Source organism: Halichoerus grypus, chromosome 11 (genome assembly GCF_964656455.1).
Source record: "Halichoerus grypus chromosome 11, mHalGry1.hap1.1, whole genome shotgun sequence".
Classification (NCBI taxonomy): Eukaryota; Metazoa; Chordata; class Mammalia; order Carnivora; family Phocidae; genus Halichoerus; species Halichoerus grypus.
Window position 1 is genome coordinate 120,544 of NC_135722.1, and position 66,759 is coordinate 187,302.

General features: G+C 54.3%; 8 protein-coding genes across 11 annotated transcripts; 2 read left to right on the plus strand and 6 right to left on the minus strand.

The window, feature by feature from the left end:
- The first annotated feature begins 5,260 nt into the window (after positions 1–5,260).
- On the plus strand, positions 5,261–12,939 carry NLRP6 (NLR family pyrin domain containing 6). Its single transcript, XM_078059113.1, has 8 exons — positions 5,261–5,289; positions 6,026–6,306; positions 6,529–6,567; positions 6,897–8,655; positions 9,498–9,593; positions 10,726–10,896; positions 11,018–11,185; positions 11,669–12,939. Exons 1-8 carry the CDS (start codon positions 5,261–5,263, stop codon positions 11,805–11,807), a joined length of 2,682 nt encoding a protein of 893 aa, XP_077915239.1. The 3' UTR covers positions 11,808–12,939.
- Positions 12,940–14,627: 1,688 nt separating this feature from the next.
- Positions 14,628–26,307, plus strand: PGGHG (protein-glucosylgalactosylhydroxylysine glucosidase). 4 transcript variants are annotated; one of them, XM_036098247.2, is made up of 15 exons: positions 14,628–14,744; positions 15,267–15,550; positions 15,862–16,072; positions 16,148–16,583; positions 17,496–17,615; positions 18,061–18,192; positions 18,395–18,506; positions 18,762–18,834; positions 18,930–19,066; positions 19,204–19,337; positions 19,465–19,560; positions 19,783–19,880; positions 19,957–20,168; positions 24,507–24,628; positions 25,734–26,307. In XM_036098247.2, the coding sequence occupies exons 2-15, from the start codon at positions 15,292–15,294 to the stop codon at positions 25,770–25,772; spliced, it is 2,181 nt and encodes a 726-aa protein (XP_035954140.1). In that variant the 5' UTR covers positions 14,628–14,744; positions 15,267–15,291; the 3' UTR covers positions 25,773–26,307. The 4 variants fall into 4 exon arrangements, 2 of the variants coding, with proteins under 2 accessions (XP_035954140.1, XP_035954141.1); XR_004919227.2 differs by lacking the exon at positions 25,734–26,307 and having other exon boundaries at positions 20,001–20,168; positions 24,507–24,571; XR_004919226.2 differs by lacking the exons at positions 24,507–24,628; positions 25,734–26,307 and adding an exon at positions 20,275–21,391 and having other exon boundaries at positions 20,001–20,168.
- On the minus strand, positions 23,626–25,188 carry IFITM5 (interferon induced transmembrane protein 5). The gene is made up of 2 exons (XM_036098250.2): positions 24,581–25,188; positions 23,626–24,140 (listed from the first exon to the last, which is right to left on the minus strand). The coding sequence occupies exons 1-2, from the start codon at positions 24,770–24,772 to the stop codon at positions 23,928–23,930; spliced, it is 405 nt and encodes a 134-aa protein (XP_035954143.1). The 5' UTR covers positions 24,773–25,188; the 3' UTR covers positions 23,626–23,927.
- A 2,274-nt stretch (positions 26,308–28,581) lies between the features above and the next one.
- LOC118539547 (interferon-induced transmembrane protein 1-like) lies at positions 28,582–29,773 on the minus strand. The gene is made up of 2 exons (XM_036098243.2): positions 29,427–29,773; positions 28,582–28,865 (listed from the first exon to the last, which is right to left on the minus strand). The coding sequence occupies exons 1-2, from the start codon at positions 29,673–29,675 to the stop codon at positions 28,674–28,676; spliced, it is 441 nt and encodes a 146-aa protein (XP_035954136.1). The 5' UTR covers positions 29,676–29,773; the 3' UTR covers positions 28,582–28,673.
- A 1,765-nt stretch (positions 29,774–31,538) lies between these two features.
- Positions 31,539–32,775, minus strand: LOC144379393 (interferon-induced transmembrane protein 3-like). Its single transcript, XM_078057522.1, has 2 exons — positions 32,428–32,775; positions 31,539–31,866 (listed from the first exon to the last, which is right to left on the minus strand). The coding sequence occupies exons 1-2, from the start codon at positions 32,674–32,676 to the stop codon at positions 31,693–31,695; spliced, it is 423 nt and encodes a 140-aa protein (XP_077913648.1). The 5' UTR covers positions 32,677–32,775; the 3' UTR covers positions 31,539–31,692.
- A 1,764-nt stretch (positions 32,776–34,539) lies between these two features.
- Positions 34,540–35,756, minus strand: LOC144378776 (interferon-induced transmembrane protein 1-like). Its single transcript, XM_078057523.1, has 2 exons — positions 35,423–35,756; positions 34,540–34,867 (listed from the first exon to the last, which is right to left on the minus strand). The coding sequence occupies exons 1-2, from the start codon at positions 35,612–35,614 to the stop codon at positions 34,694–34,696; spliced, it is 366 nt and encodes a 121-aa protein (XP_077913649.1). The 5' UTR covers positions 35,615–35,756; the 3' UTR covers positions 34,540–34,693.
- Positions 35,757–53,437: 17,681 nt separating this feature from the next.
- LOC118539546 (interferon-induced transmembrane protein 1-like) lies at positions 53,438–54,608 on the minus strand. Its single transcript, XM_036098241.2, has 2 exons — positions 54,261–54,608; positions 53,438–53,721 (listed from the first exon to the last, which is right to left on the minus strand). Exons 1-2 carry the CDS (start codon positions 54,507–54,509, stop codon positions 53,530–53,532), a joined length of 441 nt encoding a protein of 146 aa, XP_035954134.1. The 5' UTR covers positions 54,510–54,608; the 3' UTR covers positions 53,438–53,529.
- A 4,419-nt stretch (positions 54,609–59,027) lies between these two features.
- Positions 59,028–60,241, minus strand: LOC118539548 (interferon-induced transmembrane protein 3-like). Its single transcript, XM_036098245.2, has 2 exons — positions 59,913–60,241; positions 59,028–59,350 (listed from the first exon to the last, which is right to left on the minus strand). The coding sequence occupies exons 1-2, from the start codon at positions 60,096–60,098 to the stop codon at positions 59,201–59,203; spliced, it is 336 nt and encodes a 111-aa protein (XP_035954138.1). The 5' UTR covers positions 60,099–60,241; the 3' UTR covers positions 59,028–59,200.
- Between the last annotated feature and the right edge of the window lie 6,518 nt (positions 60,242–66,759).

The window sequence follows — 66,759 nt, forward strand, 5'->3', positions numbered from 1 at the left end:
TACTGTACCACTTCCTAGGCAGTGCAAGTATTTTGTAACAGGCCATTCCCAATTCTTCCCTCCCATTCCTTATGGCATTACTGTCACACATTTCCCTTACTCACAAGCTATATTCAACCAATATATTGCTATTATTATCTTGAACAAACTAATAGATCAGTTAAGTATAAGAAAAATAAAATATTTTATTTTACCTTCATTTATTCCTTCAATAATCTTCTTCATTTATGTAGATCTGAATCTACATAATATTCTTTTTCTTCTCTCTGAGGAACTCCTATTAACATTTCTTGCAGGGCTGATCTTCTGGTGACAAATTTCCACAATTTTTGTTTGTTTGAGAAAGCTCTTATTTCTCCTTCACTTTAATATAATGTCATTGGATACAGAATTCTAGGTAGGTGGATTTTTTCTTTCATCAATTTAAATATCCCATTCCACTCTCTTCTTGCTTGCATGATTTCTAAGAAAGGTCTGATGTAATTTGTATCTTTGTTCTACTGGTGGGCTTTCTTTCCCTCTGGTTTCTTTCAAAATTCTTCTTTGAATGAGACAGGAAGGCTGGAGAGGGCTGGGACTGAATATTTTCCTTCCCTCAGTAGGTTAGGATGTATTAAAATCCATATTGGATACCCAGAGGTAGACCATGTGAAGACACTGGAAGAAAACAACTGTCTACAAGGGTGAGAGAAATGCCTTAGAAGAAATCAGCCCTGCTGACTCCTTGATCTTGAGCTTGTAGCCACTAGACCTTCTGAAGCCTAAGAGACCCAGACATCTACCTCCAAAACTCCCAGTATACAAGAGTATTAAAGGAACAGGGAAAAAAGAGTACAAAAGGAACAGAATCACTGCAATGAAAACCCTCATCAGAGAAAAGATGAATGAGAACCACCCAGGCTGCCTGGCCAGCTCCTACTGGGTGGGCACAGCAAGGACTTCCCAGTTACACTAATTGATTTTGGGATGTCAAGCCAACTTTGCACTACTGGGATAAATTCCACTTAGCCATGGCTTGTAATTCTTTTTATATGTTAATGATCCTGTTTTCTAGGAGTTTGTTGAAGATCTTCTGTGTCTATATTTATCAGGGATATTGGTCTTTAGTTTTCTTGTGATGTGTTCGCCTCATTTGGGATCAGGGTAATATGGCCTCACAGAATGAGTTGGGAAAGTATTCTTCTCATTTATATTTTTTGTAAGAGTTTGTGAAGGAGTGTTTGTAATGCTTTAAATGTTTGATAGAATCAACAGTGATGCCATCTGGGTGTGGACTTTTCTTTGTGGGAATTTTTTTTTATTATTAATTCAGTCTCTTTACTTGAAGATCTATTCAGATTCTTTCTTTGGAGTCCATTTCAGTAGTTTGTGTCTTTCTGGGAATTTGTCCATTTTAGCCAAGTTATATAATATTAGCACACAGAGGAGGGGGTCAGCTGTAGGTCCGTTTTTTTCCTCATCTTTCCCACTCCTCCAGAAATGGTCCTTTCTCTGAGGTCAAGAGGTGAACTGGAATGCTCAGAACAGGGAAGGAAGCATTCTGCTGAGGGTATAAGCACTCAAGAATGAGGCTTTTCAAAGGCAGGAGAACTGAGGGGAAGGGAACCCCCAAAGGAGGAGTGGGTGATGCTGAAGACACCAGAGAGACCTCATTAGCAGCCGCCATGAGGACAAAATTTGAGAGAGGATGAAATGCTCAAAGGTTTTCCTCAAGTTTTCCTAGGTAGCAAAACCCTGTGGGAGGAACGTTTGAGGGATTTCAGAGTGCAGTCTAAATTACTTGGAAAAGATTTCAAGATTGTGACTTTGGAAGTGGCCCTGCTCAGCAGCTACACCTGTAGATGACACAAATCCGAGTGAAAAGGCACTGTTTGCCACACCACTCCCCAATTCCTTTCCTTGCCTGCTTACCCCTTCTAAGAAAGAAAGCCTTTGGCTTTCTCCACCCCCCAAGTGCACCCCTCCCACCTGCTCCCAACCTCCTCTCCTCATCCCCATGTTTCCACAACTCAGCTCACGGCAAGGCTCCCTGATATTGGCTCCCATTATCAAAGCCTTTTCCAGGGCTGTTATCAGCAGCTGCTGAGAATTTGTGGGACACAGAGTCCACTTAAGGAGGGTCCATCTTAGGAGATGGGGATGACCTTGACATCCCGAAATCACAGGCCTCAGGGCCCTTCCCATGCTGATTATGGCAGAACACACCAGAGCAGATGCACGCCCTTCCTCCATCCCTACGCTATCTCTGACGTGCCCCTCTCAGTTCCTTTGACAAAAGGAAAAGAGCATGCATTTCAAGGAAAAGTTCATGGTCAGCAGTGTTAAGTGCTAGGGAGAGGTGAGTGGACTCAGAACTGAAGTGGGTTTAGAAATCAGGATGCTCTCGGTGACCCAGAAAACAGAACTTCACAGAACTGGAGAGGTGGTAACAACCAATGCCTAGAATGGGCAAGTACGTGTGTTACAGCCTCACTCCTCTCCACCCTCGATGCTGGACTGCCATTACCATGCCACTTTGCAGATGAGGAAACAGAGACACAGAGAGGTTAAGTAACTTGTCCAAGGTGATCCAGCTGTTGGATGGTGGAGGCAGGATTTGATCCCCGAAGTTCTGGCTAGGAGATTGTGCTCTTGGCGGTGGCACTTTCTGTCTGAAACAATGGAAGGGAGACAGTGCAGTTGTAGAGAACTTGCTTTCAAGAAACTATCCTGTGGAGAGGAAAAGTGAATGTTCATTTCAGAGAAACACAACACCAGCCAATGTGGGCCATCTGTCTCTGCCTGGAGGAGTGAGGGTGTGTGGAGTGTCTCAGGGTTGGAATGGGGTTCAGTGAGGGGTCCATGAGGGGTGCACTGGGGTCTTTGGCAGTGGGGCTGTGGCCCAGGGCCCTGCGATGCCCACCGAGCTGAGCAAGGCCCACATTCTGTCCACGGTTGAGCCCTGATACGCCTACGTTTGTTGTCCATTTGTTGTTGCTTTGCCTCTGCAGAATCCCAGCCATGTCAGAGGAGCTAAGTCAGGAGCCAGCAGGTCAAGGGAGCTGGGACCCCACAGAGAGCTCATGACAGTAGCACCCCCCACCCCCAACCTCTCCTGGCAGCTGAGGCCCAACTCTGCTAAGGGTTTGTCCCTAGGACCTTGACTCCAAGGACACTCAGTCCACTCCTCTGCTTTGCTGGGTGTTACCCTCACCATGGCCTGGAATAAGGGTCTTGTCCCCACTCTGGGCCTGCCCCAGGTGAAGCCGCTTCACCACACAGGGTAGGTGCACTGCCCCTACCTTTCAGTGCTCTGTGGGGACAGTGAGCCGTGTTCATGTTCACAAGAGTTCTTTCAAAGCACAAAGTGGCCCCTGCCCTTGTGTGCTGGCAGCAGCCCCTCCAGGCTCTCTGCTCCCAACCCTGCCCTGTGTCCAGGAGGCTTCCCAGTGTGGAGGGCGGTCAAGTTAGATGGTGGGGACCTGTCAGGAATTTGGGGAGTAGGAGAGAAGGAGGGCGCTACCCTGGGGTAGATGTGAGTGTGGTTAACAGAACCATACCTCTGAAAGCCTGAGCCCACCTCAGGGAGACATGGGGTCTATTTGTCTTAAGTAGAAAAAAAATCAGAGAGAAATGGGCATCTCTGTGAGTCCCCTCCTCCTGGTGGAGGGGGCAACCAGAAAAGAGGATCCCAGGACTCTGGGTTCTCTCCCCAGGGGGCCGTTCTCAGGGCTCCTGGTGGATGCAGGATTGAACACAAGGATGGCTTATGGCCAGAAAGGCAGTGACAATCCCAGAACACCTGTTCTTGCGGACAGTTTCACAGAAATGCTCAGAGAGCTACTGTGTTCATTTTCTGCGGCTGCTGTAAAAGCTATTACAAACCTGGCTTAAAACAACATGCATTTATTCTCTCACAGTTCCAAAGGTCAGAAGTCCAAAATCAGTTTCACTGGGCTGAGTTCCATGGGTTGGGTCGGCCACACTCCCTCCAGAGGCTCTAGAGGACATGTCCTCACCTTGCCTTTTTCGAGTTGCATTTCCAGCCTCAAGTGCTGTGTTCCTTGCGCTCCTTGGCTCCTGGCCCCTTCTTCCCACTTCAAGGCCAGCAGCCTAGCATCTTGCTTCAGTGTCACATTACCTTCCTCTGGGCCAAATCCCCCTCTGCCTCTATCCATGAGACTTGAGATGACATTTACAGCCCATCTGGATAATCCAGGACAATCTTCCCATCTCTAGACCCGAAATTCCATCACATCTGCAAAGCCCCTTTTGGTATACGAGGGGACCTTCAAGAGTTCCAGAGATTAGGACCTGGTATCTTTGGGGTCTTTTATTTAGCTGACCACAGATACCCTCACACAAACACAGTATTAACATGGTCACATAGGGACGCCTGGGTGGCTCAGATGGTTAAGCATCTGCCTTCGGCTGAGGTCATGATCCCAGGGTCCTGGGATCGAGCCCCACATCGGGCTCTGTACTCAGCAGGGAGCCTGCTTCTCCCTCTCACTCTGCCTGCCTGTCTGCCTACTTGTGATCTCTCTCTCTCTCTCTCTCTGTCAAATAAATAAATAAAATCTTTAAAAAAAAAAAAAAAAAACATGGTCACATAGACAGACCGAGACACACACACTTCACACAGGCAGATACTGTCAGTAGAACCCCACATTCATTTGGCCACACATGGTCCCCACGTCAGTCACACACACTCCTCATCTTCAAACCTCTTCCCATCAGCCTGCTCAAGCCAGATTTGGGAAGCCACTGAGCTCTTCCCTGGCCCATGTGACAGCCTTCCTTTCCCTGATAATATCATGCAAATCCCAGTGTCCCCTCTGCCTAAGAAGCCCTTCTTCACTGCTGCCTTCAGGATTTAACCTATCTCGAGGCCTTAAAGCTGAAGGTCTCGTTTCGAGACAGCCATGTCCTCCACACAGTCCACCCTGCTCTGCAGTCACCTGCTCACAGCTCTGCCTCGAGGCCACACCCTATGGGTTTTCAGAGTACAGTAACGGGGAAAAAAAAGTAGAAGAAAATCAAAGGTCACCCAGCAAAACTCTTAAAGGGTGACTGTGTGCACGTGCCCCAGTGCCTGGGTTTGGGAGCTTGGTGACTGGTGGACGGACATCTTAGTGCTGGCTGAGCTAGAGCACTTGGGCCTACGGCATGGATGGGACTGGACAACTCCCCTAGAACTTGGCTCCAGGCAACCTGGAGAGAGGTCACCTTTCTGATCCCTGCGTCTGCCCCTAAGTGCTAGTCCTAGGGGCCAGACTCCATGGACCAGCCAGAGGCCTTCTGCTCCAGGTGAGTGCTGGCTTTCAGGGTGGTCACTTGGGAAGCCCTCTAAGGCCTCACCTAAGGCTGCTGACTCCCTGGGCTTCACACCCCCTTATCCACAACCTTCCCCCAGCATCCCCCAGGCTCAGGATTCTAGGGACTCCATCTGCACAGAGGCATCCGGTGGGTCTGTTCCCTAGGAGCGGCTCAGATTCAGCCCCTGGTGTAAGGCCCCCCGCCTGGACCCCACCAAAGGGTGCAGTGCGATGAGTATCATGGGGAACTGAGGAACACAGTCTGGGCCAGGTGGTGAGTCTGGCTCTCTGCTGAGCCAGCTTTGCTCGAGGCTCCCAGGGAAGGGAAGGGGGAAAGGGAGGAAAGGGGAGAGCGCAGGCCCTTGTAGATACCTCATCTTAGACTTTTGACCTGGCCTAGCCACCGGTGTGGGAGGAACACAGGAAGGGAGGTACAGAGCAGGAAGGCGCCCCCTAGCGCTTGGGTCAGCGGTGGCCGTGCCTGCCGCGGAGTGACCCCACTCACCCCCAGGCAGCCAAGCCTTGGAGCAAAGCCCACCCACCTCCTCCATGACTTCCCTCCCCGCGGAGTGCTACCAAGCGTTGGCCTGGAGTCACCTGGAGAAATGGGGCCGCCTCTGACTCGCTGACTGTCGTGGGCGCCCCGACGCCGGGGTCGGGTAGCGTGGGAGGCGCGGCAGGGCTGGGGTCGCCGTCGCCACACACGTGTTGACTCCTACCGCCCGCAGCACGGAGTCCCGCGCGGCTGCCGCGCGAGATCTGCTTCAGGCCGCGCTCGAGGACCTGAGCCAGGAGCAGCTGAAGCGCTTCCGCCTCAAGCTGCGGGATGCGCCCCTGGACGGCCGCAGCATCCCGTGGGGGCGGCTGGAGCGCGCGGACGCCGTGGACCTCGCGATGCAGCTGACCCAATTCTACGGGCCAGAGCCTGCGCTGGACGTGACCCGAAAGACCCTGAAGAGGGCGGACGTGCGCGACGTGGCGGCGCGACTCAAGGAGCAGCGGCTGCAGCGTGAGCGCAGGGTCGGGGGTTGCCAGGGTCCCTGCCTCTCCGTTCGCTTCCGCCTGGGCAGAGTCTGGGCCTCGAGCCACCATCCTTCCCGCTTCCCCAGCCGCAAATTCACCAGCCCCAGGGCTCGGATCCTGGGCGCTCCTGAGGGTGGCCCCAACTCCCTTTTGCGGCCCGCCCGCCCCTGCACGTTCAGCAGGGCCTCACCGCAGGTCTCCCTTCCAGGGCTCGGCCCCAGCTCCTCCGCTCTGCTCTCCGTGTCCGGTAGGTCTCTCCCGGCGCGAAGCACAGGCCCCAAGCTGTCGGGGCGGGGGGGGGGGGGGGGGAGGAACACGACGGTGACCCTCAGGTTTGCAGCAGAGTGTCCTCTACACTGCTTGGAGGTTCCCGACAGCTGGTCCCAGGGAGGAGAGTGTGTGGGAAGGCTGGATGGGGAGAGGGGCTGGGGTGTAGCTGGGGAAACAGACCTGAACCTAGTGGGTTGGGGAACGGCCCGAGAGGGTCAAGGGACGCAGCCCGTCCCATCCTTGTCCTCCCCCCACACATACCCCGTTCCCTTTACTCCCTCCGGTCCCCTCTCCCGCCCCCACCAGAGTACAAAAAGAAGTACAGAGAGCATGTCCTGCAGCAGCATGCCAAGGTGAAGGAGAGGAACAGCCGCTCGGTGAAGATCAACAAGCGCTTCACCAAATTGCTTATCGCGCGCGAGGGCGCCACGCTGGTGGACGAGGCCCCGGGGCTCGCGGAGGAGCAGGGGCCAGAGCGCGCTCGGCGCTCGGACACCCACACCTTCAACCGCCTCTTCGGCCGCGACGGAGAAGGTCAGCGGCCTCTGACTGTAGTGCTGCAGGGCCCGGCGGGCATCGGCAAAACCATGGCGGCTAAGAAAATCCTGTACGACTGGGCGGCAGGCAAGCTGTACCACGACCAGGTGGACTTCGCCTTCTTCTTGCCCTGCCGCGAGCTGCTGGAGCGACCCGGCACGTGCAGCCTGGCCGGCCTGATGCTGGACCAGTGCCCCCACCGCAGTGCGCCCCTGCAGCAGATGCTCGCTCGGTCCGAGCGGCTGCTCTTCATCCTGGACGGCGCGGACGAGCTGCTGCCGCCGCCGGGGCCCTCCGAGGCCGCGCCCTGCACAGACCCCTTCGAGGAGGCAGATGGCGCGCGGGTGCTGGGCGGCCTGCTGAGCAAGACGCTGCTGCCCAACGCCCGCCTGCTGGTGACCGCGCGCGCCACCGCCCCGGGGAGGCTGCAGGGCCTCCTGTGCTCACCGCAGTGCGCGGAGGTGCGCGGCTTCTCCGACAAGGACAAGAAGAAGTACTTCCACAAGTTTTTTCGGGACGAATGGGTGGCGGAGCGTGCCTACCGTTTCGTGAAGGAGAATGAGACGTTGTTTGCACTGTGCTTCGTGCCCTTTGTGTGCTGGATCGTGTGCACTGTTCTGCGCCAGCAGATCGAGCTCGGCCAGGACCTGTCGCGCACCTCCAAGACGACCACGTCCGTGTACCTGCTTTTCATCGCCAGCGTCCTGAGCTCGGCGCCTGCGGCAGATGGTCCCCAGATGCAGGGCGAGCTGCGCAAGCTGTGCCGCCTGGCCCGTGAAGGCATCCTCCGGCACAGGGCGCAGTTCGCGGAGAAGGATCTGGAACGACTGGAACTTCGCGGCTCTAAAGTCCAGACGCTGTTTCTCAGCAAGAAAGAGCTGCCAGGCGTGCTGGAGACAGAGGTCACCTACCAGTTCATGGACCAGAGCTTCCAGGAATTCTTCGCTGCGCTGTCCTACCTGCTGGAGGATGAGAGAGATCTCAGGGCACCGGCTGACAGCGTAGGAGCGCTTCTGCGGGGGGACACCGAGCTGCGCGGCCACCTCACGCTCACCACGCGCTTCCTCTTCGGGCTGCTGAACACAGAGCGGATGCGCGACATCGAGCGCCACTTCGGCGGCGTGGTTTCAGAGCGCGTGAAGCAGGATGTCCTGCGGTGGGTGCAGGAACAGGGCCAGGGCCGCCCTAGGGCGGCACCTGAGGGGGCCCAAGAGACCGAAGCTCCGGAAGGCGCCGAGGAGCCGGAAGAGGAGGAGGGCGAGCTCAACTACCCGCTGGAGCTGCTGTACTGCCTGTACGAGACGCAGGAGGGCGCCTTCGTGCACCAGGCCCTGCGCGGCTGGCCGGAGCTGGAGCTGGAGCGGGTGCGCTTCAGCCGCATGGACCTGGCCGTCCTGAGCTACTGCATCAAGTGCTGCCCCGCCGGGCAGGCACTGCGGCTGGTGAGCTGTGGACTGGTCCCCGCACAGGAGAAGAAAAAGAGGAAGAGCCTGATAAAGCGACTGCATGGCAGCTTGGGCGGCAGCTCGTGAGTCTACAGGGCAAGACGGCCCCCAGTTCACAGGCCCTCCGTGGGGGAATGTGTGCCCGTGCATCCATCTGGGCAGGGGGAGCACGTCCACAGCGGACGCCTGCCCCCCCCCAGAGGAGGAGCCCACCCCCTTGCAAGGCAGCCTTCCAATGTCCATCTGTCCATCTCCCTCCCCAGGATGCCCTTGCCATGCCAATTCCCAGCTGTCCACATGCGAGGCAAACCTCCAAGCATGGCTGTGTGGCTCAGGCCCAGCTTTCTAATAAGTTCTGGAATAACTATGCCCACTGTGCCCTGAGCTTTGTACCTGCTGCTCCCTCCACCCAGAACACTCTGTTTGCTGCCTATTGTCAGTGCTTTGCCAGGCTCCCCCAGCTGGCCTGAGACCCCTTTGGCCCCAGAAGTGCCCCATAGACCACTGTATGCCATGACATCTACCCATGTCTATCCCCTTTACCAGACACTCAGCTCCTTCAGGGCGAGTTGCCTTAGCTCCAACCCAGCACTTGACCCAGAGCTCAGCATCTGTTGAGATAATGAAAGTCAGGATGTTGGCAGGGGCTGGGGCTGGGGACGCCCACTGCACGTGCAAGAGTAGACCCACCTCGGAATGCGGGTGACATCCTCCCCCACCGGCTGGACTCACATAGACTGCTTCAGCGGGGAGGTGCATGGGGCCCCAGATGAGTGGTTTCGCACTGGGTTTAGAGTGAAGAGGGTGGAGGGGTCCTGGCTCAGTTTGGGGTTGAGGGCAGAGGCAGCTCCGACACCTCAGGACCACAGGAAAGAGGTAGGGACTGGAAGGGGACAGGTGGGCTTCACCTTGCTCTCTCTCCTAGCAGTTCACAAGCCACCATGAGAAAACCCCAGGTCTCTCCGGTACGTTCACTCTTCGAGGCCATGACTGACCAACACTGTGGTCTGAACAGCCTGACGTGAGTGACCATGCCCCCACCCCTCCCTTGCAAGGGATGCAAAGCAGGATACTCTGGGCAGGGACAGAGGTACAGCCCTGTCTGGAAACGGCTGAGGGGACAGACTGAGAGCCTGTGGCCTCTGGTGTCCCGGGCTGGGGTCAACAGGCTGTGCCCACACAGAACGGAGGAGGGAGGAGGGGATGGGGGCAGGGGCGTTTGGCCCCAGTTTGAGTGGAAAGCATGGTGCGGCTAAGCATTCTGGGGGAGGGATAAAGAAGACCAGAACATATTTTCCTTCCAAAGAAAGGAAACAAACAAACGAAGGAAGGAAGGAAGGCTGCTAGGTGCTATTGGAAAGTGCTGGGCAGCCCCTCTGAACTCTTCCAAGCAATGGAAGGGAGTATTCAGGACACAGGCTTTGAGTCCAGGTGGCCTGCCTCTGAGCCCTTGGGCAAGTCCGTCTATCTGAGCTTGTTTCTTCCCCTATGAAATGGAGCCAATAGATTCTGCCTCAGAGGGTTGGTATGAGAATTAATGTGGCAACACTGAGTCTATGACCTATCACCAAGTAAGCAGAAGGTAAGAGAAACTGTAGGAACTAGTACCGGTGGGGCATAGTGACATGGTTACTTAGCTTGACAGGAGGGTATTCCAGCAACCTGGAAATAAACATAGGGGGCCAAGAAGGTGATCGGCACATTTGGCCCATCGATTCTGCCCCTAAACTGAATGCATGAAGACGTTCATCACAGCATTATTTATAATAGCAAAAAAGTAGTAACAACACCACTGCCCGATTGTTAGGGACTGGCTACTTGAATAAACTATGGCCTAAACTATGCCTACCTTAACTCGATGGACAATGATATGCAATTAAACATGTGGACAGTAAGATCTAAATTGGCTCATCAAAAAGCTGGTAGAGAATTGTGTCCTAAGGGAAGAGCGGAGCGCAGTCCAGCACTTGCATATATGGCCAAGGCGCCTCAGGAACACATGTGCTGACAAAGGACGGAGCAAACTCTGTTCCCTTGGAGCCAGAATATCGCCAGACTGAGCCTCAGCCGCCCAAGGAGCGGGCAGTTGGCGGAGCCGGGCTGTAGCCGAGCAGCCAGGGGCCTGCAGACAGACCGTGTGCTCTCGCCCACAGGCTCTGCCGCTGCAGACTGCCTGACTCGGTCTGCCAAGACCTCTCGGGGGCCCTGAGGGAGGCCCCCGCCCTGAGGGAGCTGGGCCTCCTCCACAACTGGCTCACCGAGGCAGGCCTGCGTGTGCTGAGTGAGGGCCTGGCCTGGCCCCAGTGCCGGGTGCAGAAGCTCCGGTAAGACCTGGCCTGGGAGAGACCAAGGGAGGGACAAGGGCAGGGCCGCGGGCCAGGGGCCGGGGCGGGTGGGGTGGGGGTGCGGTTTGTCCACAGCAGTCCTGAGGTTCACCCCCCCCAGGGTGCAGCAGCCCTGCCTCCAGGAAGCGCTTCAGTACCTCATCAGCATGCTCAGGCAGAGCCCAGCATTGACTACCCTGGATCTCAGTGACTGCCAACTGTCGGGACCCATGGTAACCTACCTGTGTGCAGCCCTACAGCACCCAGGATGCCGCCTACAGAGCCTCAGGTAGAGGCAGGGGCGGGAAACGTGCTGGGGACTCAGCCCCTCAACCGTGGGTTGGGCTGGGTGCCTGGGGACTTCCCCTGGGCCCTGAAGTGGAGCCCCTCTCAGGGCCCCCCAAGTGACCACACTCAAACCCAGCCCCTGGAGACCCGTGCTCCAAAGCCCTGGCCCCAGCTCTTGGCTTCAGCCACTCTACCAGACCAAATGTCCATCTGTCATCTGGTGCCATGGCAAGTCTGGGCCAGTGATCCCAATACCCTTTTACTCCCCAAAAGGCTCTGGCCCCCAGCCCCTAACCCCTCTTCCCAGCCTCTGATGCCCCTAACACCTTCTGTCACTGTGTGCCTTTAGCACAGCCCAGGCCAACAGCCCCATCACTGCCCCCACACTGCTGCCCTGTTACTGCCCCCCCCCCCCCCCCCCCCGCCGCCCTGGCCTCAGCTTCCCCAGCCTATTCCCACTTGTGTTCTGTGTGCATGGCTATAGTCTGACCTCCGTGGAGCTGAGCGAGCAGTCACTGAAGGAGCTGCAGACAGTGAAGACGGCAAAGCCAGGTCTGGTCATCACCCACCCGGCACTGGACAGTCCCCCCAAGCCTCCCACAGGATTCAGCAGTGCCCTCTGAGGCCCCGAAGGCCAGGGGGAGGACTCTAGTCAGCCCTACGGAGTAGACTTCCTCATCCCAAGGGCAGGAGGATGTTGCTCTCAGCTCTGGTCAGCTCTTCTGAGCCTGAGGAGCTGGGGGCAGGCAGATGGGAGGCGAGGACACACAGGGTCCCTTACCTGGCCAGGGACAGGTCCCAGGACATGCCCCTCCCCTCACACCCTGGGCACAGGTTACATCTCTGTCTTCCAAACCCAGGGACCTCTCCCCCACCCACCTTCCTCTCCTGAGGCCCTCTAGCCTCCCCCGCAGATGCCTCCAGCAACAATAATGACGTCGAGAGCTCCCAGGCATCAAGCACCTACCATGTGTTGGCCTTTACCTGGTCTGTTCAGTGCAGAGCGACCCCTTCGCTGATCCCATCCCCATCTGCACTATGGGCCCCACAGCCCCAACAACTCTGCCCCTGGTCACAGGGCATCGAGCAGGGGCTGACCCCTGGCCAAAGGTGGACAGGTCACCATTCCACCCCAGGAATTTGGGTCTTGGCACTGGGAGCAAAGCCATCCCTGAGGCTGTGTGGGCCCAGTCCAGAGGGGTCCATTCACTATCTAGGTCTTCAGGGATGGAGACCAGGGGAGAGGGGAGATGGAGCAGCAGCTGGGACTCTGGCAGCAGGCAGCCTGCCCCCCACCCCATGCACTGATAATACATTCTCCTTTGGATTCACTTCTGTTGATTTCTGTTGCACGTGGCCAAGCATCCTAGCAAGCGCTCACAATCTTTCCTTTGGTCCCCAATCCACCTGTATGGGGTGGGGTTGTATTCCCCATTTCCCAGATGAGGGAACTGAGGCTCAGGGTTACAGACTGACTGCAGGAAGCTCTGAGGCGAGGCCCGGGTTTGACGAACAGGGCCAGCAGTGGACAGCCCCCGAATCCTCAGGTCTCTGCTCAAAGCTTCAGGGCTTGACCGGCTCCTGAGACCTCAGTCTAGGTAGATGAAAACCACGGGAGTCAGTGCCTTCACTTCTCGGGGAAAATTCCCTTCCATACTCACCTTTCAAATCCAGGCATTCATTCCACAAAACAGACAAAATCCCCCCCGCCTTAACCTGGCAGGAAGACAGACAATAAACATGTATAGACATAGACAGGGGCCAACCAGTGCTTTGGGAGAACATGAAGTACGGCGAAATGCGGGGAGACAACGGAGCCAAGGCTTTCCAGTTACAAGTACTGGGTCTGGAGAAGCCTAACTGAGGACAGGGCATTTGGAAACAGAAGGGTGTGAGGCACCAAGCCGTGAGAATATCCTGACGGAAAGTGTTCCAGGCAAAGCAACAGCCAAGTACAAAGGCCATGAAGAGGAGTGTCTTAGCAGCTCGTCTGCCATGACAAAATACCATAAACTGGGGCGCTTATCAAACACAGAAATGTGTTTCTCACAGTGCTGGAGGCTGGGACGTCCAAGGTCAAGGTGCCAGTCAATATGGCATCTGGTGAGGACCTTCTTCCTGGTTGCAGAGGGCTGTCCTCTTGCTGTCTCTTCACATGGTGGAAAGAGAGCAGGCTAGCTCTCGGGCCTTTTCTTGTAAGGTCTCTAATCCCACTCTTGACAGCTCTTGACCTAATTACCTCCCAAAGGCCCCACTTGCAAATATGGTCACACTGGGGATTAGATTTCAACCGATGGGTTTGGGGGCACACACCCAGTCCATAACAGGGAGCATGCTTGGACTATTGCAGAAGCCGCAAGGAAGCTAGAGCGGCAGCGGTGGACTAGGGGAGGGGCCGGGGGGGGCAGGGATGCTGGCTGGTCGGTCCTCCAGTGAGGTGGGCACCACCGCAGGGGGGCAGGGATGCTGGCTGGTCGGTCCTCCGGTGCGGTGGGCACCACCGCAGGGGGGCAGGGATGCTGGCTGGTCGGTCCTCCGGTGCGGTGGGCACCACCGCAGGGGGGCAGGGATGCTGGCTGGTCGGTCCTCCGGTGAGGTGGGCACCACCGCAGGGGGGCAGGGATGCTGGCTGGTCGGTCCTCCGGTGAGGTGGGCACCACCGCAGGGGGGCAGGGATGCTGGCTGGTCGGTCCTCCGGTGAGGTGGGCACCACCGCAGGCCTCGGAGCGGAAGGGTGCCTGTGGCGGTGTTAACAAGGACCGCAGAGGGCAGAGCAGGAGCACAGTGTGGACTGTGTCTCTCCAGGAGGACGGCTTGACCTCGGAGGTTGCAGTGGCCACGGTGAGATCTGGCAAGTGCAGAACAACAGGACTTGTGCATTGGAAGTGGGTGTGGGGACAGGGGGGCCTGAGCAGCTGGACAGGAGGAGGCTCCTGGGGGAGGTTGCAAGAAGAGCTGGTTTTGAGGGCACGTGGAGTCTGAGTGTCTCTGGCTGGGCCCAGTGGTCAGAGCACAGACGTGTGGGTCAGACCAGGGCCAGAGAGGCAAGGAGACAGGCCCAGGGCCCAGCCCTGGAGCGTCCAGGTGGGCAGGTGGGGAAACGGAGTCAGAGCAGCGGCTGGGGAGAGCCGGAAGGTGGGGCCAGAGCAAAGGGAGGGACTTCTCCTGGAGGGGGACCGGCAGCGCCACCTCTCTGAAGGGGGGACACGGAAGCTCACGCAGAGACAGAGGAAGCCGAGACCGGAGAGGGGCAACCGCAAACCAAAGGCCCCCGCCCCCCTCGTATCCGTCCCTGGACACGTCCTTGAGGTCAGCGTTCAAACTGTGCTCCTCCCGCGTGCACACCCGCAGCACCCGGTGTGCACGCGGACCCACGCGGCCCGCTCGCCTGCCCAGCTGCCCCGCCCCGGGGGTGGGGGCCCAGCTGCCCCGCCCCGCGCGGCCCTGGGGGCGGGGACCGCAAGGGCTTTCGGGGACGGGGCGGCCGCAGGCTACTTCTCCCTTTGGCCAAGGAGGGGCAGCGCCGAGCGGGCTGGAGCCTGGGGACACGCAGGGCTGCGGTGAGCCCCAGAGACCCTCCCCGGCCTGCCTCCCGGAGCTCCGGCTCCTTCCCCGCCCCGGCCCAGGGTCGCTGGCCCCGCAACCCCCCGCCCCCACCGCCCCGGGACCGCGCTCCCGCACACACCCCAGCCCTCCCCCAAGCCAGCCTTCTTGAGGACTACTGTCCGGACGACTGAGGCCTCCTCACTCCCCACTAACAGGTCGGGGCCCGTGGGGGTGCGGCTTGGAAAGAGCTGGAAGGACTCGAATGGAGGTCCTAAGGTGGGAGTTTGGGGACCCAGCTGGGTCTCTGGAGATCAGTATTAGGAGTTTGAGCATCTCTTAGCGTTGAAAGTGTTTCCTGGGTTGGCTCAAAAGTGGGGCCTGTGAAAAATCGGGGCTGCCCAGGCGGCCCACACCCTCCCCACCAGCTGTCAGAGGCATCAGCCAAGTTCGTGGGGTGGGAGGCTTAGGGCTTTAACAGACAGTCAAAAGAGGGAGGCCCAGCCAATTGTGGGGGCCACTGACTCCCCCTTTTCCAGGCCACTCTGCTGAGCAAGCCTTTCCATGGAGGATGCCACTGAGGACCCCACCATATTCACTGCCCATTCTCTGCCCAGTGACCCCCGGCTCTTGGCCACCATGACCAACACATACTTGGGCACACGTGTGTATCATGACACACTGCATGTGAGCGGCATGTACAACGGGGCTTGCAGGGACACACACCGGGCCATTCTGCCGAGTCCCCTCAATGTCCGGCTGGAGGTCCCTGCAGAGACAGGAGATCAGCTGACCAAGACCTTTGTCCTGGACACTAACACAGGTAACCACCACTGTCCTGCTCCCCCCACCTGAGCCATTGTTCTAGGTGAGTGGGGGAACCAACAGCAGTCCCATCCTGACACCTTCTAACTCAGGATGCCTGACTCACAAAGAAAAGCAGGGTTTCAGCCCTTCGGGCCTCCTGAACTGCTACAAGATTGGGGTCCTCTGTGCAACTGTAGCTCTCCAGACAGGGCAGTTGGGGCTCAGAAGGTGGATCCACCTCCCTGAGGGGCTGGTAGCTTTGTAACTGTCCTCAGTGGCCCTAAGTGGGGCACGCGAGTTGCCCTGACCCCCTCTGCCCATTCCCAGGCTCCTTTCTGCACACCCTAGAGGGCCCCAGCTTCCGGGCCTCCCAGCGCATCTATGCCCACCGCACGCTGCCTCACGTCATGGCTTTCAGTGTGTCCATCACCCGTGTGGCCATGGGGAACTGGCCCATCACGGTGCTGCTGCGGTCAGCCTTCTCCCCAGAAAGCCCAGACCTCGACCTACATCTGGGTCCTGACTTCCAAGGAGCCCGGTGAGGAGGGGGTCAGGGCTGGCCAGGTAGACCAAGGAGGGAGCTGGTCCCTTAGACATGGCCACACTCTTGCAGGTACCTTTATGGCCACACACTAACCCCGGAGCAACCTGAGGGGTCCCAGCAGGAAGTACACATGCTGTGGACACCAGTGCCCCCAGCCCTGACCCTTGGGGAAAGTGAGGAAGACCAGACCTGGGAGTTCCTGACCGTGGTGGGTGGCAGCCAGGCTGAGGCCCGAGCCTGCCTCACCGAGGCCCTGCAGCTGCAGGCAGAGGGCACCCTGTACACTGCCCATGCCCAGGCCTGGGCCCAGCTCTGGGCTGGCTGTGGCCTGGATGTGGTGGGGCCCCTACCCCTGCGCCAGGCCTTGCGTGGCGCCCTCTACTACCTGCTCAGTGCCCTGCCCCAGCCTGGGGCCCCAGGATATACCTGCCACGGCCTCAGCCCTGGGGGCCTGTCCAATGGGAGCCGAGAGGAATGCTACTGGGGCCACGTCTTCTGGGACCAGGTATGCACCATCCCACCCCCAGCACACGGCAGCCACAGATGGGGCGGCACACAGGCATGGAGTATGCCGTGGCTAAGGGCACGGGCACAGCTGCTGTCTCTGCCCTACCAGGGATGGGGGCTGTGACTGGGGAATCACAGAGGCCATGGCAGAAGGGAAGGCTTCCTGGAGGAGGTGGGATCTCAGCCAAAGAATGTATAGGAGTTTGGTGGAAAAGAGTGATTCAGGCAAATGGACCAGGGGGTACACACAGCAGAGCTGAGAGGGTGTGTGGCATCTGCAGGGGCAAAATGGTACCTCACCAAGGAAGAAGAGCAGCTGTAGGGGGGCTGTAAGAGCCATGGAGACTTGAACTGGGGAATGACACTAACAAAGGTGTACTCTGGGAGGACCCTCGCAGCTGCTGAGGGGAGCATGGGTGGAAGAGGGTGAGGCCTTGGACAGGAGTGGGAGCCAGGAGAGACTGGGACTTGGTGTCCATTGAGCGTGGGACAGGTCCGGGATGCTACCCCCTCTTCATCAGATGCCTCAAGAGGCCAGTGCTGTGGCCCACTCTGGTGAGGCGGAGTCATTCACTCCAGTTCAGGCAGCTAGTGAGCAATGGTGCTCCGTGCGCAGCTTCCAGCCTGAGCTCCCGGGGGGACCCAGATGCCTGCTGGGGAGGTGAAGCACTGGGCTGGGGACCAGACCTGAGGAGCATCTAGTCTGGAGACCGGGACGTGGGATGGGCAGGTGTGGAGGGCCCAGGATGGACGCAGGGTGGGCAGCAGAGGGAAAAGCTGGAAGGAGACAGAGGGGCGCTCAGGGAGGCAGCATGAGCAGCACCGGCTCTGGCCAAGGCAGAATGTGGGCAGGCAGGAGAGAGAGAAGGGTGTGAGAGCTCCTGAACAAGGGGCCCTTCCTTGCTCTCAGGATCTCTGGATGTTCCCAAATATCCTGATGTTCCACCCAGAGGCCGCCAGGGCCCTCCTGGAGTACCGTGTCCGGACGCTGGGTGGGGCCAAAGACAATGCCCAGAAGCTGGGTTACCAGGTGAGGGGGACCTGGGCACCCCCCCTACAGAGCCCCTTGAAGGGCCTGATGTCCCCACATCCCTCCTAGGCCTGCACCCATCACCTCAGGTTCCTCTCTGGGTGGGGCTGGGATTCCTGGGTTCTTACAGGGGCTCAGCAGCGTCCCCCAGCCTGCACTGTACAGGTAAGAACGACAGCCTCCCTGGGGCCCCGCTGGCGTCCCCTCGCTACCTTGGCCCAGGGTCAACACACGGTGGAAGCTGGGCAGAAGCCGCCTGGGCTATGATGGGGACACACGGTGGGCACTCTGAGCCTGCAGGTCCCCATGAGGGCACCCAGACACTCGGTGCCCCCACCTCTGTCCTCCATGGCTGAAGGCTGAGAGCATTGGGAAAAGGGTGGGCTATCCCTGTGCCCCAACCCCCAGAATAGTCAGGTCTGCTCCATGCCCCCCAACCCGTCAGGGAGCCAAGTTCGCCTGGGAGAGTGCAGGTTCTGGTCTGGAGGTCTGCCCTGAGGACATTTATGGGACCCAGGAAATTCATATAAATGGAGCTGTGGTGCTGGCCTTCCAGCTATACTACCACACCACCCAGGTGAGGTGTCACCAGGCCCACCAGGTATGACCACCCCCCGACATGGCCACGCTCCCCTACCCCCACCATGACTTCCTGTCTGGGGCCAGGCCTTCACTTCTGGGCACTCAGAAGGGTGGGCACTGACAAGAAATGCAGTAACCAATGAGAACTACAGTCACTGGCGGCATGGTCCCTGTCCCATCCTCTCCTGCTCCCCCAGGACCTGCAGCTCTTCCAAGAAGCTGGTGGCTGGGATGTGGTCAGGGGTGTGGCTGAGTTTTGGTGCAGCCGTGTGGAGTGGAGCCCTGAGGAGGAAAAGTACCACCTGAAGGGTGAGGGCACGAGGAGGGCGGGATAGTCGTGGGGAGGGGGGTTGGTCATAGGGGAGGGCCGGTGGTAGAAGGGAGAGGCATGGACAGCTGTGGCCGGGAGAGTAGGTGGCCACAAGTTGGTGGGGCAGGTGGATGCTCCTCAGTTCAGCATGTGATCTCTGGCACCTGATGTTGCCAGCCCCACACTGGCTACTGGCATCAGGGGCAGGTCCCTAGGACCCTGCACTAAGCACCATCTTGCACTTGTCTGCCCAGGAGTCATGCCTCCCGACGAATACCATTCAGGGGTCAACAACTCCGTGTACACCAACGTCCTGGTCCAGAACAGGTCAGACCCAAGACCCCTGCCCATACTGCCACCATGCAAAGGGCCAGCTGGGAGGGCTGGGGCTATAGCCCCCCTCTCCCTTCCTCCGCCCCTAGCCTGCGCTTTGCTGCTGCTCTGGCCCAGGACCTGGGTCAGCCTGTCCCCAGCGAATGGCTGGCAGTGGCTGATAAGATCAAGGTGCCCTTTGACCCAATGCGGAACTTCCACCCTGAGTTTGATGGGTACCAGCCTGGTGAGTGTACTCGGAGCTGCTTCAGGGCCCCTTCACCCCTCCAACAGGACCTATGTCCACCCTGAATGTCCCCTACCTGATAGAGCAGCTCCCCCTTCCTGCTCCCTCCCCCGTCGGCAGCACCTGTCCCTCCCCAGGAGAGGAGGTGAAGCAGGCAGACGTTGTGCTCCTGGGATACCCCATCCCTTTCCACCTGAGTCCTCACATTCGCAGGAAAAACCTGGAGATTTATGAGGCTGTGACGTCCCCAAAGGGTCCTGCCATGACCTGGGTAAGGAAACTGCAGGGGTGTGGGGTGGCGGTCCTCACAGCAGCCCCAGCCCTGCCCCACTAGCCTCAGTCTCCCCTCCCCATGCAGTGGGCTATGTCCCAGCATGTCCTCTGACCTCTGACCCCAGAGCATGTTTGCTGTGGGCTGGATGGAGCTGAAGGACCCCTGGCGGGCGCGGGACCTCCTGGAGAGGAGCTTTGCCAACATAGCTGAGCCATTCAAGGTAGCCTGGTCTCGGTATCAGCTCTCACGCTGACCACACCTGCCTCCCGTGCCGGCCCCTGGTTGGTAGGAGTGGGAGCCCAGCCTCAGGGGGAGTCATAGCAGGGTCAGGTCCCTGGTGACTCCTGCCTGACCTCGGGCCCTGCCCTTGGGAGCAGGGGCAGCAGCCTCATGGGGGCCCGTATCCTGGGAGTCCAGGCACTAACTGCCTGGCCACGTGCAGGTGTGGACAGAGAATGCAGATGGATCGGGCGCTGTGAACTTCCTGACAGGCATGGGGGGCTTCCTGCAAGCAGCACTCTTTGGATTCACAGGGTTCAGGTGAGTATAGGCCCAACAGAGAGCAGTCACATGCCCCCCCACTTCCTGCTCTCATGAACGTCTCCCCTCCCCCCAGGATCACCAGAGCTGGCGTGACCTTCGACCCCATGTGTCTGGCAGGGGTCTCTGGAGTGTGCATCTATGGCGTCTCCTACCAGGGGAGCAAGCTTGACTTCTCCTTCTCCGAGGGCTCTGTGACAATTGAGGTCAAAGCCCAGGCAGGACCCTGGGCCCCCCTGCTGGAGGCTGAGCTGTGGCCGACACGCACTCGACTCCCCCTGTTCCCAGGTAGGCAACCACCCCCAGACTCACCCAGGGGTCCGGGGCAGGTGAACCCCCCAGGGTAGCCCCCTAGGTATGTGCCCCCACTCCAGATGCCCCCCTCTCCCTGCAGGGCACAAAGTCTCCTTTCCCTCGTCAGCTGGACGGATACAAAGGTCACTCCCAGAGGCAGCAAGTTCTGCTCCAAGAGTTTCCTAGGAGAATTTTTTGAAGACGTTAAACACCTGCCCCAGAACCCACAGACCCCTTGTGGGACACTGTTGGGTCCTCCAGCCCCACCAGTGTCCTCACCCTGGGGCTGTCCTGGGCACTGCACCTGAACATCCAGGGCTTCAGGGATGTCTCTGGGTCCTCCCATCTGGCCTCCCTCTGTGGGTACCCCCCAGCTGGCTGCATCCACCCCTCCTCAACACCCTCCCAGCCTGCTGATCCCCTCCCTCCTGCCCACTCTCCAACCAGCAGCCAGGCTCACAGGCTCCAGGGAAAGTCTGAATTTGTTGGCCCAAAGTTCAAGGTGGTCTGCCTCTAGCCTGAGCCCCTCCCCAGCCTAAACCTCCATGGACTGCAGCTTCCCCCTGGCCTCACACTCAGCCACATCTGTGCCTGCCTTTCTGGGCTGACACCTGCACCTCTTCCCCAGGACACCACAGCATGGGGTCGGGGTGTGGCCGACAACTCTGCTGAGAAGGCAGGCACAGGTGCAAGCCTCCATGTGGAGGATGGCAGGGGTGAGGGGCATGAGGCAGGACATTGGTCCCCTGTGGAATTCCTTGGGACTCTCTCAGTTACAGACCAAAATGGAACTTCGTGTGTCACATGGATGAGGTCAGGCATGGCTGAATCCAGGTGCACTCAGCATCCTCAGTCTGTGGCTCCTTCAGCCTCTGGGCCATTTCAGTGAGGTTGGACAGTCCCCGTCACAGGTTTTTCCTCAGCCAAGAAGAGAGGGAGGTGGGGTGCAGAACAAGACCCTGCACCTTCCCTCTGACCTGCCAGAAGGACTGGGGCCAAGGGTGCGTGGGTTCAAGGCCACTGGCCTGGGCCCATCTGTCCTAACAGGCTGCCTCTCCTCCTGGGGCCTCAGCCCCTCAGCTGGCACATCCAACCTGGGTCCTTGGGGGTTTCTCAAGAATGAGGTGAGATGGTACCTGCTACCAAAATTTTGGTGAGAACCATGCCACCTATACCAGGTCTGCCTGAGAAATTAAAATTCCATGCTGAGAAAAGTCTGTCTGCCATAAGGAGCTGGTGCTCTCCTTCCTTCTGAAAGTGAGGGCTGCCTAATGGATGGGGTCAGGTCAGGAAGTGCAGTAATGCGCCCATATAGAGCAAGCAGGTGGGCCTGCCACCCTCCTTCACTCTGGCAACCCCCTCTTCTCTCTCTGTTCTTGGTGGAGGGGTAGTCCAAGTTCTCCAGGCAGCAGACACCAGGCATACAAGCTGTGATGGACAAAGCCATGTGAGGGAGTGGGGAAGGAGGGTGGGTGGAGGTGTCAGGGATCCTAAGGCTTGTCTCTGGGTTACTGTGGGGAGCAGCATGTGGGAAGAAGGACGGCCTGCAAGGGAGCACAACCAGCTAAGCTGCAGATCAGCATGGATGTCAGTGCTGGTCCCCAAGAGCATGTGACCCCAGAGACTGGAGCCAGCGCCTTGCCCAGGTGCCCACCGGCTCTCCCTCAGCGGCTGGACGTGTGGCAAAGGCTGAGGCAGACCTGCTAAAGCAGGGCGTGGTGGCTGGGCCTATCCCAGTAGCGCAGATGCTTATTTTCGCAGGCCTGGAGCCAGATGTGGGCACAGACATCGGGTGGGGTGGTGGGTGGCCCTGGACTCACAGGACTGATACGGCCTGACGCTTCCTGCATATACGCGCCACGTGTGTGTGCCTCTGGACGCGTAGTGAGGTGACCCTCCAAGGGGGCTGTGGCAGGGTGGCACTGCACGTGTGCTGGCATGGCTGGTCAGGGGTCCGTGGTAGAGCCAACTGCCTAAACTGGATCGGGGTCCCTCAGCCTGCCCCGGAGACAGCCTGGGATGAGGAGGGCTGCTGGTAACGTTCCCCCATGCCTGTCTTGACCACAACTCTGTGTCCTCAGCACCTGGGCACAGGCCAGGCAATCTCTGTTCCCCTCACCAAATGTGGGGACTAGCAGACCATCGCATGCTTGGGGACATGTACCTGGTCGCACACAAGCTGATCCCCACTTCTGACCTGTGCATCCAGCACAGGTGGTTCCCTTCTTGGGCCAAACCTGGAGCTCAGGATTGGCATGCTGTATCCATCCTGGTCCAAGCACTGGCACACTTATCCTTGGTCCAGTGTGGGGCCAGCACCCGGCATGGGCCAGTGTACCATCTCCATCCCCGGGCCCCAGGCAGCACACACCCCTACCTGCAGGGGCTGGCTTGGGGCAGCACACACTCCAGCACAGGGCTGGGATGCTGTTGATATGTGGCCAGGATACCATCTCTGCTAGCACCTGTGGAGACAGGCCAGCTGTTGGCTGTCACAGAAGAGGGGGGTATTCTGAGGCTCCAAGTACAGCAGCTAGACAGACCCCCACACCCAGCCTAGGCAGATGGGTAGGCAAGGGGTGCTCTCTGGGTGGGGTGCTCAAAACCCCGGACCGCCCTGCAGTTAAGGCCCCTGCAATTAGCCTGCCCTGTCATTGGATCAGCCACAGGGAGGCCTAAGGGACCTCATCCCCAACCACACAGGGTGTGTGCATGGATTTAGCAACCCCCCTCTTTGCCAGGCTCTGCTGGTTTCCGGGAAGGGGGAGAGTGGTGCACAAGGGAGGTAGAATGATACAAGGACGTGTACCCAGCACCAAGGATGCTCAGAAAGTGTCCTCACCCCGCAGTGTTCACCCTCTGCCCAACTGCACATATGTGTGTGAGGTTTGTGTGCATGGTTGATAGAAGGGTCACGCCTGTGTGCTCATGTGTCTGTGTCCAGCCTCACTGACCCAGGAGAGAGGGAACGCACTGTGGGGACTGAAATTTCTCAAAACTAAAGGAATGCAGGAGTCATAGGGACAGACAGAATGACCCAAAGAAGGAGGCTGGCACTCGCCTGACCCACTGACAGAAACATGCAGGGTGAGGACAAGCGATATCCTCCTAGGGGCTCCCACTTAACACAAGTGCACACACAGATGGGGAAGGGCACACATGTTCTGGAAGAGAGGCCACTAAACCACAGTGCCCAGCAGGGCAGCAGAGATCAAAAGCCTGAGTTCCCAGACTTCATTCTAAAATACTCAGGCGCCTCCACCCCAGAAGCCACAAGCCACCCAGTGCCTGAGTGAAGGCGACAGTCGGAGCACGGCCCAGCAGACAGAACGGGTCATCCTACCATCATGCTGGGGTCAGTCCAGGGGAGCCCCTAGGGTGGGTGGTTCCTCTCAGGAAGAAACCCTCTCCCACCCCAGCAAAAAGCCCAGGAGGCACTTTCTGGAACCAGGTGCTTTTAATTGTGAAACTAAGGCTGAGTGAGTCTGGTGAGTGAGGAGGGAGGGTCCAGCCTGGGTACAAGGAGTTAGGGGAGCGGGGACCATCAAGGTTGGAGTTGAGGCCACTGGGGTCCAAATAAGGGATCTTCAGGGTCAGCATTAGGTGCCCAGGCTGGGGTGGGAGGGGCGGGCATCAGGTCCTGTGGTGGAGTTGGGGTTCCAGGGGGTCAGGGTAGAGTCCCTGGAGCAGTGCCCTGGGGGTTAGTACTGGGGTCAGGGTCCGTGGGTCAGCATGCAGGCGAGGCGCAGCCTGTCAGTCATAGTCCGAGTCGTCGAACTTGGTGCTAAAGAAGGCGGCAGAGTCCTTGGCCAGCCGGGACAGGTGCAGAGCCCCGGTCACCACCAGCGCCAGGAGAAGCAGAGGCGGCACCAACGCCCACATCGTGGCCAGGATGTTGTAGCACTTGGCTTTGGAGCCCAAACGCCGGGCTGCCTCCAGGTCCCCAGCCACCTTCTGGTCTCGGGCCTGTGGACCAGTGGTAGGACCAGGTCTCTACATACACTGGGCGCCCTGCCTCCTCCCACTCCAGCTGTGGACTCAGAGACCAACCTGGGCCAGCATCAGCCTCCAAGGACCCTCTGTGGGTGGAGAGTCCTGGAGTGCTGAGGACCCCAAGGAGCTGAAGCCAGAGGGGCTTTGGTCATAGGAGCCCCCAGCATGTGAAAAGCCATTTGATGAAAAAGACCCCCTTGGGTAACCCCCCACCAACTCTGTGCTCTTCTGGAGGGACTAGACCCCCCCACTAAGGACAGTACCCCTGCCTCAATGGAGAGGCCCTCATGAGGTGAAGAGCTTGCCCACCGCCTGGCTAACGGAGTGGCCTTCTCACAGGCATCGCCCCTTGGAGAGGCCCTCTGGACAAGCAACGCCCCCACCCCCGGCCGGAAAGACCCCCGCCCGCCCACCTTGATGGAGTAGGCCAGCGCCAGGAAGCCGAGGCAGCACAGGTTCAGGTAGAGGGTGCTGAACACCGACCAGATCAAGTGGTCTCGAGGTGGGGGTCTCGGCGCCCCCAGCGTGAGGGCCGTGTGGGCGGCGCCGTCTGCCTTGCGGGGCGTCGGGGCCCGGGGGTCCTCGCGGGGGTACGACGTGTCCATGGGTTCCAGCGCCGTCTCCTCCTCGCTCGGGCTCCCGCTTCGAGGGTGGGCGCCCCGGGCCGCTTATAGCCCCGCCGCCGCCCTCCCGCAGCCCGGCCTGGCGCCGCCCGCTAAATATAACGACAAATGACAGCCCTGCGCCGCGGAGAGCGCGGCCCGTCCCGCCCCGACGCCCCCCGCCCCCGCCCCGGGAGTCCCCGCCGGCAGGCGGCTGGGGCGAGGGGAAGGGGCGTGCGCTGGCTGCAGACTGCCCACCCGAGCCCCCGCCCCGCGGCCAAAAGGAGTCCTCGGGGCTGTGGGTGGGGGCGTGTCGCCTCAGCTGCGGAGAAGGGCTGGAGACCCCCCGGGCTTGGGCTCCATCCCCAGAACCCAGAGTTCGGGTTCTGCCAGGGATCTCCTCTGCTCACCAGCGGCCGGCCTTGGCACTCCAGAAGTCCCTGCGCATGTGCTGGCGGGAGGAGACCGGCCACAGCAGGACGGAAACGGGGCTGCGGCACTGTAGGGGGTTCGCCAGAGGAGACCCCAGCACCACCGCTGCTAGGTGCTGCAGTGAGCTCTCCGTGATCTGCTAGGGGCCCGCCCTCCTCCCTCGTGGGTAGACAGCTGCTTCTCAGCCCCCTTGGCTGGTTACTCCTGCCCTCCCGAATCCTCAGAGGTTTGGAAGGATGAGCTTAGGGCTCTGTTTTGGGCTCCCTCTGGAGCGTCCAGCAACCCCTTGGCTGTAAATGCTACCTATGTGCCAATAACGGATATTTACAACAAAGGGCCAGACTTCACTGAACCCCAGACTCACATACCTAAGTACCTACTCTGCCGGAAGGGCTCCCAGGGTCTCCAACCTAACTTTTCCACAAGACCTCAGGTTCCTGTCCCCCAACCTCCTGTCTTCATCAGTTGGGGTTGTTATAAAAATCACCATGGATTGGGTGGCTCATAAACAATAGAAATTTATTTCTCACAGATCTGGAAGCAGGAAGTCAGGTCAGGGAGCCATCGCTGACAGGTTCCGGTGAGACCCTCTTCCTGGCTGCATATGGCTAGCTGCTCACTGTGTGCTCACATATGGGAAGGGGCTAGGGGGCTCTGTGGGTCTCTGTGATAACAACACATTCTCCCATGAGGCTCCACCCTCATGACCCAATTACCTCCCAAAGCCCCCACTTCCTACTACCATCACTTTGGGCATTAAGATTTCAAGATACAAATCTTGGAGGACACAAACCAGGGGCCCCACTGAGAGTTTGACTTGGGCCTGCCATGATTCCTTGGACCCATTGTGCCCCAGCAGAAAGAGGGGCCAGGATGATGTTTTGCCTGTTGAGATACTGTGATATGGTGATTTATATTAAGAAATATATATTTAGGGGGCACCTGGGTGGCTCAGTTGTTAAGCATCTGCCTTCGGCTCAGGTCATGATCCCAGGGTCCTGGGATCAAGCCCCACGTCTGGCTCCCTGCTCGGCGGGAAGCCTGCTTCTCCCTCTCCCACTCCCCCTGCTTCTGTTCCCTCTCTCGCTGTCTCTCTCTCTGTCAAATAAATAAATAAAATCTTTAAAAAAAAAAGAAATATATATTTCGACATCCCTGTTTCTGGCACAGAACCCCTAAAGCCCTTGGCATTTCTGAAGTGATAAAGGTGTCTTTTGTTATGTTAATGAGGTGACTTCTGGACCCTCACCTAAGGATGGGGGCTGGCTGCCAGGACAGCCAACCAAGGGATTAGAGGGTCAGTTCTATCCCACCCTCTGACCTCCGGGGATGGCAGCGGGGCTGAAGGTTGAGTTCAATCGCCAAAGGCCAATGAGTCAGTCATGGCTAAGTAATGAAGCCTCCATAAAACCCAAAGGACAAGGTTTTGAGAACTTCTGGGTTGGGGAACACGTGGAGATCCGGGGACAGTGGTGTGCCTGGCCATGGACATTTCCCCAGACCTCACCCTGGGCATCTCTCCCATCTGGCTGTTCCTGACTTGGATCCTTTGGTAATCAGCTGGGGATCTAGTTAAGTAAAATGTTTCCCTGAGTTCTGTGAGCCGCTCTGGTGAATGAATAGAACTGAGAAGTCATGGGAACCTTGGATTTACAGCCACTTGGTCAGAGGCCCAGGTGACAACCCCGACTTGTGACTGGCACCTGAAGTGGGGGCAGGAGGACAGTCTCGTAAAACTAAGCCCTTAACCTGTGGGATCTGACATTATTTCTAAGTAGGTAGTGAACACCCTGCTGGTGTCCAACATTTCCTTAGTGTTGTCTGGGCAGTCCCCCACACATTGGAATTGGGTTGTTAACCTTAAAAATAAAACTGCCAGTTATTTTACCAGGAAAAGGGGTTTATTTGGGAATAGCAGAAAATCACAATTCTGGAAAAGGAAGCTACGACAAAACCATAGATAAGTCCCGAAACATAAAGATCCAAGCTCTTTTATGGGAGGGCGGTGGAGTTGGGAGGGCTGTTGTAAACTAGAAGTCCATTGGAGTGAACTGGGAGTGGCAAGTGTACTGGCTTCTCGTTGGTTGGACTGTGATCATCTCTCATTGGCTGGACTCTGCTCCCATTGGCTGAGCTGTGCTCTCATTGGCAGAGCTATAACTAGCTCTCATTGGCTGGGCTGTAACTAGCTCTTACTGGCAGGCTGGGCTGTGACTAGCTCTTATTGGCTGAGCTGTGCTCTCATTGGCTGGGCTCTGCTCTCATTGGCTGGGCTGTCCGAATGGGAGGAACCCCTCCTTCCTCCGCGGGCGCAGTGAAGCCCAGGGTTCTTCCCGCTGGGAATGCAGAGGGCTGCGAGGAGGGAGTGGTGGGCGGGAGAGCTCCCCCTGCTGGCCTCCACTGCGTGTTAGTCCACGGGTTCCAGGAACCCAAGTTACATATTGAGCTGGGCCTTGAGTCCATCAGTCCCCTAAGCTTCCTGGCTGCGGGTCGGTCAGGCCCAGACATGGAGAAGGCATCCCAGCGCTGCAGGGGCGGCAGGATGCGGACAGCGGGAGGTGGGGGTCTGGGGCTGGATGGAGGCCTGAGGATGCGGCCATACAGCCCCGCACGCACACTGAGATTGTGTGTCACTTCCAGGATAGAATCCAGGCGCGCTAGCCTGAGAGAGCTCCTGTAGCAGAGGGACCCACTGCCAGGATTTTGTGATCCATTCTGAGCATGGCCAGGATTAAAATTAAACCCTGTAAACCATGGATCACATCAATTACATAGGCCGTAAGTCGTCACTTCTCAGAACACATCCCTTGGCGAGGACTTCAGCACACTTACTTTCCCGTTACCCGTGCACCTGACGGGACGTCTACTTTATCAGGCACGTGGTGGAGAGCTGCTCAAGGGTGAGCTCCTGGCCCTTGCTCTCCCCTCCCAAGGGGGACAGCGCGTTGGTGGCTCAACATGACCCATGGTGGGAGTAGCACCCACAGACACTGCTGAGTGCAGCCCATCAGGACTTCGGCTGGGCAGCGCTGGGGCCTGCAGGTGGCCATCCCCACCCCTCACTGACCTCACCCCACACCGGGCACCAGGGCCAGCTTCTCTCCCACCTGTGCACATCGGCTGGGTCTGTCGGGACAGGCTTCTGGGTCAGTGTGTGTCCACAGGACAACAGACCTCTGGGAAGGAGGGACCTCTCCCTGAAACCATCCTCCGTGTGTTGCCCAAGCTGGACGCCAGATATAGGCAAGGCCTCAGGACAAGCCCACCCACCACACACATAACACAGAGCAGGGTACAGGTGGGCAATGAGGGACGATGTGGGCTCAGGGGCGGGGTGGGGAATCTCAAAGGGCCCCTCCCCAGGTGAAAACACAGCACCGTCACGCACAAGTGCTTTATTGACTACAATGGCAGATTGACATGTACATAAAACGCTGTGACAGAGGTGACAGCCTCAGGCCACGGGCAGCTACTAGTACCCTCCATAATGTTTTATGATCTCCGAAATTGTTTGGGAAATCATCAGTGATCCAGTGACCAAAAAAATGATGAACGTGATGGTCAGAAGGAGGCCCAAGACCAGGGCCCAGATGTTCAGGCACTTGGCGGTGGAGGCATAAGTCTGGGCCCCAATCATGTCACCCACCATCTTCCGGTCCCTAGACTGGGGAGAAGAGATGGAGTGTGCGATCAGGCCCAGGTCCTGGTGAGAGCCTGGGACTCAGGTGCCCCCCTGGCTGGTCCCTGCCCAGGGCAGTCTCCACCTGCCCTTCACCCTCCCCATTCCCTGGAACCTGAGCAGGACAGTGCCCTGTGAGCCCCTCCCTCCTGGGGCCTGCATCTCCTTCCTCAGCCTCTCAGGAGACCCCAGGCCTTGTCCTCCCTCTGCTTTGGCCCCTTCACTGGCCTCACACCCCACCGGGAGGCAGTTTCCTGTGAGTTCCTTTGTTCTTTCTGGGGGAGCCTTGGAGCCACACGCGCATCTGAGGGATGTAATTTCTAGTATTGGTCAGTAGGGGAAGTCCTTGGAATCTTGGGGACAAAGGCTGCTCATGGCCAACCCCAGGCCCCTCCTGCAGCTTCACTGCAAACACACACACACACACACACACACACACACACACACACACACAAGGGCTCCCCACACCCCACGTGCCCTGTGGGCAGGCGGACCTCCGCAGGCTCACTGCACCTTCTGGGAGAGTCCCTCCCCACACCCCCTCACCTTCACGGAGTAGGCGAAGGCCACGAAGCCCAGGCAGCACCAGTTCATGAAGATGGTGTTGAACAGGGACCAGACGATGTGGTCGGGCACGGCTGTCTCACTACGGATGTTGATCACAGTGGTCGTCACGGGAGCCGAGCTCTGGGGCGCCCCGAGTACAGCCACCTCGTGCTCCTCCTTGAGCATCTCGTAGGTCGGGGGGACACCGTGGGGGGCGCCCGGGAAGAAGTGCTGGGAGTTGTGGCTCATGGTGGAAGATGGAGCACCTGTGGTGTGGATGTGGATGCCGGACCGTGCTCTGGGCCCTCCCTTCCCCAGTAGTTTCCATTTCTCCAAAGTTTCTATTTCCTGCTTTTTCCAAAGTGGTGAACTGGCTAGGTACCAAGAGGGTGGACCAGTGACTGAGCGTCAGGTTACACCAGGGCCAGGTGGGAGGAGCCAGAGGTGTTTGGGGGGAGCTTCCTGTCCCAGTCACTCAAATCAGGCCTGGATACTTACACAACTTTCCTATTTAGGGGTGTGGGTGGGCCCTGGGGTCTTTAGCCTGGGACTCTCCCCACTGTTTTACCTGTTTTCTACAGTCTCAGCTTATTAATAACCAATGTTGTAGTTGACCCGCCCTGGTGGTTCTTATTCTAAGAAGCCCTTCAGCTACAGCTACCAGCAAACTTGAAAAACGTTTAAAATAAGAGACTTGGAAACTCCACAGCACAGCTGTAGCCACAAAACAGGTTCTGAGGTGGGGTTTGGAGGGGGGGGTGGAAGGGAGGGAGAGAGGGAGACAGGGAGAGGGAGGGGGAGAGAGAGAGAGAGAGAGAGAGAGGGAAAGGGAGGAAGTGAACCAAAGGAACACCTGACACTCTGCAGGGAGCTCAAACCACAACAGCCGGAAATCTGGTCCCAAATAGTTATCAAAAACAACCAAGATCTTTCCTAGGTGGCCAGGCACTTTATCTTGTCATTAGGCTGGCCCTGTGCTTATTTGAGATAGCTGTCTCCGAAATGGGTGTGTCTCATTAGGTCTGGCACTTGCATTACAAGGGAGGGAGGGAGGGAAGAGAGGAAGCAGGGGAGGGAAGGAGAAGAGGGAGGGAGAGAGGGAAGGAGGGAGGGAGGGAGGCAGGAAGCACGAAGAGCTGCTGACTTCAAGGGGAGCCTCCAGGACTGACCTGGCCCCACTGCTGGAATCCAGGCAAGCCCGGGTGCCCCAAAGGGCAAGGCGCCCCTGGATAAGGGGCTCCCACCCTGACACCCGCCTGTGGCCGCCTGGACTTCTCCAGCCTCTCTGGGGTGACTGTGTAGAGGGTGCCCCCCACCCACTCCCTCTGCGGCCTCAGACAGGAACACCTGCTGGGGCAAACTCCTCCTGCACGGGGCTGAGGATGGCCCCCACTCCCTAGGGCAGCCCACGCTCTGGCAAAAGCTCACACCTAGTGCCCCGGGGCCCCCGGTGGCTGGGAGACCCTTCCCGGGGCACTGGGCAGCTGCTCCACCCTGCAGGGCCAGTTCGGTTTGGGTGGAGCGGGGGAGTCCTTCCGCTCAAGCTTTCCGTCCACTGGGGTTTAGCCACCAGGTCTGATGATCAGCTTTGGCAGTCAGTCCACAGTTGAGCGCTCTGTCCCTCCCCCAGGCCACTCACGGGCTGTCCCCACCCCCACCCCAGAGGAGCAAGGACAGAGCTGGTGGGCTGGGGGAGGCAGCAGCAGGATGCAGCAATGTCTGGATCAGCCCAGAGGGGCTGGGAGGTGCGGGTCTCCATCAGCCGCACCCACAGATACAAAATCCCATGGCCTCCCCAGAGGACCTGAGCTGCCCATTCCCCCCAGCACCGCTGCTTCCACACACCTGAGAGTCAGGGAGCCTTACCCTCGGGACCAAGGGTGTTCTGGACACGGGACGTCCTTGGGTCGGGGACCCCCATCCTAGGACCCTGGTCCAGTGCTTGCTCCCAGCAGGAGACCAGAGACCAGCACAGCCTGAGGACATGCCCTGGCCCCTCAGAGCCACACAGCTGGGCGGGGGTGGGGGTGTGGGGGGAGGTGGGCCCAGTCGCAGGGGCAGGCTAGGGACTCCAGCAGGGGCCCCTCAACCCCAGGGAACGTCACAGCACCGTCACACACAAGTGTACTTTATTGAATTCAGCTGTAGACAGGCAAGTCTGTTTAAACACAGTGTAAAGGGTTGGACGCTAAGGGACAGGGCCAGCAGCACACGGGGGAGGACTTGGGTCTCCTGCCATGAGCACCTAGCGGTACCCATTGCTCCCCTACATAGACTTTAAAATTACACTGTGGAGTGCAATACAGGCAATCACCAGAAGAACAATGGATCCAGTGGTCAGAAGGAGGCCCAAGACCAGGGCCCAGATGTTCAGGCACTTGGCGGTGGAGGCATAAGTTTGGGCCCCAATCATGTCACCCACCATCTTCCGGTCCCTAGACTGGGGAGAAGAGATGGAGTGTGCGATCAGGCCCAGGTCCTGGTGAGAGCCTGGGACTCAGGTGCCCCCCTGGCTGGTCCCTGCCCAGGGCAGTCTCCACCTGCCCTTCACCCTCCCCATTCCCTGGAACCTGAGCAGGACAGTGCCCTGTGAGCCCCTCCCTCCTGGGGCCTGCATCTCCTTCCTCAGCCTCTCAGGAGACCCCAGGCCTTGTCCTCCCTCTGCTTTGGCCCCTTCACTGGCCTCACACCCCACCGGGAGGCAGTTTCCTGTGAGTTCCTTTGTTCTTTCTGGGGGAGCCTTGGAGCCACACGCGCATCTGAGGGATGTAATTTCTAGTATTGGTCAGTAGGGGAAGTCCTTGGAATCTTGGGGACAAAGGCTGCTCATGGCCAACCCCAGGCCCCTCCTGCAGCTTCACTGCAAACACACACACACACACACACACACACACACACACACACACACAAGGGCTCCCCACACCCCACGTGCCCTGTGGGCAGGCGGACCTCCGCAGGCTCACTGCACCTTCTGGGAGAGTCCCTCCCCACACCCCCTCACCTTCACGGAGTAGGCGAAGGCCACGAAGCCCAGGCAGCACCAGTTCATGAAGATGGTGTTGAACAGGGACCAGACGATGTGGTCGGGCACGGCTGTCTCACTACGGATGTTGATCACAGTGGTCGTCACGGGAGCCGAGCTCTGGGGCGCCCCGAGTACAGCCACCTCGTGCTCCTCCTTGAGCATCTCGTAGGTCGGGGGGACACCGTGGGGGGCGCCCGGGAAGAAGTGCTGGGAGTTGTGGCTCATGGTGGAAGATGGAGCACCTGTGGTGTGGATGTGGATGCCGGACCGTGCTCTGGGCCCTCCCTTCCCCAGTAGTTTCCATTTCTCCAAAGTTTCTATTTCCTGCTTTTTCCAAAGTGGTGAACTGGCTAGGTACCAAGAGGGTGGACCAGTGACTGAGCGTCAGGTTACACCAGGGCCAGGTGGGAGGAGCCAGAGGTGTTTGGGGGGAGCTTCCTGTCCCAGTCACTCAAATCAGGCCTGGATACTTACACAACTTTCCTATTTAGGGGTGTGGGTGGGCCCTGGGGTCTTTAGCCTGGGACTCTCCCCACTGTTTTACCTGTTTTCTACAGTCTCAGCTTATTAATAACCAATGTTGTAGTTGACCCGCCCTGGTGGTTCTTATTCTAAGAAGCCCTTCAGCTACAGCTACCAGCAAACTTGAAAAACGTTTAAAATAAGAGACTTGGAAACTCCACAGCACAGCTGTAGCCACAAAACAGGTTCTGAGGTGGGGTTTGGAGGGGGGGGTGGAAGGGAGGGAGAGAGGGAGACAGGGAGAGGGAGGGGGAGAGAGAGAGAGAGAGAGAGAGAGGGAAAGGGAGGAAGTGAACCAAAGGAACACCTGACACTCTGCAGGGAGCTCAAACCACAACAGCCGGAAATCTGGTCCCAAATAGTTATCAAAAACAACCAAGATCTTTCCTAGGTGGCCAGGCACTTTATCTTGTCATTAGGCTGGCCCTGTGCTTATTTGAGATAGCTGTCTCCGAAATGGGTGTGTCTCATTAGGTCTGGCACTTGCATTACAAGGGAGGGAGGGAGGGAAGAGAGGAAGCAGGGGAGGGAAGGAGAAGAGGGAGGGAGAGAGGGAAGGAGGGAGGGAGGGAGGCAGGAAGCACGAAGAGCTGCTGACTTCAAGGGGAGCCTCCAGGACTGACCTGGCCCCACTGCTGGAATCCAGGCAAGCCCGGGTGCCCCAAAGGGCAAGGCGCCCCTGGATAAGGGGCTCCCACCCTGACACCCGCCTGTGGCCGCCTGGACTTCTCCAGCCTCTCTGGGGTGACTGTGTAGAGGGTGCCCCCCACCCACTCCCTCTGCGGCCTCAGACAGGAACACCTGCTGGGGCAAACTCCTCCTGCACGGGGCTGAGGATGGCCCCCACTCCCTAGGGCAGCCCACGCTCTGGCAAAAGCTCACACCTAGTGCCCCGGGGCCCCCGGTGGCTGGGAGACCCTTCCCGGGGCACTGGGCAGCTGCTCCACCCTGCAGGGCCAGTTCGGTTTGGGTGGAGCGGGGGAGTCCTTCCGCTCAAGCTTTCCGTCCACTGGGGTTTAGCCACCAGGTCTGATGATCAGCTTTGGCAGTCAGTCCACAGTTGAGCGCTCTGTCCCTCCCCCAGGCCACTCACGGGCTGTCCCCACCCCCACCCCAGAGGAGCAAGGACAGAGCTGGTGGGCTGGGGGAGGCAGCAGCAGGATGCAGCAATGTCTGGATCAGCCCAGAGGGGCTGGGAGGTGCGGGTCTCCATCAGCCGCACCCACAGATACAAAATCCCATGGCCTCCCCAGAGGACCTGAGCTGCCCATTCCCCCCAGCACCGCTGCTTCCACACACCTGAGAGTCAGGGAGCCTTACCCTCGGGACCAAGGGTGTTCTGGACACGGGACGTCCTTGGGTCGGGGACCCCCATCCTAGGACCCTGGTCCAGTGCTTGCTCCCAGCAGGAGACCAGAGACCAGCACAGCCTGAGGACATGCCCTGGCCCCTCAGAGCCACACAGCTGGGCGGGGGTGGGGGTGTGGGGGGAGGTGGGCCCAGTCGCAGGGGCAGGCTAGGGACTCCAGCAGGGGCCCCTCAACCCCAGGGAACGTCACAGCACCGTCACACACAAGTGTACTTTATTGAATTCAGCTGTAGACAGGCAAGTCTGTTTAAACACAGTGTAAAGGGTTGGACGCTAAGGGACAGGGCCAGCAGCACACGGGGGAGGACTTGGGTCTCCTGCCATGAGCACCTAGCGGTACCCATTGCTCCCCTACATAGACTTTAAAATTACACTGTGGAGTGCAATACAGGCAATCACCAGAAGAACAATGGATCCAGTGGTCAGAAGGAGGCCCAAGACCAGGGCCCAGATGTTCAGGCACTTGGCGGTGGAGGCATAAGTTTGGGCCCCAATCATGTCACCCACCATCTTCCGGTCCCTAGACTGGGGAGAAGAGATGGAGTGTGCGATCAGGCCCAGGTCCTGGTGAGAGCCTGGGACTCAGGTGCCCCCCTGGCTGGTCCCTGCCCAGGGCAGTCTCCACCTGCCCTTCACCCTCCCCATTCCCTGGAACCTGAGCAGGACAGTGCCCTGTGAGCCCCTCCCTCCTGGGGCCTGCATCTCCTTCCTCAGCCTCTCAGGAGACCCCAGGCCTTGTCCTCCCTCTGCTTTGGCCCCTTCACTGGCCTCACACCCCACCGGGAGGCAGTTTCCTGTGAGTTCCTTTGTTCTTTCTGGGGGAGCCTTGGAGCCACACGCGCATCTGAGGGATGTAATTTCTAGTATTGGTCAGTAGGGGAAGTCCTTGGAATCTTGGGGACAAAGGCTGCTCATGGCCAACCCCAGGCCCCTCCTGCAGCTTCACTGCAAACACACACACACACACACACACACACACACACACACAAGGGCTCCCCACACCCCACGTGCCCTGTGGGCAGGCGGACCTCCGCAGGCTCACTGCACCTTCTGGGAGAGTCCCTCCCCACACCCCCTCACCTTCACGGAGTAGGCGAAGGCCACGAAGCCCAGGCAGCACCAGTTCATGAAGATGGTGTTGAACAGGGACCAGACGATGTGGTCGGGCACGGCTGTCTCACTACGGATGTTGATCACAGTGGTCGTCACGGGAGCCGAGCTCTGGGGCGCCCCGAGTACAGCCACCTCGTGCTCCTCCTTGAGCATCTCCATCTTTGGAAGGAGCAGGTGTATCCCCACTGAAGAAGAGTTGGGAAGTGGGTTTATGACGCAGAAACTGCGCAGGTGGGTTGGACGCTGGGACGGTGCTCAGGGGCCCTCCGCCTCTAGGGTAGGTTTGGCTTCTCAGAAGTTTCTCTTTCCTGGTGTTTCGTAATTGGGTGAATTGGCTGGCTCTAGGTGGGCCAACCACTAAGTGTCAGGTTCCTCTAGAGCAGGGTGGGACGAAGGGCTGTGTGCTGTTAATCTTTACTTCCTTTTACTATGATTTATGTAACTCTTATTTTATAGAACTTGGTTTTTAATCCATGTAGCATGCATAACAAAATTTGCTGTTTTATCCATTTTACAGTGTATCATTTCGTGGCTTTTTGTACATTCTTGATGTGCAACAACCATAACTAATATTTAATTGCAGATCATTTTTATAACACAGTAAGTCCCATCTGGATTATTCACTCATTCCCAATTTCCCGGTCCCCCAGCGCCTGGCATTCGCTTTATCTGTTGGCGTCTCTCTGGATTTCCCTCATCTGGAGCTTCATGTGTATGGAATTCTGTAATACGCGGTCCTCTGTGAGGGGCTTCTTTCACTTCGAGTAATGTTTTGAAGCTTAATTTTGTCTTAACGTCTATCCATACTTCTTTCCTTTTTATGGGCAAATAATACTGTCATATGGATATAGGACATTTTTCATCCAGTAATAACTTGCTGGACATTTAAACTGTTTCCACTACTTGGCCACTGTTAGTAATGTGTATGTCACCCGTTCAGTACCTGGTAGTGGATTTTATGTGTCATTATCTGAAGAGCGGCCCTGCTCTTCTCCCCGCAGCCTGCACGGCCCCCTCTGTGTCCCAGCTGCGGGCACCAGGTTCTGAGGTGGACAGAGCTCTGTGCGTGGGGGCCTGCTGTGGAGGCTGCATTCTGTCACCCGGGGGTTAGGTCCCAGTCTTTCAGGAGACCGCCCCCACCTGAGACCCTTCTTTCCCTGCTTAGGGTGGACAGGAAGGCCAACTCGGCTGGACCGGGTATCTCCCTTCCCCACACTGGCTGGGCTCTTCCTGAGGCCATGTCTTTGCTAAGCAGGACAGAACGCTCTGGGCATAATTCAAAATGCTTGCGGTGCCGTCTCTGCCGGAAGCGTAAGGGGGTTTTTCTCTGTTCTTCACTCTGAGAACGCGCTGGGGCCCCCTTGAGCTGCAGGAGTTTTATCCCTGGACTTGGTCCTCCCGAAGTCTCCCCCAGGGAGTCAGTACCTTTGGGGGTTCCTGGCAAGCAAGCCCCTCTTCTCACCCGTCCCTGCAGTTTGGGAGCTGCTGCTACTGCGTCTGCATTCCCCGACACAGCCAAGACGAGTCCTTGATTTGCGGTTTCTGCATCCGCTCTCCTGTTGCGAAGCCGGGAGTGACAGCCTCCAGGCTCCTTAGGTACAGGGCTGAGGACCAGACCTTTTGTGTTGAATTGTTAAATTTCAGGGACTACCCCTTCCTTTGACGGATTTTCCATGTTTATAAGAATAATTTCTATCTTTTTATTGATGTCCTCTGGTTTGTATAACATTGCCTCGCGGCTTCCTTCACTTCTTTGAGCATGCTTTCCTTTAGCTCTCTGACCATATTTATAGGGCTGTTTTGAGTCTTTTCCTGTTAAAGACAACATCTGATTCTCTCTCACCTGCAGTTCCTATTGACTGCTTTCTCTCTAGAGTGTGGGCTGTATTTTCTCTGCTTGCTCATAAGTTTCATTGGAAACTGTACAGTTTAGACAGTATGTTATAGCAATCCTGGGTCCTGGTTCCACCTTTCCAGGGTTTGCAGTTGCTATTTGCCTGTTCAGTATTTACTGCCTGGTTTTATTCTCCCCACCCCCACCCCCAGCTCAGGGAGGAACAGTGTCGGGCATGGCAGGGTATATCCATGTGTTGGCAGGGATATCCTGACCACAACCAGCTGACTCCCCTAACTGTTCACTGGTCACTCTAGTGTTTCAACCCTGCCCTGTTGTATAAATTGCTCTATACATGAATCCAGTCAAATTCTGGCCCCTTTGAAGGAGTATTTTCTGATGTCAGTGTTTGATATTTTTTCTGATGTGAGGACGGCGCATTCAGACTCTTTATTCCATGGTTCATTTCTGCAAATGAGCTGACCTACAGCTGAGACTGTGTCTTCGTTGTGTCCCTGCCTGTCCTCCAAATTGCCCTTCACCGAGGCCTGCACTGTTTCTGAGAGTGACCTTGGGCTTGGAAGTCATGCTCTATTGTAGATGAAGCCAGTTTTTTGGGAAGAGATTGGAGACTGTTTTATGGCCTGCTTCTCTTCCCTAGCAAAACCTCTGAGCAAGTTCTCTGGAGCTGCAGGTGGGAACCTCTCTGAGGGACTTCCCCTCCCCTCTCGGAGCTGAGCACTCAGTGGAGGGGAAAGCCGCTTGCCTCTCCTAGCATGGACAGCCTCCATCTCATGACCCAAAGCAAGACCAGTGAGGGTCCCCATGTGCTCAGTGCTTCAAGCCCCAGGCAGAGCCTCTGTTCCATGATTGGGAGCTGGGCAGGAGGGAGCCCCAGTCTCTGGACTTCACTCACCTGGGACTCAGCAAGAGGCGGCCGGGCAGGATGAGAAATGATGAAGTCTTGCTCCTCCCAGGATAAAGCCCTCCGGCTGAGTGCTGAGTGCTCGGGGAGAGAGAGCCCTGTGTCTGGCTACTTCAGTCTGGAGAGGAGTCTGCACCATGAGGACCTGGTGGGGAGAGGGAAGGGGAGGGAGGGTGTAATCTTGGTTCCTATGGCACAAGCTCTGACCTTTCTTTCTAAATTTTCATAGATGTTCTTGAATAAATGTTTCTCCACCTGCTGTTTGTCTTTGGGACCATTTCCAGAGTCTTTACATGGTTATTTTATATAATTATCACCGGTTTGCCTGGGGAGTAGGCCAGCTCATGCTGCCGTGCTAGAAGGCATGCCCCCAGAGTTTATCAGAGGCATTTCTTTGTGGTCTGACAGCTTCACTGACCTGGAGCTCCAGACTCCTGGGCTCAGTGAAGGGAGGGCCACCCTGGAGAGGGTCATGCCTCCTCTCCTCAGATTCTGAGACCGAGGCTGAGGCTTCCCCGACCCTTCCTTGCTTTATACCTGGTGCCTTCATCTTCAGGTTAAATTTCAGAATCTGGTGAGAATGTCCATGATGTAGGCAGGGTTCTCTAGGAGTCATGGACCTTGTCCAGGAAATCAAGAGTGTTTTCTGTCTGGTGGATACTGCTCCCTGTGAGCATCTCAGATATTTCCAAAAGGGTTCACTTGCCTGAGGTGACCAATATTTGTCACAATTGATTAATTTTTCATCTGTCCCAAGTGAAATAGGTGGAAACTGGCCCAGATTGGAGAAAGCCTCACAGACCCCTCTCCACCACCTTCCTGTCTCAGGCCTCCATCAGAACCAGTGGTTCCTGCTGTTATTGGTTCTGTCGGTCCCCAGGGAAGGGGCTGCAGTGGGTAGGTGAATTATGTGATTCTGGGGTCACAAAATGCTGTGCCACCTTCCGGAGCCGCCGCAGCTCCAGGGACAGCCCAAGGCCCAGCTGTTCCAGCAGCTGAGCTCCCTTCCTGCCCAAGAGGTGGCCGTATCACTGTGCAAGATACAGAGCATGGCCCCAGGCACCGACTTCCCATGCAGGGCGGCCAGGTGGTGACTGCGCCACAGGGGCACGCAGGACCCGCCGAGCACAGGGCTCAACCTCAGGGCAGGTCCGGAGGGAGGTGAGGGAGGTATTTCCTGTTGGGGCCTTGGGTTTACCTTATACTCATTCACCCATGAGTCATGTCCATTCATTTATTTAATATTTTCACATATTAGCTTAGTGTCTCTCTCAGGATATCCTTTTCCATAAGGATTATACATTTTTAATGTACATAAATATATTAACAAAATATTTCTGACTAGATACATATTTTACCGATCTCTCCCCTCAGGGTACCTTGAAGCCCTGCATGAGCAGGAAGTGAAAACCAGGGCAGGCACGCAAATTACTGGAGACTTGAAGGTGTGTCTCCCCGCCCCCAAAGCCCCCTGGCAAAGACTGGGTGATTTATTGGTTCCAGGTACTTAATCTCTGTGCACACATGAGCTCACCACAGAAGTAACTGAACGGAAACTCAGTGTCTACGCCCAGCACAGAACACGGGCCTCACGGAGCTAGGGCAGGAACACCCCTAAACAAACAGCAACAGCAACAAGAGTGGGCGACAAAGCCTGGTGGGCCGACGGCCTGATTTCCACCGCTGCCAGATCATGTAATTTAAACTGTCCAGTTTTCAAATTAAGATTTTGAGACAAAGAATCACAAATACACAGCCCACACGCAGAGGGACACATTCGGCAGAAGTTGTCTTTGAGGGATCAGACACACCAGATGAAGATTTAAAATATGATCAAGAGGGGCGCCTGGGTGGCTCAGCCGGTTGAGCGGCTGCCTTCAGCTCAGGTCATGGTCCCAGGGTCCTGGGATCGAGCCCCGCATTGGGCTCCCTGCTCAGCGGAGAGCCTGCTTCTCCCTCTGCCTCTGCCTGCCACTCTGCCTACTTGTGCTCTCTCTCTATCTCTCTGTCAAATAAATTAATAAAATCTTAAAAAATAAATAAATAAAATATGATCAAGAAACCCCAAAGAATCATGTCTAACAAGTTAAAAGGAAATATGAGAATAATGTTTTACTAAATGGAGACTATGAAGAAAGAAAACATTTTTCAAAGAACCAAATAGAGATTCTGAAGTTGGAAAGTGCGCTAGTGAAATGAGAAATTAGCTGTGGGGTTGAGAACGTAACTGACCCATCAGAAGAGAGTCAGCGAGCGAGTATGCAGGTCAGTAATTGGGATTATCCTGCCTGCAGAAGACAGATGAATCGGTCCTCAGAGGCTTGTGGGATGCCGTCAACAGTACCACATGGGTGCGAGGGGCCCCAGGGCAGAGGCGAGAGAAAGCACAGAACGAGCATTTGAGGAAAGAATAGCCAAAAGCTTACCAAATTTGATGAAAAAAATCCCAACTAATCCACATGTCCGAGAAGTTCCACAAATTCAAAGAATGACCCCAAAGAGATGCGCACATAGACAGATCATAGTCAAACTGTCCAAAAGATGCACATGTAGATACATCATAGTCAAACTCTCGCAAGTCAAAGACAAGGAAACTCAAACATTCACCCTAGTGAAAAGTGGCATCTCATTGTGACGTTTGCTTGTGTTACCACGTGACTTAGGAAGCTCAGCATCCTCTCGTGTGCTTTCTGGACTTGAACATTTCCCCTGGAGAAATGTCTATTCCAACCCTTGGCCATTCTGAACCGGGTCATTTGCCTTTTTCCTGTAGTTATATCCTCTGTGTCCCCTCAAGTCAGTTTGTAGATTGTGTGTCTGTCAGACTTTGTGTGTTTCATCTGGATTACCTGACTTGTTGGTGTACAACTGTCCATAGTATTCCTATAATTCTGTTATTTCTGGAAATTGGTTGTAATGTCCCCACTTTCATGTCTGATTTTAGAAATCTGAGTCTTTTTTCTTCTTAGTCCATCTAACTGAAGTTTTGTCAATTTTGTTGGTGTTTGCAAAGAATCCACTTTTAGTTTTGTCGGTTTTCTTTATGCCTGCTCTAAACTTTATCATTTCCTTCCTCCTGCTTCCATTTTAGTTTGCTCCTTGTTTTTTCTGGTTTCTTACAGTGAAAGGCCTTGTATTGATTTGACATCTCTCTCCTCTTTGTGTAGGAGTCTCCGCCTAGAGGAGTTTCCTCCAAGAACTGTTCACCCTGCCTCCTAAAATGTTCATACATTTGGGTTTTGTTTTCATTCATCTCAAACCGCTTTTTGTCTATCTTGTGATTTATCCTTTGGTTTTCTGGTTATGCAGAGAATTTCCCTGTTTTCATTCTGTTACAGAATTCTAACTGTATTTTATTGTGGTCAGATAATATATTTTGTACTATTTCAACCTGTTTGCATTTATTGAGAATCGTTTCATGGCCTAACATGTGTCCCACCTGAAGAATATGTCATGTGCCCATAAGAAGAATGTGTGATCTTATGTTAAGTCTAGTTGGTTTGTACTTGTTGTGAGACCACCCAGCAGGATGAGAATGTCCCCCCACCCACCCAAAACTTTTGATTCAAATGTTGAATGTGATGAGGCTACACTTCCACCAAGAGGCTGAGACAAGGTGTATTTCTCACACCACGATGCCTTATGGGGAGAGCAAAGTGATCCCCAGCAGGTCCGTAAATGGCTTGAGAGAACAGAGCAAGGAGGCTGCTCGAGATTTTTATGGTGGCTTAGGGACTGGGGCCAAGGCATGATTTGCCATGCATGGTTTGAACTCCCCTCCAGCACCAAAGGAGAGAGCACCCAGGTTTTCCTATCAGCTTGATGTAGGGCAGAAAGGGAGGAGAAGAGTGAGGCTTAAAGCCATCAGCAAACATCAAAAAATGAAATCAGACTCTGAATCAGAACTCACACCTGATATCCGACTGACTGTGACTGAAATACGCCCTCTTCCATTTCATTTAAATTGAGCTTCTTTGAGGGACTCTTCATGGCACTCTATGAGGCCTGCGGCCTGAGGCTGGTCAGGGTGGTGAAAGTCCCGTTGAGCACTCATTCAGGAGCCCAGCCTTGTGTATCTGAGAAGTGAAACAGGTGCCTTTTCGATATCAGAGATCTCTGGAACCCTGAGGGGACAAGGAGTGTCTCCGTGAGGTGTACCGTGGTTTAGTATGTGTAGAGACATGTGATCTTGTGTCATATTTTGAGGTATCTGTGAGGTCAGACATTTGCAGAATTCAGTTCTTTGCCCCTAAGTCTGTAAAATGGGAAGATGGGCCAGTTATTGGCCATGGCATCTGGTGCTGACCCGACTGCTTGTTCCCCTCCATGCTCATCCCTTTCAGGGACGTCCCAGTTAGGGGACAGCAAGCATAGCCCCCCTTAGCTCCACCATGCATGATGGCAGCCGTGCCATCTGTGAAGTGTACTAACTCGCACTGTGGTTTATAACTTTTATATCCTGCTCATGAAGTGGTCCTTCTTAATTATAAAATGCCCTCCACCAGGGCGCCTGGTGGCTCAGTTGGTTAAGCGTCCAACTCTTGATTTCAGCTCAGGTCGTGATCTCAGGGTCAGGGGATTGAGTCCCACGGTGGTCTCTGAGCTCGGCATGGAGTCTGCTTGAGATTCTCTCTCTCCCTCTGCCCCTCCCCCCTTTCGCACTCTCTCTCTCAATAAATAAATAAATAAAATCTTAAAAAAATATCCTCCATTATACCTACTGATAACTGCCTCGATGTCTGTGCTGTCTGTCAATTCGTCTCACCCGTGCAGGCCTCTTCTTTTTTTTTTTTAATTTTATTTTATTATGTTATGTTAATCACCATACACTACATCATTAGTTTTTGATGTAGTGTTCCATGATTCATTGTTTGCGTATAACACCCAGTGCTCCATGCAGAACGTGCCCTCTTTAATACCCATCACCGGGCTAACCCACCCCCCCACCCCCCTCCCCTCTAGAACCCTCAGTTTGTTTCTCAGAGTCCATCGTCTCTCATGGTTCGTCTCCCCCTCCTATTTTCTCCCCTTCATTTTTCCCTTCCTGCTATCTTCTTTTTAAAACATATATTGTATTATTTGTTTCAGAGGTACAGGTCTGTGATTCAACAGTCTTGCACAATTCACAGCGCTCACCATACCACATGCTCTCCCCAATGTCCATCACCCAGCCACCCCATCCCTCCCACCTCCACCACTCCAGCAACCCTCAGTTTGTTTCCTGAGATTAAGAATTCCTCATATCAGTGAGATCATATGATACTTGTCTTTCTCTGATTGACTTATTTCACTTAGCATAATACCCTCTAGTTTCATCCAGGTCGTTGCAAATGGCAAGATTTCATTCCTCTTGATGGCTGCATAATATTCCATTGTATATATATACCACAACTTCTTTATCCATTCATCTGTCGATGGACATCTTGGCTCTTTCCACAGTTTGGCTATTGTGGACATTGCTGCTATAAACATCGGGGTGCACATACCCCTTCAGATCCCTACATTTGTATCTTTGGGGTAAATACCCAGTAGTGCAATTGCTGGGTCGTATGGTAGCTCTATTTTCAACTTTTTGAGGAACCTCCATACTGTTTTCCAGAGTGGCCGCACCAGCTTGCATTCCCACCAACAGTGTAGGAGGGTTCCCCTTTCTCTGCATCCCCGCCAACATCTGTCATTTCCCAACTTGTTCATTTTAGCCATTCTGACTGGTGTGAGGTGGTATCTCATTGAGGTTTTGATTTGGATTTCCCTGATGCCGAGCGATATTGAACACTTTTTCATGTGTCTGTTGGCCATTTGGATGTTTTCTTTGGAAAAATGTCTGTTCACGTCTTCTGCCCATTTCTTGATTGGATTATTTGTTCTTTGGGTGTTGAGTTTGATAAGTTCTTTATAGATTTTGGATACTAGCCCTTTATCTGATACGTCATTTGCAAGTATCTTCTCCCATTCTGTCGGTTGTCTTTTGGTTTTGTTGACTGTTTCCTTTGCTGTGTAAAAGCTTTTTATCTTGATGAAATCCCAATAGTTCATTTTTGCCCTTGCTTCCCTTGAGTGCAGGCTTCTTCTGATTACTGTTTTCAGAGTGTACATCTTGCCAACCTATGTATGTTGTAGAATCTGAAGGTTTCTTATAGACTGTCTTTATTTGGATCAATTTTTTCTTTTTCTAATCCCTTCCACCGTTCTGTCTTTTGATTGAGTGTTTTACCCATTTACATTTAATATGATTATTAAGGTAAAAGTGACTTTGATTTGCCACTTTTCCTAAATGTCTTATGTCTTATTTTCTTTTTCTCTATTCCTCAATAATTGCCTTCCCTATATGAAATAGATCATTTGTATTTTAATTTCCTTTTCACTTATTTTACTATATTTTTTTGCAAGTTACTTTCTTGCAAAAAGTGGTTGCTGTGGGGATTAAGATGAGCATTTTAACTTATAATAAACTGGCTTTAAATAACCCAACTTAATTTCAGTAATATCCAAAACTTTTACCCCTGTGTAGCTCCTTTCACTCCTTCATCTTTTGTGACATTTTCATCACACATTAATCTTTATTCATTGCATATAATAATATCCAATATAAATACCAGATTTATAATGTTTCTTAATGCAGATGTCTTTTAAATCAGAAAAAAAGTTACAAACAAAAATACATTTATACTGTTTTTTATATTTCCAAATATAGTTACTTCTATGGACGCTTATACTTCTTCCTCTGAATCTGAGTCACTGTGTACTGTTCTTTAATTTCAGCCTAAAGAACTCCTTTTAGTATTTTTAATTTTTTTTCAAGATTTTATTTCTTTATTTGACAGAGAGAGAGACAGCGAGAGAGGGAACACAAGCAGGGGGAGTAGGAGAGGGAGAACCAGGCTCCCTGCTGAGCAGGGAGCCCAACACAGGGCTTGATCCCAGGACCCCGGGATCATGACCTGAGCCGAATGCAGACACTTAATGGACTGAGCCACCCAGGCGCCCCTCCTTTTAGTATTTTTGTAGGCCAGTTCCGCTAGCCTAGGATTATTTCTGGTTTTGCTTATCTGGGAATGTCTGAATTCTCCTTCACTTGTGTGGCTACTTTTGCTGGATACAGAATTCTTGATTGACTCTGACATGTCACGGCACTGCCCGCTGGTCTCCATTGTTCTGATGGGACATCACTTCTGATCTTACTGGGGATTCCTTGTACATGATGAGTTGCTCCTGTCTTGGGGCTTTCAAAATTCGCTCTTTGATTTTACTTTCAGCAGTTTGGTTATATTGTATCCAGGCTGGATCTCTTTGCATTAACCTTCTGTGGAGTTGTTGAACTTAAGGGATATGTTTTCCACCACATCTGGCAAGTTTTCAGTCCTTATTTCTTCACATATAATTTCTGCCCCTCTTCTATCACTCCTTTCCTTTGTGGATGTCTGTTATGCTTGTGCTAATAAGCTTTATGGAGCCCCACAGGCCTTTGAAGCTAACTTAATTTTTCTTCTTTTTTTGTTCTGTTTCTCAGACTGGACCTACCTTCACATTCACTGACTCTCTTCTGCTGACTCAAATATGCTGCTGACCTCCTCTGTGAAATTTTCATTTTGGTGGGGGGAACTTTTCCACTCTGTAATTTCTATTGGTTCTGTTTTGATGACTTATATCTTTTTATTGATATTTTCTATTTGGTGAGAGTTCCTTCTCATACTGCTTTGTTTAATGCGGTTTCTTTTTGGTCTTTGAACAGATTTCAGAGAGCTGGTTTAAAGTCTTTTTCTAGTAATTACAATATCTGGGGTTCCTCAGAGACAGTTTCTGTTGACTCCTTTTTTCTGTGTATGAGCCATAGTTCCTTGTTTATTTGCATTTATCATGACGCTTTGTTGAAAATTGGACTTTTGGGGTGCCCGTGTGGCTCAGTCGGTAAACATCTGCCTCAGCTCAGGTCATGATCCCAGGGTTCTGGGATCGGGCCCTGCGTTGGGCTTCCTGCTCGGTGGGGAGCCTGCTTCTCCCTCTCCAGCTCCCCCTGCTTGTTTTCTCTCTCTCACTGTCTCTCTCTGTCAAATAAATAAATAAAATCTTTTTTAAAATTTTTAAAAAGAAAGAAAGAAAAGAAAATTGGACTTTTATTATTTTTTTATTTTTCACAAAAATTGGACTTTTAAAATAATATAATGTAGCAACTTGGGAAACCAAATTCACCCTTTCCCCGGCGGGGGGGGGGACTGTTTTCCCTTTTTTGTTGTTACTGCTGCTTTTGGTACTATTCTCCGAAGTAATTCTGTTAAGTCTATTTGCTTTGTCTTATGTGGCCACAGACTTCCCTGATGAGCTAATGTTTGGACAGAGATTTCTCAAGCTTCTGAGGCCAGTAAGTCCTGGTCCTTGTCCTCATCACGCGGCTCTGGGAACGTGTTGGGGTCTGCCGGCAGCAATCCATCAGGCAGAGAAGCCTGCCTCCACCTCACTTCCTGCTTGCACACAGGTGAGAGCACAGGACCCTGCCATATCTTTCCTGAGCATGAGCACTGCCCTACACAGGTGCCTGGCTTCTAGAACCCCAGGAATATGTTGGAGATTTTGTTTATTTTTTTCAGTTTTTATTTTTTTTTTTTAAGATTTTATTTATTTGACAGAGAGAGACCATGAGAGAGGGAACACAAGCAGGGGGAGCGGGAAAGGGAGAAGCAGGCTTCCCGCCGAGCAGGGAGCCCGATGCGGGGCTCGATCCCAGGATCCCGGGATCATGACCTGAGCAGAAGGCAGACACTTAACGACTGAGCCACCTAGGCACCCCTTTTTTTTGGTTTTTAAATTGAGATGAAATTCACATAATATACAATAACTGTTTAAAAGTGTACAATTTAGTGGCATTTAGTGTATTCACAATGTTGTGCAACCACCACCTCTCTCTAGTTTCAAAACTTCGTCATCAACTCCAGAAAAACATCTTGTACCCATTAAGTAACTGGTCTCCACTCCCCTTTTCTCCCGTCTTCTGCTAGAAAGGCCTCTATGGAGTTGCCTATTCTAGGTACATCACATAAACAAAATCATACACCATATGACCTTTTGTGTCTGCCTTCTTTTACTGAGCATGATGTTGGTGAGGTTCCTCCAACTCGTAGCCTGTGTCAGGACTTTGTTCTTTTCATGCTGAATAATATTCCAGTGGGTAAATGTACCATGATTTGTTTATCCCTTCACTTGTTGCTGGCACGTGGGTTGTCTCCACCTCAGGGTCGTCTCTTTGGGTAGGAATCATGCTGCCATTACCACTGCGTATAAGCTTCCAGGTGGACATGTTTTCACTCCTCTTGGGTAAACACATAGGGTTAGGACTGCTGGGTCCCATGGCGACTCTACGTTGGGGTTAATGGCAGCTGCACCACTTTATACTCCCACCAGCAAGGCGTGAGGGTTCTTACTTTTCCACACCCTCATCAACACTTGCTATGTTCTGTTTTATTGGTAAAAGCCATCCTAAGGGGTATGAAGTGGTATCTCATTGTGGTGTTGATTTGCATTTCCTTAGTGACCGATGATGCTGAATGTCTTTTCATGTGCTTGCTGGTCAATTGTGCATCTTCTTGGGAGAAAATTTGATTCAAGTACTTTGCCCATTTTAAAATTGTTGGAAATTTTCAAAGTCTCCTATGGTTGTCTCATCCCTCAGCTTTTCCTCTTAAGCTTTCTGGTTAGCTTATTGTTTGCCCCAAATACTCTCTAATGCCTCAAGCAGCCATGATGTTAAACAATTTACCTTCATTTATTTCTTCTCTGATGCACTTTCTTCATAGAGATTAAAGTTTCTAACCTATATAGTTTTATTTCTTTTTTTAAAAGATTTTATTTATTTATTTGTCAGAGAGAGAGAGAGAGCACAAGCAGAGGGAGGGGCAGAGGGAGAAGCAGGCTCCCCGCTGAGCAGAGAGCCCCATATGGGACTCCATCCTGTGATCTGAGCCGAAGACAGATGCTTCACCAACTGAGCCACCCAGGTGTCCCTATATAGTTTTATTTCTGCCTGAAAATTTTCTTCTAACATTTCTTACATGGTAGGTCTGCTGACAAACAAATTCCTTGTTTTTGTTTGAGAAAATACATTTCATCTCACATTCAAGGAATAATTTCACTATATGTGGGATTCCAGGTAAATGGGTTTTTTCTTCTTTCAACATTGTAAATATTTCACCCCACTTCTTGCTAGCATGGTTTCAGAGCTGATGTTTGGTGCAATTCTTTGATTTTCTATAGATAAGTTGTATTGGCTTAGGTACTGGTTTTTAAATCTGGCTTTTTTCCATATCTTTGCACTTTGAATATGATATGTCTTGGGATGGGTTTTTTCCCCATCATGAAATATCCTATTGGTAGTGCTTTTCCCCTTAAAGTCTACGTTGTCCAGTACTACTATAAGTGTACCTGCAAACTTTTGGTTAATGTTCCCTGGTGTATCATTTCCATTTTATAAAATTCGGTCTCTTCTATCCTTATCTCAAAATATGTGTCTCACAAGAAGAATAAAGCCTTTTATTTTAAATCAATTCTAGCATTCAATGAATTCAATTCAAATAAGCTTGACATGTTATTATTGACTTGTGCTTCTCTTTAGCCCCCTTTCTTACTTTCTTTGAGTAGATAATTCATGATTCCACTTTTGTTTTATTATGATTTGTGTGCGCACTTTTCCTGTACTTCAAATGCTTAACCTACAGACTGCACCATGTAGTTCAGATTTATTAACTCCCAATATATGTTAGTTATGTAAGTATTTCCTGGCAATGAAAGCACCTTAAAAACTTTAAACCTTGTTACCTGCCCAACTGCACCTTTTTTCTTTGCATTTTATTTCTACACGTGCACCTGCTATTCATACTCAGTCTGCATGAATTCAAATTTTCTTAATTCATTTTATGCTATCTCACTTGACAGCTGAGTATTGAGTGATATATTGTTATATATCTCTGTTTAACTATTTTATCTTTCATTATCGGTTTCTAGATTAATTCCACTCTGATCATAGAACATACCATCAATTATTTAAATATTTGAAATTGTTTTATATTTGCTGAACCCTTAGCAAATGCAGAATTGTAACAATTCCATGATTTCAAGTATATCATATATTTATAATACACACACCCATGGATGTATATGTCAATCTGTATGAGTAATCTCAAACACTGCACCCCATACATACATATAGAGTGCAGTGTTTGTAGAGCCGATTAGGTCAATTATCTTATTGTTTTGTTCAGATGTGAGATAATATTACTGAATTTTTACATGTGTTTTTTTTCCTATCAAATTGGTTTTATCAGCCCTGAGGGATTTGTGTTAAATATTTACACTGTGATTATGTTTTAATTTCTTTAATTTAATTTCTTGTTGTGTTCTTGTTTCAATGTATATGTGTTAAAGTTACATATTTAGACTTTTAAATGGGGTACTTCATCAACTCACATTTAATATAATTATTGATATTTTTGGATTATATTCCTTATGTTCTAATTTTTCACATTTTATTTACTGTTTCATCCTAGCTTCTATTTTTTTAAAGATTTTATTTATTTATTTGAGTGACAGAGAGAGAGTACAAGCAAGGGGAGTGGCAGAGGGAGAAGCAGGGAGCCTGACGTGCGGCTGGATCCCAGGACCCTGGGATCATGACCTGAGCCGAAGGCAGACGCTTCACCGACTGAGCCCCCCAGCTACCCCTTAGCTTCTTTTTTTAAACATGGTTTTGGCAAGCTATTGCAAAATAATGCCACTTAACAAAAGCCTCTGTTGCACAGGAAGACAAGCCTGCACTTCCGGCATGCTGTGTTGTGGGTCAGTGGTCAGGGCTTTGCCTTTGTGTGGGTGCTGCCTAGGGGCAAGCCACCTTCCTAAAACATGTTTTTGGCTACAGTAGAGTTGCAAGAGGGCAAACCCCATATATAAACATTTTCAGAACACTGCTCACTTCACATTTATTGATTTTCCATTGGCCAAAACATGTCCTGTAGCCAGGCCTGATGTCCAGGACAGAGCACCTGATAAGGCGCACAGGCTGTGAGGCCCAGGCCAACTGTTCACCAGCTCCCTCGAGCACCTAGTGTCCCATGGCCCTGCCATCGCCATGGCTGGTCATTATGGAATGAATGCCACTTTGTTGGGTAAACCTTTGTCAACATTTTCTCCCTCCAGAGTGGGTCCATTCTTTGCTCCACATCCCATCAGGAATGACACCAGCCTGGAGCCGAGGTGCACGTGACCAGGCTTCCGTCAGTGTTTCTGCAGGTGTGTCCTTGGGCCCCTGGGGGACCCTGAGCACTGACTGGCATCCTGTAAGATGTGCTGCTTGGCTCTTGGAGGATGCTCTCTGCTAATGTCATTTGCCTCCTACAATGGAACCTCCAGGTCTGCTTGGATGGGGTCAAGACAACCTGCTCAAGACCACTCTGTCCTTCATGTTGGCTGAAGCTTGTACTCTGGAAGTATGGTGTAGGATCAGTCAAAAATAACATGATGAGGGCTAACAGAAAGGGTTTTCTAAAGACAAAGAGTTTTATTATGTGACATTTTAGACTTTGGCTTATAAATTGGTTTGAGGAATATTTTTCCTTTTTCCCATCAGTCAACACTGACTGGTACATAGATCAACTAACCCTACATTAGCAGAAAAACCACATGGTTTCTGAGATGTTTCCAGGTAGGAAAGCCACTGAGGCCCACAGGACTACTTCTGAGGAATGGCTAGGTTAAGGGAACAGTTTACTGCACAGCCAGCCAAAGCATGGGCCACACTCAGGCCCCCGACTGGGGCTGGGGCAGGAGCAGCTGGGGGACCCTTCATGCCTCAGACAGGACAGACATGGGCCTGAGAAAGGCCCAAGGGACAAGCATGGGGACGATCCAGGCCTCACAGCAGCCTCCCAGGCTCTGCTCTCATCCCCACCTTCATGCCTGGAGTGCCCAACCCTTGAGTGCCCGAACTGAGGACCAGGGAATGGTGCTCATGGGCAGGGGAGGTCTGCGTCAGCAGTACCAAGCCAGGCTGCATTTAATGCAGAAAGGGCTTGTATGGTGGTAGTAGACACAGTGGTTCTGGCCAGGTGTGAAAGAAACGAGGGTCCACATTTGAATTAATCCAACTCTGAAGGGCTGGAGGAGTTTTAGCCCCCTGCCTGATGAGATTTGGACCCAATCTGAAGAAGGGCCCCATGGGGATGACGGTCCACAGGCACTGAGCCGTAATTTGGAGAAAGGGAATGTCTGGGCTTTCTCACATTTCCATCTACAAGAAGAGCACAGGCACATTTTACCTACATTTCCTCAGGGACTGCTAAAATTTGAGGTATTTCCCATTTTGTTTGGGCCTCGATATGAAGCTGGCTCCTAGATTCTCTCCCCTGTGCTCCAGATGAACTGATGTAATTGGACACTGTGGAAGCATTTTAATCCTGCACACCATGTGGCATTAGCATGAGCTTGCTCTTCTCCCCTGAGCTCCTAGAGCTGACAGCTGAAATCTTGCTCTGGATCCTGGGTGGAGGTGAAGATCGCAGACTGGTGCTGGGGCAGTGTGGGCTCCAGCTCTCCTAGCACCAGTGGATGAGTGGAAAGCAGAAAAACACCAAAACGTAGAAGAGTAGGAGATAAATCTCACAGAGTCTGTTTCCGCTGCTTCTACCATTATCCTTCCTCCCACGTTCACCCCACATTTTGGATAATTAGCTTATAGGTGAAGAAACTTAGTTGTATACTTAAATAAGGTTAAAATTTAGAACTTAAAATAAGGTACATTTTATGTTATATATGCTTCACCACAATTTTAAAAAATTGATTTTGACAATTTATTCATTGATTTTGTGGGACAATGGACTTTGCACGTGAGGGGACGTCTACTTTATCAGCCACATGGTGGAAAGCTGCTCAAGGATGAGCTCCTGCCCCTCGCTCTCCCCTCCACAAGCAGCGGCAGCCTTAAAAATATCCCATCCCCTGGGTGGGCTGTGAAGCGCAGGGGCACCTCGGCTCCCCGGGGTCCCAGGAGGGTGAGCAGCAGCGGGACCGCCCCAGGGAAGGTGGGTCTTAGAGGAGGGGACGCTGGAAAGACTCGCGGGAAGGGGGGCGCCGCGAGCAGCCGTGGTCCTCAGAGCCCCACGACAGGCTCTGGTTCCCTTGTGGCCAAGGCGTCCAGGAGCTGGGCGGGGCTGAGGGGGGTGGGCCAGCTGGGGAGGGGGAGGGGGAGATGAGCCGGCAGGCGCCAGGGGGAGGCATCCGCGTCCGAGTCTTTTCCAAAGAGCCCTTGGGGAAGAATATTCTCTGACGGCTTTGTGTGGAGTGATCCCAGGAGGAACACGGACGGGCAGGACTCCTGAGAGGCCCGGGTTCGGTCCAGAGTGGGGAACGGGGGTAGGGAGGGCGCACGTGGTCCTCGGCAGAAGCCGTCTGGCAGCTCCGGGACGATAGGAGCTGCCCTGCCCCTCCGGCTGGGGTCTGGGGATCAGGGCGATCGCCCTCTCCCGACCCGACCGGCCCCTTCGCGGCCTAGAGCAAGTCCCTCCCCCGCGCCGAGGGGCGGATCCGCCAGCGTCCCCTCCTCCACCCAGGGTACCGCAAGCCCCCTGGTGCATCCTTGAGTTAGGGCGCTGTGGTTCTGGGCAGGGATAGGGGTGTAGGTGAACCACAGCTTGGGTCCCAGTGTACAGGGGAGGACCGGGGTCGGGGGTGGGGGGGAGTATTACTATCCCACCTCACACCTCACTTGTCCAGCTGGTTGTGGGCAGGGTGTGCCTTGGGGCATCCACAGTGCCCACAATATGGAGACCATGGCAGAAGGATTTCCACTCATGGCAAGGGTACACCCCTATTTGAAGAGCAGGGAAAACTGGGACTACATAGCTCCAGAGGAGGACTGTGGACCCCCTGGATCAGGTGCCCTGCAACTCTCCCCAGCCAGTGGGCTCCTTGGAAGCTAAAAATATTCTGGACCCAGTGCCACCCTTCTCCAAATGAACCCATTTGGTCAAGGCTCAGACCTCTGGGAAGGAGGGACCTCTCCCTGAAACCATCCTCCGTGTGTTGCCCAAGCTGGACGCCAGATATAGGCAAGGCCTCAGGACAAGCCCACCCACCACACACATAACACAGAGCAGGGTACAGGTGGGCAATGAGGGACGATGTGGGCTCAGGGGCGGGGTGGGGAATCTCAAAGGGCCCCTCCCCAGGTGAAAACACAGCACCGTCACGCACAAGTGCTTTATTGACTACAATGGCAGATTGACATGTACATAAAACGCTGTGACAGAGGTGACAGCCTCAGGCCACGGGCAGCTACTAGTACCCTCCATAATGTTTTATGATCTCCGAAATTGTTTGGGAAATCATCAGTGATCCAGTGACCAAAAAAATGATGAACGTGATGGTCAGAAGGAGGCCCAAGACCAGGGCCCAGATGTTCAGGCACTTGGCGGTGGAGGCATAAGTCTGGGCCCCAATCATGTCACCCACCATCTTCCGGTCCCTAGACTGGGGAGAAGAGATGGAGTGTGCGATCAGGCCCAGGTCCTGGTGAGAGCCTGGGACTCAGGTGCCCCCCTGGCTGGTCCCTGCCCAGGGCAGTCTCCACCTGCCCTTCACCCTCCCCATTCCCTGGAACCTGAGCAGGACAGTGCCCTGTGAGCCCCTCCCTCCTGGGGCCTGCATCTCCTTCCTCAGCCTCTCAGGAGACCCCAGGCCTTGTCCTCCCTCTGCTTTGGCCCCTTCACTGGCCTCACACCCCACCGGGAGGCAGTTTCCTGTGAGTTCCTTTGTTCTTTCTGGGAGAGTCTTGGAGCCACACGCGCATCTGAGGGATGTAATTTCTAGTATTGGTCAGTAGGGGAAGTCCTTGGAATCTTGGGGACAAAGGCTGCTCATGGCCAACCCCAGGCCCCTCCTGCAGCTTCACTGCACACGCACACACACACACACACAAGGGCTCCCCACACCCCACGTGCCCTGTGGGCAGGCGGACCTCCGCAGGCTCACTGCACCTTCTGGGAGAGTCCCTCCCTACACCCCCTCACCTTCACGGAGTAGGCGAAGGCCACGAAGCCCAGGCAGCACCAGTTCATGAAGATGGTGTTGAACAGGGACCAGACGATGTGGTCGGGCACGGCTGTCTCACTACGGATGTTGATCACAGTGGTCGTCACGGGAGCCGAGCTCTGGGGCGCCCCGAGTACAGCCACCTCGTGCTCCTCCTTGAGCATCTCGTAGGTCGGGGGGACACCGTGGGGGGCGCCCGGGAAGAAGTGCTGGGAGTTGTGGCTCATGGTGGAAGATGGAGCACCTGTGGTGTGGATGTGGATGCCGGACCGTGCTCTGGGCCCTCCCTTCCCCAGTAGTTTCGATTTCTCCAAAGATTCCTTTTTTGGTGTTCAGGGAAATTGGGAATTGGCTCGGTAGTAGGAGGGAGGAACCAACTGTTGAGTGTCGGGTTACACCAGCGCGGGCGGGTGGGAGGGCTGAGGTCGCAAGGGGGCTTGTAGCCTCAGGAAGGCTTCCTGCCTCAGCTCCCCCAGCTCCTCATTCAGGGCTGAGGGTGGGGCCTGAGGACTTTTCCTGGCACGTGAGTCTCCCCACCCTCGCCCCCACCCCAGGCCCAAGCCTGCTGCAGGCCCTCACCGCCCACATGCAGACCCCTCAGGCCCTCAGCCAGACTCCACACTGCAGCCCCCAGAGAGAGCTCCCCACACCCAAAAGCCCACACCACAGGGGTCACAGGCCTCCTGTCTGGAATCTGTAGACCTTTGCTGGTTCTGAAGTCCATGCTGGGGGTAGGGGGTGGGACAGGGGCGGTGTTTTGTGCTCGCGGGTCAGGACGCAGCAGTCTGTGTGCCTGTCCCGGAAGGAGCCTCCAGCATCTCTCAAGGGTCCCCCGGGAGCCTCCACAGGGGGCTCCATGATGGGAGGAGCCAGCTGTGCTGGGAGGCAGGAGGCTCCAGGCCATGGGGCAGCAGCTGGGAGCACAGGGCCGGCGTATTTGTGCACCCACACCTTTCCTCCCTCCCTCCTGCCCCCGATCAGGTCACATAGGTTCCGGCCTTGTGGTTCCAGAAGGAAGTCCAGGCATTCCTCCTCGGCTGTCAGGCCTGTGCCCCCTTCTCAGGAGAGGGTCGGGTCAGCTTAGTAACCAGGACACAGCTCTTTCTAAGAGTCAAGGCTGTGGTCGTCTTCTTGCTGCCCACTGTCCCGGCCTGCATGGAGCAGGGTGTGGGGTACTGACGACCCAGGCCTGGCCTGGCCTGTTAGGGACTCTTGCCTTCTCCCTGGAGGCCCAGTTGGGTCAAGGCCCCCAGGCCAGCCTCAGGTCTGGGTCTCTGGCCCAGGTTTCCAGGTTCCCACCCTTTCAGCCCCCTCCCTGCGTTCCCCTCACAGGGTGTCAGCTGCTTCCTGCAGTGACCACCTCTGGGTTCCCCCCAATCAGGTGTCCCCTGTAACCCCGTCTTCTGTTAAATCCTGCCTGTGGAAACACCTGTGTGGTTCTGTTGTCCTGTGGACACACACTGACCCAGAAGCCTGTCCCGACGGACCCAGCCGATGTGCACAGGTGGGAGAGAAGCTGGCCCTGGTGCCCGGTGTGGGGTGAGGTCAGTGAGGGGCGGGGATGGCCACCTGCAGGCCCCAGCGCTGCCCAGCCGAAGTCCTGATGGGCTGCACTCAGCAGTGTCTGTGGGTGCTACTCCCACCATGGGTCATGTTGAGCCACCAACGCGCTGTCCCCCTTGGGAGGGGAGAGCAAGGGCCAGGAGCTCACCCTTGAGCAGCTCTCCACCACGTGCCTGATAAAGTAGACGTCCCGTCAGGTGCACGGGTAACGGGAAAGTAAGTGTGCTGAAGTCCTCGCCAAGGGATGTGTTCTGAGAAGTGACGACTTACGGCTTATGTAATTGATGTGATCCATGGTTTACAGGGTTTAATTTTAATCCTGGCCATGCTCAGAATGGATCACAAAATCCTGGCAGTGGGTCCCTCTGCTACAGGAGCTCTCTCAGGCTAGCGCGCCTGGATTCTATCCTGGAAGTGACACACAATCTCAGTGTGCGTGCGGGGCTGTATGGCCGCATCCTCAGGCCTCCATCCAGCCCCAGACCCCCACCTCCCGCTGTCCGCATCCTGCCACCCCTGCAGCGCTGGGATGCCTTCTCCATGCCCGTCCATGAGCACCCACTTCCCCCCCATACTGAGAGGATGGCCAGGGCCTGCTTGCAGCTCGGCCCACAGGGACCATTCCCTTCACATGGGTCTGCAGGACACCCTTGAGTGGGCCTGGGTTGAAACCAAATCTCTGTCCAGCTTTCTGCCTCACACTGAGCTGACCCATGGAGAACCAGGCTGGGAATTCTTCCTCTTCCATCCTCTGGTTCCAAGGGGTGGTGCCTGCACCCCAGGCAGGAGCAGAGGGACGGGTGTGGGACAGCCATGTGGGATGACATGGGTAATGCAAACTGCCTGATTGATCTGGAACGTTCACCTCCAACCTCTAGTGCATTGACGCTGGGCCCACTCGAAGCCCTGCTCATGGTGGGTAGGTCTGCCCCAGGGTCACCTCGTGGCCCGTGTCCACCTTCAGAGGTAGGATAGGAAAGGTGGCAGATCACTGTCCACACACCCTAGCCCTGAGGACAGCTGGGCTACATCTAACAGAGCAGCCGCACGCGGGGCCCCCACTGGCTTGCCGTGCAGCAGTCCACTGCGTCTGCCAGGGTCCATCTGGGTCTGGGGGTCAGACTGCTGAACGAAATGGAGGCTTGGTGGGGACCAGCACCCCTGTGCCCATTAGGTTTGAGGGTGGCACTGATTTCTGTTACTCTTCTCAGGATGAGATATTGTTCTTTATTTCTCTCCCAGCTGGGGGTGGGTAGTGGGGAGCAACTGTAGACATCTCCACCTGGCCAGCCCCACCAGCCAACTGCCATTTATTTCTGGTGCCATTACTGATCTGAGGAGTGGGAAAAGCCTCCTGGGAGGGGCCAGGGGTCCCACTGAGAGTTTGACATGGGCCTGGAGCCCCATGATTCCTTGGACCCATTGTGCCCCACCAGAAAGAGGGGCCGGGATGATGCTTTGCCTGTTGAAATATTTACCTGGGGCCTGAGTCCAACACTTTCTAAGATGTACAATTCCCATGTCCTCCAGGGCCTAGTATAAGGACCTACCTTGTGCTGCTGTGGGGACGTTGGGAAGGATGTGATTTTGCACAGAGCTCTTGGGTGGCAGCATCCTTCCGCCTGTGGGTTCATTTGGTCATTGGATTTTTTTTTTAAGATTTTATTTATTCATTTCACAGAGAGAGACACAGCGAGAGAGGGAACACAAGCAGGGGGAGTGGGAGAGGGAGAAGCAGGCTTTCCAACGAGCAGGGAGCCCGATGCGGGGCTCGATCCCAGGATCCCGGGATCATGACCTGAGCCAAAGGCAGACGCCCAACGACCGAGCCACCCAGGCGTCCCCGGTCATTGGATCTTGTCTAAGACCAGTTCACAGTGGAGCTCAGGGTCATGTTTCTATGCAGATACTGACTCAGGGTCCTGGTTCCCCTTGCTACCTTGGTGGGAAGAAGCTGAGAGCATCATTTGCCTGCGCTTCTGTTTGGCCTCTTAGAACACAGGCTGTAAATGTCTCTAGAATTCTGCTGCCAGGTCCTGCGGCTCTTCTGACGTTCAGCAGCCCACCTGGCCTTCACACCCTGTTAGCAGTGGTCTGTCTCCCGGTGGGCCTGTCCCACTATCCATCCTGGGGCAGAGGAGGTCACCCTGCTCTGTACTGAATCACACGGCTGGCTCTCACCCTCCACCTGCCGAGTGGGGTGCGGAACCCAGCGTGACAGTTGCTGATTCAAGGGGAGTCTCCAGGACTGCTGGAATCCAGGCAAGCCCAGGTGCCCCAAAGAGCAAGGCGCCCTTGGATAAGGGGTTCCCACCCTGACATCCGCCTGTGGCCGCCTGGACTTCTCCAGCCTCTCCGGGGTGACTGTGTAGAAGGTGCCCCCCACCCACTCCCTCTGCGGCCTCAGACAGGAACACCTGCTTGGGCAAGCTCCTCCTGCACGGGGCTGAGGATGGCCCCCACTCCCTAGGGCAGCCCACGCTCTGGCAAAAGCTCACACCTAGTGCCCCGGGGCCCCCGGTGGCTGGGAGACCCTTCCCGGGGCACTGGGCAGCTGCTCCACCCTGCAGGGCCAGTTCGGTTTGGGTGGAGCGGGGGAGTCCTTCCGCTCAAGCTTTCCGTCCACTGGGGTTTAGCCACCAGGTCTGATGATCAGCTTTGGCAGTCAGTCCACAGTTGAGCGCTCTCTCCCTCCCCCAGGTCACTCACGGGCTGTCCCCACCCCCACCCCAGAGGAGCAAGGACAGAGCTGGTGGGCTGGGGGAGGCAGCAGCAGGATGCAGCAATGTCTGGATCAGCCCAGAGGGGCTGGGAGGTGCGGGTCTCCATCAGCCGCACCCACAGATACAAAATCCCATGGCCTCCCCAGAGGACCTGAGCTGCCCATTCCCCCCAGCACCGCTGCTTCCACACACCTGAGAGTCAGGGAGCCTTACCCTCGGGACCAAGGGTGTTCTGGACACGGGACGTCCTTGGGTCGGGGACCCCCATCCTAGGACCCTGGTCCAGTGCTTGCTCCCAGCAGGAGACCAGAGACCAGCACAGCCTGAGGACATGCCCTGGCCCCTCAGAGCCACACAGCTGGGCGGGGGTGGGGGTGTGGGGGGAGGTGGGCCCAGTCGCAGGGGCAGGCTAGGGACTCCAGCAGGGGCCTCTCAACCCCAGGGAACGTCACAGCACCGTCACACACAAGTGTACTTTATTGAATTCAGCTGTAGACAGGCAAGTCTGTTTAAACACAGTGTAAAGGGTTGGACGCTAAGGGACAGGGCCAGCAGCGCACGGTGGAAGACTTGGGTCCTTGGCCATTGGCAGCTTACAGTACACTATCTGTTGCCTTATATTCTGTAAAATGCTACAAAGACTGTGAGCGAATGATAATGATAATGATGAACATGATGGTCAGAAGGAGGCCCAAGACCAGGGCCCAGATGTTCAGGCACTTGGCGGTGGAGGCATAAGTCTGGGCCCCAATCATGTCACCCACCATCTTCCGGTCCCTAGACTGGGGAGAAGAGATGGAGTGTGCGATCAGGCCCAGGTCCTGGTGAGAGCCTGGGACTCAGGTGCCCCCCTGGCTGGTCCCTGCCCAGGGCAGTCTCCACCTGCCCTTCACCCTCCCCATTCCCTGGAACCTGAGCAGGACAGTGCCCCGTGGGCCCCTCCCTCCTGGGGCCTGCATCTCCTTCCTCAGCCTCTCAGGAGACCCCAGGCCTTGTCCTCCCTCTGCTTTGGCCCCTTCACTGGCCTCACACCCCATCAGGGGTGAGCAGCCTTTGAGTACCTTTTGCTTCTTTTGGACCAGACTTGAGGTCTGAATCCAAAGTGTGTGGAGGATATAATTTCCCTACTTAGGCTGGGAAGGAGAACTTCTTGGAGATGGTGGGGACATAGGCTGACCCTGCCATTCCCATGCACTCCCATGCAGCCTCACCCTGTGCTCTCCTTGGGAATGGTCACACACACACACACACAAGGGCTCCCCACACCCCACGTGCCCTGTGGGCAAGCGGACCTCCGCAGGCTCACTGCACCTTCTGGGAGAGTCCCTCCCCACACCCCCTCACCTTCACGGAGTAGGCGAAGGCCACGAAGCCCAGGCAGCACCAGTTCATGAAGATGGTGTTGAACAGGGACCAGACGATGTGGTCGCGCACGGGCATCTCAGTCTGGATGTTGATCCTGGTGGTCGTCTCGGGAGCTGAGCCTTGGGGGGCCCCCATTACAGGACCCTTGTGCTCCTGCTGGACCATGTTTAAGTTTAGGGGATGTGTTTGTGCTCACCAGGGAAGAAGGGCCAGGAAGCGCAATTAGGTTGCCAGAGTTTTGACCATTTGCAGGGTGAGGCCCGGATGTAGGAGGTGGCCCCAGGTAGAGCTCAGCCCCAAATCAGGGTCCCCTCTCCCCATGTCAGCTTCCTTCTGCTTTCTCCGAAGTTTCTCTTTCCTGGTGTTTTGTAACTGGGTGACTTGGCTGGCTCCAAGAGGTGGGCCAACCCCTGAGTGTCAGGTTCTGAGTGTTTTGTGCTCGCGGGTCAGGACGCAGCAGTCTGTGTGCCTGTCCCGGAAGGAGCCTCCAGCATCTCAAGGGTCCCCGGGAGCCTCCACGGGGAGCTCCATGATGGGAGGAGCCGGCTGTGCTGGGAGGCAGGAGGCTCCAGGCCATGGGGCAGCAGCTGGGAGCACAGGGCCGGTGTATTTGTGCACCCACACCTTTCCTCCCTCCCTCCTGCCCCTGATCAGGTCACCTACAGCCAAGGATCTTGGGGGGAAGGGTCAAGAGAAAGCATGCAGGGAGGAAGTCGGCTCTCAGAAGGGGCTTGCCCCACCCCAGTTCCTTCTGGAAATTACAATCTTTCCTTTTCCGCCACAACCCACCCCCACGGAAAGATGGGGTCATCAGAGCAAGAGAAATGTTCCACCTGAGGTAAAGCAGGCCCTGTGTTGGAGCTGCCGTGATGGTTGTGCCCGCCCCCCTTCACACACCAGAAAGAATGCCGGTGGAGGCCTGGCTCCTCTTCCAGTCCTTGTGCAATGTCCAATCCCTCCAGTCCCTCCTGCTCTGCTCTTGTGGCCCCAGGTCAGGGTCTGTCCCCTGTCTCCCCTGGAGTTTCCAAGGCCCCCAAGTGCCTCCTCCCTGTCGTGTTGTGCGGTCATACCTGGTGACCCTATTCTCCTCACTGCCCCTCCAGTGGTCCTCCTGGTTGGCCCCCACTCCTTTGAGGGCTCCAGGCTGGCTGTGTCCATGGCCTGACTGTGGCCATGAGTGAGTTCCAATGGAAAAGTGCAGTAAGTATAAAACACCCATCATTTTGAAGGGTTGATGAGAAAAAAAAAATTGATAAGACATAATGTATTTCATTGATAATATTTTTTACTGGTTATATGTTGAGATATTTTGAATTTATTGGCTCAAATAAAATAGATCATTAAAATAAATTTCCGTTTGCTTTTTTTAAATGTGGTTACGGAATATTTAAAATTGGGTTTGTGGGAAATAAATTCAAAATGGTTGAAAGACCTAAATGTGAGACAGGAACCATCAAAATCCTAGAGGAGAACATAAGCAGCAGCCTCTGTGACCTTATCGCTAGCAACTTCTTACTAGACATGTCACTGGAGGCAAAAATGAACTATTGATAAAAAGCTCAGCCATCAAAAAGAATGAAATCTTGCCATTTGCAACTACATGAATGGAGCTAGAAAGTATAATTCTAAGCAAAATAAGTCAGTCAGACAAAGATAAATAACATATGATTTCACTCAGATGTGGAATTTAAGAAACAAAACAAATGAGCAAAGGGGAAAAAAAACTTAACTCTAGAGAACACACTGATGGTCACCAGAGGGGAGGTGGGCAGGGGGATGGGGGAAACAGGTGAAGGGAATCAGGGAGGGCACTTGTCATGATGAGCACCAGGTGATGCATGGAAGTGTTGAATCGTACACCTGAAACTAATATTACACTGTATGTTAACTAATTGGAATTTAAATAAAAACTAAAAAATAGGCCGCCTGGGTGGCTCAGATGGTTAAGCGTCTGCCTTCGGCTCAGGTCATGATCCTGGGTTCCTGGGATCGTGTCCCGCATCAGGCTCCCTGCTCGGCGGGGAGCCTGCTTCTCCCTCTGCCTCTGCCTCTCTCTCTCTCTCTCTCTCTCTCTCTCGACTCTCATGAATAAATAAACAAATAACATTTAAAAAAAACTAAAAAATAAAATAATAAAATAAAATAAAATTGGGTTTGTGCCCTACACTCTACTGAAGTCACAGCCTGGATGATCTGTAGGCAGCGGCGGATGTGGTCCCATCCACGTGCAGCATCAGAAACCTGGCAAGGTGGCATCAGGCCAGGTATCAAGAGGAGGGCGTCTTGGGGAGACCCACCCTTACCCGTCCCCATATGTCTTGGCCCGTTCACAAATGGGGCAGGGTCTCCCTCTGAGTCTGCCGCTGGCCCTGCTTGGTCTCAGCCCGTGGGCAGCAGGGGTCACACAGTTGCCCCATCTGTCCTCCAGCCCCGGCAGCTGTCTGTCAGATTGCCTTGGGGGTTGCTTACAAGACATGCCCTTTCTTTTTTTTTTTTTTTTTTTATAAAGATTTTATTTATTTATTTGACAGAGAGAGAGATAGCGAGAGCAGGAACACAAGCAGGGGGAGTGGGAGAGGGAGAAGCAGGCTTCCTGCCGAGCAGGGAGCCCGATGTGGGACTCGATCCCAGGACCTGGGATCATGACCTGAGCCGAAGGCAGACGCTTAACGACTGAGCCACCCAGGCGCCCCAAGACATGCTCTTTCTATGTAAAGTCTTAGGAGTTTTGCAAGACTTTTTCTTTTTCTTTTTTTTTATATATATATTCTACTTATTTATTTGATGGAGAGTGATAGCAAGAGAGGGAACAAAGTACAGGGAGCTGGAGAGGGAGAAGCAGGCTCCCCCCAGGACCCTGGGATCACGACCTGAGCTGAAGGCAGATGCTCAACGACTGAGCCACCCAGGCGCCCCTGCAAGACTTTTTCTAATGAATTTCCAAAGACAGATAATCAGGGGAAACGAACAACTCAGTAAAAGTTATGAAAACTTATCTAACTTTCTAATTGCATAGGAAAATAAGACTGATATTTCTGTGAAACTACTCAAATTAACACTCTATCAAACCATATGTTTCAAATGTCTGGATGTCTCTTCCTCTTGTGAAGCCCACATTCTGGAACTTGATGAGTTAGCAGTTTAAGGAAAAAGGTCATTAACTGGCCAAACAAGTAGGAAATAAATAGAGTTTCACTTCACAAAGAAATAAGGAGCAGATAGCATTCGTCTTCCACAAGAGCAATCTGAAATAATCTCCTTCAGTAGGGCGCTCTCTCCCCGGAGGCACGGGGGTGAGTTAGGGTAAGGTATGGTCCCCGGCACCCCTCCTCCCCCAGCCCTGCAGGGGTGCTGCCTGTGGCTGCACAAGAAATGCCTTTTTTTTTAAACATTTTTTCATTTAAATTCAATTAATTAACATACCATGTATTATTGTATTATTGGTCTCAGAGCTACAGGCCTGTGATTCGTCAGTCTTACATCACACCCAGTGCTCATGACATCACGTGCCCTCCTAATGCCCGTCACCCAGTTACCCCATCCCTCCACCCGCCCCCCCTCCAGCAGCCCTCAGTGTGCTTCCTATGGCTAAGAGTCTCTTATGGCTTGTCTCCCTCTCTGGTTTCGTCTTGTTTTATTTTTCCCTCCTTTCCCCTATGATGCTCTGTTTTGTTTCTCAAATTCCACATATGAGTGAGATCATATGATAATTGTCTTTCTCCGATTGACGTATTTCACTTAGCGTAATACCCTCTAGCTCCATCCATGTCGCTGCAGATGGCAAGATTTCCTTTCTGATGGCTGTATAATATTCCATTGTATATATACACCACTTCTTCTTTATCCATTCATCTGTTGATGGACATCTAGGCTCTTTCTATAGTTTGGCTATTGTGGACATTGCTGCTATAAACATCGGGGTGCACGTGCCCCTTCGGATCACTACATTTGTATCGTTGGGGTAAATACCCAGTAGTGCAATTGCTGGGTCGTATGGTAGCTCTATTTTCAACTTTTTGAGGAACCTCCATACTGTTTTCCAGAGTAGCTGCACCAGCTTGCATTCCCACCAACAGTGTAGGAGGGTTCCCCTTTCTTTCTTTCTTTCTTTCTTTTTCTTTCTTTCTTTCTTTCTTTCTTTTTTTTTAAGATTTTATTTATTTATTTAAGACAGACAGAGAGAGAGAGAGAGAGTGAGCATGAGCAGGGGGGAGGGGCAGAAGCAGGCTCCCCACTGAGCAGGGAGCCCGATGTGGAGCTTGATCCCAGGACCCTTAACCGACTGACCCACCCAGTGCCGCCAGGGTTCCCCTTTCTCCGCATCCTCGCCAACATCTGTGCTTCCTGACGTGTTAATTTTAGCCATTCTGACAGATGGGCAATGGTATCTCATTGTGATTTGTATTTCCTATGCCGAGGGATGTGGAGCATTTTTTCATGTGTCTGTTGGCCATTTGTATGTCCGGAAGTGCCTTCTGAAGCTGCAGGGGGACAGTACATCGCAGGAACAGCTGGAGAGCCAGAGCTTAGAGATGAGGCCCGGATGACCACAGAAAATTGGGACAGACGTGAGAGAAGACCTGGAGCCCAGGGCAGAGGGTGGAAAGTGTTCTTCATGAGTTGCAGGCGGAGGCTCTGTTCTCTTGCACAACCACCTGCCCAGCCCTGGAGCCTGGAGGTGCTGGAGTACCATCCTCTAGAGCACCCCTCTCTCCTCCATAAACCTGCCAGCTCCCTGGAACTCCATGGACTTGACTCTGCGGTAGTCATCCGTGTTGCTGGCCAAGACGCGGGCTTTCTCGGCAGCACGCAGTGTTAGTGCGCACCTCCCTGAAGCTAGTCCTGACCTGGATTCACTGCTGCTCGACAGGGTTACAAGTGAAGGGCGTCTCTTCCAGGCAAGGGAGATCTTGTGATTCACCACATTCCCTGGGGTGCGCATGGAAGCACGTGTTGGGGAGCCCTGCCCTAGGTCCCTGAGGGCAGCACGTGGACCGCACTGCCAGTGCAGACCCACATTTGAGTGGTAGCATGAGCAAGAAACAAGGCTTTCTTTGAAGTCCCTGAGATTTGGGGTTGTTTGTTACCACAGCTCAGTCTCACTCACCCTGAATGATACAGGGAAGGACTGCCATTATTTAAGACTTTAAAAATGTGGCATTGGCCTCCAGCTAGGTGGCAGGCAACAAAGAAACTATTCTTGGGGGCTAGAAAAAGTGACCCATGTAAAGTAGTGTGATGGTAAATTCTCTATGCACCTTGACTGAGCCACAGGGCCCAGATGTCAAACATTGTCCTGGATGTGTCCTGAGGGTGTTTCTGGGTGCGGTTAACATGTCAATCGATGGACTGAGTGAAGCAGGGTGACCTCCCCAGTGTCAGGGGGCCTCGTCCAATCTGTTGGAGGCCTGAATAGAACACAAAGTTGGAGAAAGGGAGAATTCACTCTGCCCACCTGTCTTTGAGCTGGGATGTTGGTCTTCTCCTGCCTTGGGACTCAGACTCAAGCCGGAGGACACCCCTGAGCCTCCACAACCATGTGAGCCAACTCCTTGTACTCTGTTTCTTTCTGTGTGTATGTCCATTGATTCTATTTCTCTGGGGAATCCAGACTAGTACAAGCAGTGAGGAAACCCATGGTGAAACACCCACACTGTGATATTTGGAGGAAGGACTGCAATATAATGATTTATAAGAAACAGGTATTTGGTCATCAGATGACCAAATATGTTTCTCAGACATATCTGGTCTTCATCCACAGCTCCTGAGAACTCTTAAAGGTGATCCAGGGTCTCATTATAGTGAAGGTGACTCCTGGACCCACCCAAGGGTGTCCAGGAGGACCAACGGTGGGATTGGAGGGTTGGAACCTCCAACCATCCCCAGAGGTTGTATCAGCCAATGGCCAATGACTTAGTCAATTATGACTATATAATGAAGCCTCCATAAAAACCCAAGAGGACAAGTTTTCTGGTCCTTTTTCTTTTCAGAGATCTTCCATGCTCGAGGGACCAGAACACTCCCATGTGCGACCAAGCTCCATGAGTGCAGAGACTCCTTTGTGTGAGATCTTGCCCTACATATCTCTTCATCTGGCTGTTGATTCATGTCCTTTGTTACATCATTTAACACACTGGTAACCCTAAGGAAGTGTTTCCCTGAGTTCTGTAAGTTGCTCTAGTAAATTAGAAGAACCTGAGGAGAGGGTTGGAGCCTCCAATCTGTAGTGGTCTATTAGAATCCCTGGTGACAGCCAGGCTTGTGATAGCATCTGAGGTGGGGGTGGGGACTGTTTTACAGGACTGAGCCCTCCACCTGTGGGATCTGACACTATCTCTGGGTAGACGGTGTTAGAACCCAGCTGGTGTCCAAGAATCACTGGGCGCTGTGGGCGGGGCTACACATTGGGATTGGGTCCAGGAACCCTAAAAGACGGACCAAGAACCTAATAAATGTGTAGCCCTAGGATAAGACATGGGCAAACATTTGTTGTGTGTCATGAACCTGAACCTGTCAAGCCTGGCACCTGCATTTCAGTCGGGGTTCAGGGGCTGAGGGTGAGAAAGCGAAAGAGACAGAGCATAACTGAGCACTATGGAAAAAGGGAGCGAAAGGTGGGACTATTGGCACATGGATCTGACTGAAATTAAATCAAATGTGGTTGCGGTTTTTTTTTAAGATTTTATTTATTTATTTGACAGAAAGAGACACAGTGAGAGAGGGAACACAAGCAGGGGGAGTGGGAGAGGGAGAGGCAGGCTTCCCGCCACTGAGCAGGGAGCCTGATGCGGGGCTTGATCCCAGGACTCTGGGATCATTACCTGAG

Bases quoted from the DNA above. Each gene is read 5' to 3' on its own strand.
- LOC144378776 (XM_078057523.1), bottom strand. From the start codon at position 35,614: ATGGAGATGCTCAAGGAGGAGCACGAGGTGGCTGTACTCGGGGCGCCC. The intron at 34,868-35,422 runs GTGAGGGGGTGT...TCTTCTCCCCAG, and splicing joins CCTTCGCCTACTCCGTGAAG to TCTAGGGACCGGAAGATGGT.
- PGGHG (XM_036098247.2), top strand. From the start codon at position 15,292: ATGGAGGATGCCACTGAGGACCCCACCATATTCACTGCCCATTCTCTG. The intron at 15,551-15,861 runs GTAACCACCACT...GCCCATTCCCAG, and splicing joins TGTCCTGGACACTAACACAG to GCTCCTTTCTGCACACCCTA. The intron at 18,507-18,761 runs GTGAGGGCACGA...TTGTCTGCCCAG, and splicing joins GGAAAAGTACCACCTGAAGG to GAGTCATGCCTCCCGACGAA.
- LOC118539547 (XM_036098243.2), bottom strand. From the start codon at position 29,675: ATGAGCCACAACTCCCAGCACTTCTTCCCGGGCGCCCCCCACGGTGTC. The intron at 28,866-29,426 runs GTGAGGGGGTGT...TCTTCTCCCCAG, and splicing joins CCTTCGCCTACTCCGTGAAG to TCTAGGGACCGGAAGATGGT.
- IFITM5 (XM_036098250.2), bottom strand. From the start codon at position 24,772: ATGGACACGTCGTACCCCCGCGAGGACCCCCGGGCCCCGACGCCCCGC. The intron at 24,141-24,580 runs GTGGGCGGGCGG...ACTGGTCCACAG, and splicing joins CGCTGGCCTACTCCATCAAG to GCCCGAGACCAGAAGGTGGC.
- NLRP6 (XM_078059113.1), top strand. From the start codon at position 5,261: ATGGACCAGCCAGAGGCCTTCTGCTCCAG. The intron at 6,568-6,896 runs GTAGGTCTCTCC...CGCCCCCACCAG, and splicing joins CGCTCTGCTCTCCGTGTCCG to AGTACAAAAAGAAGTACAGA. The intron at 11,186-11,668 runs GTAGAGGCAGGG...GCATGGCTATAG, and splicing joins TGCCGCCTACAGAGCCTCAG to TCTGACCTCCGTGGAGCTGA.
- LOC144379393 (XM_078057522.1), bottom strand. From the start codon at position 32,676: ATGAGCCACAACTCCCAGCACTTCTTCCCGGGCGCCCCCCACGGTGTC. The intron at 31,867-32,427 runs GTGAGGGGGTGT...TCTTCTCCCCAG, and splicing joins CCTTCGCCTACTCCGTGAAG to TCTAGGGACCGGAAGATGGT.
- LOC118539546 (XM_036098241.2), bottom strand. From the start codon at position 54,509: ATGAGCCACAACTCCCAGCACTTCTTCCCGGGCGCCCCCCACGGTGTC. The intron at 53,722-54,260 runs GTGAGGGGGTGT...TCTTCTCCCCAG, and splicing joins CCTTCGCCTACTCCGTGAAG to TCTAGGGACCGGAAGATGGT.
- LOC118539548 (XM_036098245.2), bottom strand. From the start codon at position 60,098: ATGGTCCAGCAGGAGCACAAGGGTCCTGTAATGGGGGCCCCCCAAGGC. The intron at 59,351-59,912 runs GTGAGGGGGTGT...TCTTCTCCCCAG, and splicing joins CCTTCGCCTACTCCGTGAAG to TCTAGGGACCGGAAGATGGT.